Raw genomic sequence first — 72,089 nt, 5'->3', positions numbered from 1 at the left:
TTGAAAAAGTTTCAGGAAAATTAGATTTTCAAAGTTTCACAATCTTTGAAATTGGCAACATTGTAGTTGGGTGCTGTCAAAGTATTTTCATAGGTTGCAAATCTTGCTTTCAAAAATGAACCCGCAAACTTTTTTAGTTTTCGAGATATGACGGTTCTTACGATTTTTCAGAAAAATTTCAGGAAACCTAGATTTAAAACATTTCTCAACATTTGCTCTTCCCAACCCTGTATTTGGGTGCTGTCAGGGTTTCTCGGTAGTAGCAAATCTCGTCATCAAAATTTGCTGCTCATATGTTCATACGTTATAATTTGTGGCGTTTTTTTTCTAATAAATTTTAAGAACTTCGATCAAAAAAACTTCACAAAAATTATAATAGAATAAACTAACATCCTCCCCCCAAAGCAGTTTTTTGATGGGGGAAAGATGATAACTTGATCCATTATAAATCCCGTTGATTAATTGTTTGCTGTCAGGGTACTCTCATGGGTTGCAAATCTTGCCTCCAAATATGACTGCTCGGGCGCTTTTAGTTTTCGAGATTTGACGTCTTATGGCTTTCCAAAAGTTGAATAAAAAAAAAACAAGAAACAAATTGAAATTAATATTACTGTAATTGGGGACTGTCAGAACAGTCTCAGAGGTTGCATATCTTGTTTCCAAGTTTGACGCTCAAGTCAACTTAGTTTCCGAGATATGACGTTTTTTATGATTTGTCAAAAATTCGGAGCACCGGAGGTGCGTTACACGATAGTTACAACTGATCTCCAGATTCAGAACTTTATTCAGACCGTTTTTTTAAGTAGTTTCAGATCAAGCTTGTATGGTTTTAGACACGCTTTAATTGAGCTTCTAGCAAATTTAATGATCTTTGACTGAAAAGCGAGATTTGCGTTTTTTGGACCATTTTAGCAAACAGATACCAGTACAAACACGTATAAATTAACTATATAATTTTATTTGACTCAATACATCTAATGGCACTGACAAGGCTCAACTTTTTCACTAGAATGTGGATTCTGATCTTCGTTCTCATTTCTTTCAATTGTGTTGATTCTCTTACTTTTTCGTGTCCTAGTAACTGTCGCTGTTCGGATAATTACTCATCCGAATCGGCTGACGACACGAAAAGGACTCTAGAATGCCGAGTAGATTCTCAAGATGGCCTGATCAGTTTTCCCGAGTTACATCCGGAGGTTGAGGTATTCACACTTACTGCTGGAAGTTACTTGAAACAAACACACGAAGAGACTTTCAGAGGGAGCCAACAGCTGGAGCAGATTTCGTTGAATAATTCGCAACTTGAAGATGTGGGAAAGGAGACGTTTTCTGGACTCTGGAAGCTGTCGCGTCTGGATCTCAGTGGAAACAAGCTGATGTTTCTGTCTTTGAAGGCCTTCTGGAAATTGGAAAGCTTTTTGGTAACATGTGAGTGACCTGTATACTACATTTTTGTTCTTTTTGCATAATATTCAACAATTTACTACATATTTTTTGCTCAAGTTTTTTACTGCATTTTTTGGACCCTAAAATCAAAAATGAAATCAACGTTGAGCTTCTAAAAAAAATTGCACTGTCTCAAAAATTGCACTGTCTCAAAAATCAATGCCTTAATTCTTAGATCAAGTGTTTTGTGCAATTATTAAGGTCAAAATTGTTTTGTTGTTGTCTAGTGAACTTGAGAAACAACCCGTGGCACTGTGACTGTGAACTGAGGAGGGAAATGGAGAGAATTCACGAGGCCATTTTCTTCGACATCAACACAATCAATTGTTCAACACCAGTGGAGTTCCAGGGTGTGAGTGCTTATTCATGGGTCTTGGGTGGTTGTTTTTTGGGGGAAGGGGGGCTCTGCGGTCTTATAGTTTCCTGGAATCTGCACATTGAATCGGCTGCGGAGTAGTTTTTTAACCTTTGAAAAATTTGTTGATGTTTTAGGGTCGACAATGTCAGATTTTTGAGCTCTGTCGAATCACTTGAATGATCATTCAATAGCAAAACTGTTTTGGATATTTTTGAGGGCTGAGGACCAAACTTTTATCTAAAACACAAGATTCTTAAGTTTTTTTATTCAATCTAAGCCTGCCCAAACCGTTAATTTCTTCCAATAAAAAAATCTAGAACAGTTTCGGTATTATATGATAATTCTAGCAATTGGACTGAGAAAAGTCAAGACCACAAAATTAAAAGATTTCCTCAGACCCCCTCGGAACGATGCTATGTTCATGCAATTTCAAAAGTGACCCCCTTACCTCTCTTAATTGTGGTTGCCACATTTTCCAAAGAGAACCCCTTGGTACTATTTTATGGCTACTAATTCTGGTCGACCAAGCGAAAAACTTTTCTGAAGACGCAGTTGCTGTCATTTTACTAATTTTGAGGTAAGCGCGCACCGAAAAAACGCGTTTTTGGATAAAACTGTGCTCGAAAATAGCAATTTCAAAAGAATTGACGGTGCTAAAATTCGTCCGAAATTATGTCATTGCTGGGTTTCAACAGATCAAAAAAAATTATAATTGGCCGGGCTAAAAAAAAGGCTGGAAATTTTTTTCTAACCTTCGTCAAAAATTTTCCGGGCAGGCAACTGTTTTATAAATAATGTTTTGTTTCAGATGAATCTGTTCGATATAGGCGAGTCAGATGTTTGTCCCAGACTGGGCAAAGCCAAAATAGGAAATGTCATCTTCCTTCTAGTGATTCTTGTATTGGCTATAGTCCTCACAATCGCATGCATCATTTACTACTACGGATGCATAATGCGACAATATAGACACGAGAAACTTTTCAAACCTCCCCAGTCGGTCATCAAATACTACCCCAAAGTGAAACAGCAGCCGAGCGATGAAGTCAACAACGAAGAGCATTACGACCAATATGACAGTTTGCCCAATTCTCCCAGAGTGTCTTTGGGTGAAAATAGCGGCCAATCAAAAGGGAGATTGAGCTCACCCACAAGTGGCAGCTTCACCATTGCTAGGCCACGACCAGGTTTGATCTTATGAAGAGAATCGCAAAAAGTTTGGACAAGCAGATTTAAGTAAGACCAGAAAATTACGTATATGAGAAAAGTTTGCACGCAAAAGCTAATCTACCTAAAAAGTCACCTGAAAATTGAACTTTGCATGCAAAATTTATTCAGAGTCGGCAGACATTGATTGCCTTTATCAATTAATTTTATCTAGCCGAACTACAATTTTTTAAAATACATTATTAAGTTTCCTAAGATTAAAATGACAAGAAGCATTTATCGTTCGTTTGTGTTTTTCCCGGCAGGGGCTGCGAGTTTTTTAAATTTCATAAGTTTTGTATATCATCTGAAAGGGGTTGCTCTGAGCCCAAATTTAAAGAACTTTTATCGTGATTGTTTTTTGTAAAGTTATGTGGTTCAAAATTGGCAATATGGGCAATATCGGACAATTGAAAGGTGATATTTTTCGCGCTATTCACGCGTAGGTGGAGTTGTTGTCTAACTCTCATTGGTCTAATTACTACTTTTCTAGATCCAAAATATATCGATTTGTGCTTAACATGGTACCTGAATGCATGGGTTTGGTATCCGCATTATACGTGTGGGGGAATAGTTTCCAGAAAAAAAATTTCGCGAATTTGTTTTTTGATTTTATCAAATTTTTAAAACGCTGATAATTTATCCCCAACACGCTGATAATTACAAAGAGAAACTTTGAAAGTTTTAGAGCCTTGTATCATCATAATCCGACCACATGACTTGCCTGAATTCAATTTGGAACGCATTGGTCCACCGCTTACGCTTGTTATACAAACGCAATTATAGCGCGTTAATTATCCCAAATTGGCCAAACTTGCAATTTTCAAACCCCCATAATTTTATGAAAAGTGATCACAGATGGAATTTTTTTTTTCAATTTTGAGCTCAAAAACTAATATTTTTCAGATGGTATAAAACAATTCTGTCAAAAGTTTGTAGTAAAAAATTCAAAATTGGCCGTCTAAAAATAATCGCACCAAGAATTAACTTTCCGGACCATAAAGCAAAAAGCGTAAAACCTAGAGACAGAACTGAGAGATAAATTTTCTAGTATCGCATAAGACCTATCATAGAAGATATATGCACAAATAACTATGTTCTTCGATCGAATTTTTGTTTTATATCATACAATTTCCATATAACAATAACTTCACACCTATATATGAAAGTTTTGGGAGAGCATTTTTCCATAAACTACAAAACTGATTTCGTACAAAACGTTTGATTGCTGACAATTTTTAGATGGTGTGAAAAATTGACAAAGACATTGGTGTACATAAAACTAGAGTCACCAAAAATTGGTTGGTCTTGCATTTACATTGCCTTGCAAAATTGGTTGGTCTTGCAAACTAGGTCATGAAAAATTGACCTGAGTTGTCTTAGAACTGTCAGACACAAATGATATAACGAAAATAACAAACTTTCAAGTTTTGGCAAAATTTTTCATAGATGAAAATTTTTTGAAGTTTGAAATTTTAATTAACCAGGCCTTGATCAAGGCATACATAAAGATATGGGCATACATAAGGAAAGGCATTTTGAGAGTTTTCAACAACTTATCCAGCGAAAAGGAAAAAAAATCTAACAGTCATGTATCTTGGACTACGTTATACACAAAAAAAATTTTATTTTGCAAGCAAACAGTTTTTTGAAGCGTTTTTACTTTAGACTTGATAAAGGGAAATTTATGATAAACATTTTGTAGTATAGAATTGTATGTTAAGCAAGTTTGGCGCATGAAGTTCAACCCGAGAAGAGAAGCATATCCATCCTATTTTTTTTTCAAGTTGCAATATTTTAATGTTCAGTTTTTAATATTTGAATTGTTTCAAGGTTTGAATAGTTAAATATTTGAAACATATCAGAAAAGTACTCAAAAAAGTGCATGTAGCATTTAAGTAGGGCCACACCATAGTTTCGCCGTGATGAGTTGTACAGATCGTATGTTGTTTCTTTCCCTCGTGAATAAACGGTCTTAGATCTCAAAGAAACGTTTAATTATATCACATGGCATGTTTGGGAAAAAAGCAACGTTTAAACAGTGTACTCGCTCATTTTTTGCGCTGAATCAATGATGCTAAAACTCTTCAATTATCTAGTAATTAAACTTTAATTAGAAATAAATCTATAAAATTAAATGAGTTAAAAATGTCTAGGGTGATCTTTGTTACAGATCTGCAGTTTTAACTTTGCTTTTTCAGCTAAAACAGTAAAGTTAATCAGGTAGATCACTCTTGTTTTCTGTCTGAATCAGATTTTAATTTGCCAAAAAAAGCAGTTGAGCCGATTAATTGGGCCATCTTTTTTTCAGGCGTTTTTTAACTGCATGAAACATTGTTGCTGTTTTTGAACTTTCCTACGTGCATAAGTTCTCCAAATAGATATAACTGTTAACAAATTTATCGGACAGCGTCTTAAATTTTTGAAACAAATCTGACAGTGAAATGGCGTTAAAAATTCAATTGAACTTTCAAAACTGCATTTGAACTGACAAAAGAGCAATGCAAACTGATTGCCCTTTTTCGAAGAACATTTTCATTCAACAGCGTTTTTCCATGCAAATTTTCAGAGCAAAAAACAAAAAAAAAACGACAAATAGGCAAACGCGAAACGTCAGAGTATTTCGATTTAGTTTTAATTTGAAGGCCAGAATTATTTCGGAAGTTTAGTACATTGTCCGATAATTTTGTTAAAAGCTATATCAAGATTTTTTCGACTTGTAGTGCAAATAAGCAGAAAAATCATCCTCACCTTATATTGAATTTATATTGTGTGTTTCTTAAAATCTCGTTGGAGACATACTTCGAAAAGTTGCTGATTACAGCTTTTTACGCTGGCCCAAATATCCCATTAAGAGCCTGATGGATGAACAAAATTTTGCATAAAAATACTTTTAACCTACCTTCGTCCCCGTCAAATCCGTAACTGGCTATACTCAAATTTCGGCCACTATTAAAATGGGGCGGATTTAGCGGGCTAGGGGATGACAGCTCTCTCTCTTTCAAGGTTATCATCTTTATCAGTCAAACAGCCCCCCCCCCTTTGATGCAATTTTATGTATCCATTTTGATTGCCCAAAACAGCTCTTTAAAAAATTGCCTGTGATGCAATGCTGAATTTTTTGAGTGTTTTGAAATCCTTCCCTCGCTGAGAAAATTATAAATCATGCAATGCTTTTCAAGCGTGTTTGTTGTTATCTGAAACTGCCTCTTTTACGCAGGTCGCCTTCAGTTGTTAACCTTGAAACGAAGGAAGCGAAAATTTCATTGATCAAGCTCGGCCCAATTTTTATTTTTCACAATATAATTATATGAAAGTTGAAAATTCGGAAAAAATAATTGGGACCTTCAAACCCGAAAGCATTTAGAAAACAAAAACATTGTTTGCAGTAAAATAGATAAAAATAGGTGTTAAAAACTAGCTTGATAAGAAATTGAGGCGGGCAAAAAATTCGACAAAAAAGAACGAAAAACTAATTTAAACTTAGATTAGTATCTTTTTACAAAACATTTCACCTTAAAAGGTCGCAAAAATTTATTGATAATTAGTAGCCATTTAACTTCTGACAGCAATTGGGCTATAATTGAGAGGGGGATTTTAGGAAGCGGCCGCTTGTTTCCGACATTTTGAACGCTTAAATTCTCAATAATGATTGAATTGAAAATACTTAACTGCGCCAAATATTTTTTGTGCTATGTAAAATTATAAGCAGAATATTTTGCATATTTTTTGTCAGTTATTTTTCAAATTTTTTCTTCTAATTATTAGAAGAGGGAGCCCGCGTCATGAGTCGAAATTTATTCCGGCGAAGTTTTTCAAAATTGTACTGCAATTAGTATATTTCCGAGTTGATCGAGCATTAAAAGAATTTATCAAGTATATTACAGTCACGGGACATGGAAGTTGCCCCTTTTACTTTTCAAGCTATGACATGAAAGAAATTTTTTTCACTTATCCGGATAAAAGTGCGTAATAAGATGTTGTAGAGGAGTCGTTTGAACATTTCATTAGGGTATTCATTAGTGCACACATCCGATTTGACAAATATCTGAAAAGCCAAAAAGTATAGCAAACATCCGAAAAACAGCTTTTATAGGGAAAACAACCGACCTTTTTCAAAAAGTAGGGCAAATATCCCATTTCTAGCGCTCTTTTGAAAAATGCTATTTTGGCCGATTTAATACTGACCGCCGCGGTGGCGCCTATATGATGCGAGCATGTCAACAGAGGAGTCTATATAGGACATTCTATCAGGACAAAAATTTGGCAGCTTTCTGCATTCAACCGATAAAACGATCGAATATTTTCTCTTTGCCTGTGGTTTTCACTGCACCTACTTAAAACACAGGGCCTATTCAAAAATATTTGGCTCGTTTACCAAGTCTTTTTTCTCAGGGGTCATTTTTAAAAGGTAAATATCGTTTGTAGTTAATCATAATTCGTAGATAATCATAAATCGTAATTTTCGTCAACAGCGAAGAAAGATTTTGTTTCCGACGAAATATTTTTTTTCATGGGAAGTTCATGATCTTGGTCATTTTCTGGGTTAAACTTCCATAACACTGCAAACATACTCTGTACTTGGGCAGTAATTTTTTTAATTTGTTTTCTACTACTTGTATAAAGAAATAAAAGGCAAAGGTACAATAACTAATTGTGTTTTCCTCTTTTGACCTGTTATTGTCATTTAGTTTCGAAAATGGTTTTTCTACATTTTACTGACAATACGGTAAAAGTAAACCTTTCATTTGATGCCTTTTACGATAGCAAATTAATTGGTACAAAGTAACAAAGCATCACAAATTATCAAACATTTTTTTATGATTTCAATTGTCACTTAAATTTTTTGATAGGAAAAGATTGATTGAGAAAAACTATCTAGTTATTAAATACAAATCTCGGCCATTTTTGTTAAGACTCAGACAAAAAAGTGGGTCAAAAATTCATTTAAGGCTGATTTGTTCCGTGTCTTTCTGGCACAAAAAAGCTGTGCTATGTTTTGCGATAGGCACCAAGTTCATCGTTTTGTTAATTTTCAAAAGGTAAAGCTAGTGCTAAAAACTAAACTAATTTGTCGTTCGGAATTTTATGTTTCAAAGACTTTAAACAAATAATTAATTTTTGTGATAGTGCTGAAGTTTCATAATTCCATTTTGGTTTTAGAACACCAATTGAGCCCCAATTCGAGCTCCATTTCCAACCAACCAGCGTCGATACTTGGCAGACGGTCTTCTCGTGCTAGTTCTCGTGGCTCGATTCGATTTGATTTGAGTCCCCAACCAAATCAGTCCCAGAGACAACCGTCAACCCCTCTAAGCCCCAATTCAAGCTGGTCTTCAAGCCAGCCAGAACCGGTTTATCGCAAATCGCCCTCTCGAACTAGTTCTTCGATCCGAGATGATTTGAGACGCCAACCGAATCAGTTCCAAAGACGGCCGTCTGTTCCTATCAGTCAAGACCGAAGTCATAGAAGACAGCCGAACCTTAGAGATTCCAGTTCCAGATACGAAGAAGATAAATTTGGATATCTAAGACCACCCAGGGTTGCTAATCCAGGAACCAGAGATAAACTTGGTCAACAGACGTTCGCATAGGGTGCGCATGGTTTTTGTTAACAATGATGCGAAGAAGTATATGTTAAATAATGTAAAATAATCATAATAATCATAAATTTGTTCATAAAATATGAAAATTCTATCAATTGAAGAGTACCGAAACCAGCAAGCGCAGAAAGTAGTTCATCCTGCAAATGCGCCGCTTAAAAACTTTTATTTCGTAACCAAAAACTATCAGTTAATCAATGTATTACTTATACCAAACAACGAAAAGGCGTTATACCATAAATTAAACAGTTTAGTTGAGCGTAATCTAAAATGAATGACGCGCTGAATAAAACAGTAGTTTTATTTAAGTTTTCAAAAAACTTTTTGATGTTAAATATGAACTACTTTTAATTTTACGCTGTATAACTAGTTTTCAGTATTTGTTTTACGATCATTAAAGTTCTGGAGATTGAATTGTAAATGTCATTCTGAAACAGATTTTTCAAGTAGACACCATGAATCAAAAAATTTGTGTTTCGCATTTTTATTGGCAACTCTGTATACTAAGATAACGTATTGACATAGTGATTGGGTATATTGGTTGGAAGTGTTAAAAAAAACGGAGTCGAGAAAATAGAAAATTTGATAGAAAGGATAAATAATATGACTGCATTTGCTTCGAATTGTTTCAACATTTTTCATTAATTTTGAAATTTGGTTCAAAAATGATTCCTAGGTTTTAAATCAATTTCAGTTCTACTGAGACCTTAATCTTTTGAATACATTGATAACACATTGCTCATAAGATTCAACAGTGACCATGCTTTATGATTTGTTTTTATTGGTTGTAAGTTTTTTTTCCAGGCACTTTGATATCAGTTTCAGATCTTTTTCAGTTCTGTATTTTTGTTTTATTTGCTAAAAGTTAGCTCGGCACAAAGAATAATTTTTCTGTGCTGTGATATGTTGCAAAAATCATTGAACTAATTTAAATAAAGCAAGGAAACCATAACATGTACCCCCTAACAGGTAAACCATAACTTAGAAAAGATGAGAAAAAAGTATTTATTAGTTTAGCTAGTTTTTTTTATATGACTCGATTATTCGCGATATTTCTTCAGTCAATTGTAGTATTGCGTGTAGAGTCGGTAGCATTTGTTGCTGAAGGCAAGCGTTTATTTACAAAGTCAATAATTTTTACCAATCTCGAGTTACATATCTACCAATTTAAAAAAAAAAACAGTTCAAATTATTTTGGGAAGCACAATTTTGCGGATTCAAGCTTTATTGCAACTGCAGTTATCATGCAACTTTTAACATAGTTTTCTTGCGCTGTAACTTTCTTGGGTTTTCTTGCACTTAAACTTCTGATATAGTTTTTTTTTTCTGTTTTCTGTCAAATCAATTTTATAATCATTATGACACCAATAATGATAAGAAATTGTTTTTCTTACAGTAGTATGCATATAGTGCGTTAGGATCGGGGGGGGGGGGTTGTCATACATGGATGACCATTAGGTATAAATCATAATGGTCACCATGTATTAAATGATCAGCAATGGTCACCATGTAATAATCCTAATTGTCACCATGTATAATTTTATACCTAATGGTCACTATGTAATAATCCTAATTGTCACCATGTATAGTTTTATACCTAATAGTCCTCATGTAAAACTTCGGTATATTATTGAGTATTCCCACTGAACGTTGTGGAAACGGGAATGGAATTAAGTTTTGGTCGGTGCATGTTTTCCCTTCTAAAGTTTGGGGGTATTGGTTTGTTTTTATGTAAAATGACGTTATATACCTATTATATGCGACCAAACTATATGGTATATAGGAAAGCACAAGATTTTGGCAGCGTAGCTTAACTGTTGCCTGCGGTGAACGATTTCCTTCAAAAATGCATGTTTTATTGCTGAATCTCGAAAAAAGGAAAATTCGTCAAGCGCGGCGGCCGCCACCTCTATTTAGGCAAAAATTAATAATCAATTTGACTAAAATAAGAATGAAAAATTTCGTTCAGCCAACTGAAGGTAAAAACAAAGAAAAATTATGGAACACTGAAAACTCTAAAATGATGAAATTGGTTTGAAAATTTTGACATTTCCATTTTCCGTGTCTACAGGAGACTGAAAAATAAACGTCTGAAATCTATGACAAAAACTTTGATTTTATAGAAAGATTGAAAGAGCTAATAAGTTGAAGTGGCTAAAGATCTTGAAAAACGAGAACACTGATGAAAGCCAAAAGTGCCCATTAATTTTGCTGCAACCATTTCTAAGACTTGTACCTAACTTGTTACTATAAAATTGAAGTGGAACAAAATTTCTTGGGGTCCGAGTAGAGGAAAACGCATGGCGCTCGACTCTCAGCCGAAAGGCGGCGTTTCGAAACCCGTCCGGAAATTGTACTGAAAGGAGGCAACAGTTACTGGTATGGTGATATCCCCCCATAGATCGATTTTGTACTTTTTTTCTCACTTTGATAAAAAGCTTAACTTCTCGAATTACTGCTTTTTAGTTAACAATTGGGTAAAATTTCAATTACTGAAAGAATGTATTGTTCAAAATTAAATTGTAAAATTTATAAATCAACCATATTAAATGGTTAGTTAATGGGTAAGCATGTGAGTTAGGAAACGTTTCAAAACATGATCAGTTATGTAAACAAAATCAGAAGCATCACCATTAAATTTTTTATCAAAAATCAAATGTGCAATATAAATACAAAAAGAACCGCACATGGTAGAGTTTGAGTCTTGCATGGGAAAGTTTGTCATCAATTCAGTCACCTGATGAAAATTCTCGTTCAATCGTTCATACAGATTGGTGTACTGCCAAGAAGGAAGACCGAGAGGATCAGCGAAGTATAAAACATTTCTTCTGTTGCATATCACAATCCAATGTGTCCCCGGAGAAACTGATTTTGAAGTGTTCACAATCATAAAGATATTGTTTGGGATGTGAGGTGGAAAATTGTCGGCTGCAAATACTCCAAAAAACTTATATTTCAGATGTTTACAATTCTGAATGAGGTCCTGCAACTGGATTTCATCCATTTTCAGACTGTCGAAATGGGAAGGACGTTCTTTGTAACTTTGCGGTCGGAGGTAATAAATACATTGGATGAGCGTATACCCCAAACAAAAATTTCCAGGTTTGCTGTCAAAGCGTTTGAGAATTGAAGATCGAGTGAAACTGAGCAGTTAGTAAGTTCTGGATGCAAGAAGTCATGAGCTGCCTGCTGTGTGCTAGTGAGATCAAAACACATAATAAAGTGCTGTTGGTAGTTATCCAGAGTGATTCCCAGCCCGCAGTGCAACAAACCCAGCGCTGATAGTGTGTTGAAGAAGAGACGTTTATGATCTTGTGTACTGATTGGTGTACTTGCTATTGGTAAACCATTTCGTCTCAAAGTAACTTGCTCCAATCCAAATTTTTGATAATGAAAAGGATTCGTTCGGTTTGTTCCTAGAAATGCATTATTTGTGTTCAATGCTATGATAATTTGTCTCACCGGTTCACGAGCAAAAATATCTTCCTGTTGCCAGCTGCGCTGACCAGCTGTTGCAAGAAATGTTTTTGTAATTTCTTCTTGATATGGGTAGTTCCCAGGAGTTTTGAGCAAAGTTGATTCAATGGCAGAGAGCACATGGTCGGTCACAGTCATTTTTCTAACATATAGGTTCGCTTCGAGTATTTGCAGCTTGTAATGCTTGGCAGCATCTTCCGATATAATGAGAAAGTCTTCATGAGAACGTCTGTAGGAAAGTCTGAGGGTAACACCGCTCAACAAATGCTTGTCACATGTGAAAAAATCAACTCCAGCGGGTCCATAGAACCAAATTTCCCTCGATTCCCGGACCAGTTCTCGTTGAGATGTGAAATCAGCTGCATCTATTGCAGCGGGATTGTTTTCAAAACGATATCCCTGACACTTAAGCCATGAGTCCTTGGCTCCTTTGCTGTTAGAAAATTCTGTTCCAATAAAGCTTTTATGCGCAAAATTACTATTGGCATTTGAGATTTTGAGTCCTTTAGCAGAGAGGGTACAGTCAGAGAAAAGGGAATACAGGGAGTTGTTTACGAGGAACGGTGAATCAGACACAGTAGGATCAGTGTTGTCGTATCACAGATCAGCTCCATTTGATTGCGTTACTTTGCATCGTATTTCCAAATAAATTTTTTGCAGGTCAACAAAATTATTACGGTCACCGGTGATTTCAAATTCAGGCATTGGTCCATTAGGTGAATAGACAGGTCCAATTTTTTGATCAAAAGCGTTTTCAAAAGTAATCAAAAGAGGTTGTTTTTCAAACAAATCCAGACAACTATGGGTAGCTTCATTGGGTAACAAATTAGCGATCATTTTTTATGTTTGAGAAAAAATCTGCTCGACTTCTCACTGGTCTGGTTTTTCTTCGAATGGTTGTTTTTTTTTTCGAGCCCCTACTGACCTTCTTCCTCGTAATTCCATTCATTGGTGTCTTTCGACGACGACGTCTACCACCACCGAGTTGTTTTCTTGCAGTTTTTGTGACAGTGTTTTTCAATGCTTGTTTAGGAGACTTCTTTTTCATAGCGACATCAATTAGTTCTGGCGCTGCACTCATCAAAAGTTCTCTGCCCAGTTTTTTCGCAGCCGGTAGAATAACCCGTCGTGCAAACGGTATAGCAACACGACCAATACCAGCAGCCAAAGCGCCAAATCCACTGCCGCGTTGTCGGTAGTGTCCAGAGAAATGAGGAAGTGAAGCTTGCTTTGCATAATATTGTTCCATTGGTTTTCAATCAAAGCGCTTGAATTTTAGAGTCAACACAATTTTACCAGTTCCTGCAAAAGGCACTAGTCTTCCAGTTTCTGTGCGCAACTGTACCGATATTGATTGTACAGATGAAGTGAATAATTTTTTGTAGTCTAAATTAGTGAAGTTTTTTCGATGATTAGGTTCAATGCTGCAGGCAATACCGTTTTTGATGCGTCTATTTGAATCAATGACGCGTAACAATGGGGCCTTTGCATCACCAACAGTTTGGTATTGAATAATGTCAATATAGACAAAAATTAGACTTGTCCCACTTGATAAGTCATATGGGAAATGAGATTCGTACAGTTCGTTTCCCTCATAAGACTCATCGAAGGAGGGTATCATTTTGTAACCAATGTGATATTCACCGTTCTCATCAAGCTTTGCATTGTAGCCTAACAGACTAGGTATTTGGGGACTTGGGAATGAGATTCCTTCACTTGCGTTCATCCAAATGCTCGTGCTATTCGTGATTTCTTGAGGACTCGCATCAAAATGAATTTTGTCTTTGAGTTTGTTTTTATCTCATTACTCAATTGTTCTATAAAAGTTTACTCTCCTGATTTGATAAAAACTTTTTCGCCATAGGAGGGTCTGGAAATTGTATTCCGATTGCCAGCGTTGGATTTACTGGCTACTACTTCGGATGCTCTGAAGTACGTAAATTCCTCATCAGTAACATTGTTTAATTTTGTGGGGAAAATTATTTCTGAGAGAGCAACTCTCCAATCTCCGTCTAAAGCTATTTCTTCTTTACAAAAATTTCTAAAACTGGCCAAAGTGTTGTCTGGGAAATAATCCATTGATGCTGTTGAAATCAAATGTACAGTAAACTCATCACTGCCCATTTTCGTTATAATCAGCTTTGTTTCCAATTAAACTAAGTTCTTTTTCATAAAATTTTCCGCTGATTTCTTCCTTTTCCGCATCAATGAGACTGTATGTTGGAGGGTTTACAGTAGGAATGGCAACTATTTCAAAAACTTCGTCTGTAAAAATCTGCTTGTAACCTTTTCTAAAAGGCAAGTCAGTCTTCGCTATTCGCACATAGTCACCAACATAAAACTTTGGTTTCTGTACCAACTTTGATGAACTGTTTGCAATTAATGAAACTAAAGCAGGTACAAGTTTTCTTTTGACCTTGTTTGGAGCCAATTTTATTACTCTATTAACGCGTGAGTTAATCGTTTGAACAAAACTTTGTAATTTTTCAATATAACTGTAAGTCCATTCAAACTCCAAGTATTTGTACATAATACTTTTCAGCGATCGAATGTTTCTTTCGGCAAACGCTGATTTTTTTCACTGTGAGTATTGTATTTGATAATTTCTCGTTTAGTACATAACTTTTCGAACTCTCCTTTAAACTCAACCCAAACTTTTTTTGGTTGTTTTGTTTTGATCATTTTTTTGAAAGCTTCGGTTGTTTCCTTAGCATTTAGTCATGTCTTAGTCTTCGAAGAGGAGGGTTTTGATCTCTTCGAGTACTCAGTTGTCGGGTTGTCGTCGGAGACGAAGGAGGAAGAAGTTGAGGGCTTAGCTGCTTCGCTCTTAAGCGAGCGGAGAATCTGTTTGGCATAAGTGTTGGAGACTAAGCTAGGATCAAGATTCAGTTCTTTCAAAATTTGTGGATAAAAAACACCCTCAAGTTTTTTTGTGTTTTGCTGTGTATCGTACAAAAAAGATTCAATTTTAACGAGTGTTGGTTTTCCTTGAATGAAAACATATCCGTCAACGTCTAAAGTCAAGGATTCAACTTTGAACAACTGCTTTAGCACGATGTTTGCCCTTTCCAATTTATTAGCTTCCAATAGCTCTTGAATGGATTCCATAACCTTTCGAAACACTTCAGCGGTTTTTTCATTACTTTTTTCATCGTTTTTTTCTGTTCTCTTTGAGCTTGTCTGCTGCAGTGAATTGTATGATTCAAAATTTTTTTCTGCTTCATCATCACCATCATCACTGAAATTAGTAAGTGCAGATAAATTTCTTTTTCGAAGATTTGGTTCTACATTATTAGGGGTTAAAGGAATAGGAGATGTTGGGTTTAATGGTGGTGGAGAGTCACGGCTGATATTTCGTTCTCGAAATCGTTGTTTGTAATTGAGTTGAGATGATTTGTCGTTAATTAATGGATTATGAAGGATTTGAGAATGTGGTGCAGTTTTTTCATCTGGAGCATATGTTTTTCGAGGAATGAGGATGAATTCTTTAGCATACATGCCTGAGGTTCTAGTTTTTCAGGTAAATGTAACACGAATCTCCGATTGATTTAACCAGTGAAATATTGTTTGCCAAAACTTTTCGTTTTTCTCGGATACTAAACTTAGGGTCAACAAATTTTCCAAATGGTACTTTCTTACTCTCGATGAAACTTTTGTTAGCTGGAACATGTCCCAGAAAAACATTCACAAAACAATCGCAAAGAAATCTAATAAAATTTGAATCAGCTCCTGTCAAAATTGATCTACAATGGCGACTATTGAGCATTTGCTTCAATATACATAATTCTTTCTCTTTCATTTTCAAGAGATGTGATAACTGCTTTTGAGGATGGTAAATAGAAAATGGTTGGTGATGGTGGAACTATGTTTGACGAATAACGAAGACATTCTGAAGTTTTGGGATCCAAGTCTATCAACAGATGACCGAAATCTTCTTCGTTGCCAACTGATACGCATGACGGAGGAATTTTGCATTATTCAACTGCCTGCCTAAATAATCAATTTGTTGAATGTCTCGAGGTGATTTGAACAAAATTAAGTGAATTGTATTCAAATCTATTGTACGTGATTGCTTACTTTGCTGAAATAAATTGTGCTTGACATAAATAACATGAACATTTTTATGTCGGCCTGCTGTAGCTAATTTAACAAAATCTTTTTCAATAAAAATTTCTTCACAGGTATCATCAAAGACAATCATACAATCCCGTAAGTTATTAACAATTTCAAAGCTGGAAAATTTTATAAATTCAATATCAAATTTGTTGTGAGAAACAAAGGAACGGTATTTGGGTTGATCGTGAAAATAAAATATCTTGTTATATGATGGATAGAATGTACCTTTGAGAAACATTTGAAAAATTAAATCAGTTTTGCCAGATCCCGAGGGTTCTGAAACGGACATAAACAGACGATCTTTTGTGGAAATGATCTTATTCATTATTATAACTTGGGATTGGGTAACATGTAACCAACTGTACTGGATAGTATTGAAAGCCAAATGGCAGTCTCGTCACAACTAAGATTGTAAAAAGACAATTTTGAAATAGATAAAGAGAGCAAAATGAAAATGAAACAGACTTGTGTGAAAAAGACAACTTCTGCAGACGGAAGAGAAACAGAATTACAAAATTTCCAAGATCTGTTTTCGTGAGATAAAGACTGTTTGGCACCACCAATGTCTACAAAGTCGCAATCATTGTTCCCAACAGTGGTGGTTTCTTCAATTTCCATGTTTACTGGAAGACTTTTTTTGCTTATTTGTATCAAGGTTGATAGTTACAACTGCATACCAATCGCCTTTTTTTCTCTCTGTTCTATTGCCGTTTGGTTTGTATTTCATTATAAATCTTGCTATGTTTTTGTCTGTCAGAAGTATCCGAACAATTTTTTTTACGTTTCCGGTACTGATTTCGTCTAATAACTCTTTTGGTAAATTCTCACCTGTTAAACTCACATTTTGTGTGTTTTCTTTTGGCAAAAAGATTTTTTGAAATTTTGAATTTTCAAACACGACATGTTAGCAACTAGTAATCACACAAGATCAAAAGAAAATGAAGACAATCAATAAATATATTTATTATGATTCACAAAACTTGGTATATGTATGTGATTCGTCATTTCGGTTCAACAGGCAAATCAACTCCTCGTTCAATGAAGAAAAACTCATATTTTGTGAATTTGTCATGGTTACAATTAGATTTGAACTTTACAACAAAATGAGCAGCAACTCTGATAGTGGCTTGAACTAAATGTATTTCCTCAACGTTATCAGTTTTGACTAATTCTTTCAGTTCAGCTGGAAGCTGATGGTCATGCAAATGGATTTGTCTTCTCTCTCCCAGCTGAGGTTGCAGCCCTTCCAGGTTGAGATTGAACAACGGAATTGACTGGCGAAATTCCTGGAGTCTGGACATTGTACAGGTGAAAGTAGTCAAGAACTGTAAAAAATTTCCGTAAATTGTCGATTTCGATATTGTTCAGTGTAATTTGTTCGAGTTTTTGCAGGAGAGGTTTTCTTCGACAATCTAATATGCCTGTCCGCGTAAGAGTAACTTTAATTCTTGGTGTTAAATTGTTTTCAGGACTCTGATTAGTCATTGAAGCGTAAACCAACAAATTTGGAGATAAGGTTGTTTGCATCATTGGACAGTTCATTTTGTAACCAATCGAAAAAACTTTGGATTTTCTACGGGTACAATGCTTTAATAATTGATGTGAGGGAAGTAAATGAGAATGTCGTTTGCAAATATGTTTTTCTTGACCCAATAACTGTTCAATCTTTGGGCAGCCAAAATCTTCCAAATTTGTCACGGGTAATTTCAAGTATTCAGCTAATAAAACAGATTTTTGTGTACCTTTAGCAAAAAAATGGGAATTTGGGTTCCTCAAACGAATGCTGTCTAAAATTTGATCCAAGTATGAGTAAGAGTATTCACCTTCATCCCAACGAAGCCGGTGTAGAAATTTAGATACCCAATTGTACGCTTTTTTCTCTTCTTTTGATAAATTGTTGAATTGGATTGGTGGCAGAAAATGAATTGTATCAATTGTATTAGCAGAGCAAACGGAAAGTTCCTTTATGATCAAAGGTTTCTTGCCACATTTAAATCCCTCAATATCTAAAATAATGAGATGGTTGAAAAACAATTTTGTAGTTTTCTTTCTTTGGGTTAACATGACTTTCACTCAACATTCCAACAAACGAAATAACTTTGGTTTGAATGCTTTAAGAAATAAGCAAAACGCAATACCTGTCACGTGACCCAGGTAACAGTTTTTTATTGGACAAGGCAAAACATATGTGTACCCAGGACCGGTATGATTTTTTTCTTGCAAATATCCCGCTGCGTCATGCAATATAGCATGTATTCTAAGAAATTTGAAATGTTTCAAGTGTATGTCGAGCGACGAATTGTCTATTCCAATTAAACCACCATATGGTCTGTTTTTCAAAACAAAATCCAAATTAATATCAGCATCCAAATACAAACAAGTGGCTAAAAAATACTGAAATCTGACTGATTTGTCTGGATATTGTGATTTTAAGTCTATAAAAATTTCATGAATGAGTTTTAAATCGAAAGTTGAAATCATGTTTACTGAACGCAATATAATAAAAAGGGAATAATGAAAAGTATCAATTAAAACTTAACTTTCTCTTCAACAATAAATTTCACAAATAGCACATCAGTATCTACATCAAGTTTTCCATATCCACTTGTCAAAATATCCATTATTTTGCAAAAAGCGGCAGAATGGGGTCCATTAATTAAACTTTCAAATCTTTTCAAAGTTTCTGTATTCATCTCATCTGTTTGAAAATGTCTGCTTTCTGTATGTTTCTTTGAAACTGAAGTCGAAAGTCTTACGGATTTGTTTGACGTCGACGATGCAGCAGGCGTAACTGTATTATCAATTCGTTTCTGTCCCCCAACGGCCGGAGATTTCTTGCAAACGTTTTGATTTGGTGAAGTTTGTTTGTTAGATGATGTTGCAGAAAGCAATAAATTGGGTAATCGTTTTTTGATTGCAGTGAAATCTAACAAATTGAGATTGGCTGCAACAGGTTGTGCTGAATAAGTGAGAGCTAGTTTAAGCTTGTCAAATAACTCACCGTTTCCTTTGACATTTTTAGCAGGAGAAACTAAGTATTTGAAGCAAGTGAAAATACAAGAACACTGAAACATTTTTGGGAAGGAAAAAATTGGTTTAATTGTTCCTCTGAATCTACTTGAATCAATATATGGTAATGAATTTTTTTTCATTCTCGACTGAAAAAGGGCAATATTCAGATTTGAAGTGGCTTCCAAAAGCATAATTTTTAAAAGTAGATAAATTAGGAATTTTTTCAGTGATAACAAATTTGAAATTTGGTTGAAATTTTTTGAAATAATCAGGTAACACAACTTCGAACATAATTTCTGCCATTTTGTAAAGAAGAATTAATTCGAGTCCTGCTTGAAATCGTTTGTGTTCGAGGAAAGTTGAGATTTCCTGGCTCGTTTACAGTTAGATTGTGGTTTGTCTTTGTTTTCAACAGTATCAGAAATTTCACTTGTTTGCGCTCGGATTGACTTTCCCGACTTTAGTAATTTTGAAAATTCTTCGCTGCTTAAGGAAAGTCTTCGTACCCATTCAAATTCAGCGCCTTCAGTTGCTTTTTTGAAAACTTTCAGGAATACATAAGTTCCAGTTTGGTCATATGTTTTCAATGTAGCACGCACTAGTCTTTTACTGTTTTCCGAAATATCAAAATAGCAATCGCCAAAATCTTATTCTGCATTTGCTGTGGTGCTTGTTTTGGTTTTATTCATTGTAACGAGTAAATTTTCAAAGTAACTTGATTCAAAACTGAATAGAAAGAAATGAATGGTTCCGATTGATTGTATTTGTCTGCAAAAGAAAGCGTTGTATCTATTTTAATTTATATACACATGTACTTTATATCGCAAAGATATTGGATTGCAATTTAGTTCAAATGGATAAGTATTTTGAGCATGTACAACTGATAAGAATTTTAATGGGTGTTAAAGGTCACAATGTTTAAACTTTATTTTTGATACAAGCTATTTGTTTGAATGCAATTTAGATTAACATAGAATACCACGCAAGGTAACATAAATATTTTACACGCCCTCCCTTATTAAACTGATTAAAAACTACATAGGAGGTCTTGAAATTTCTAATTTTAGAAGAACCAATCCCTATTTTAATCTCTTGAGGCGTTTTCACAATTCATTTCAGTTTCATTTCTCTCCGCGTTACGTTTGTCATTTTCTTCCAACTTTTCTTCAAAAAGGCCTTGTTATATTATTGCCGGATATTCCAATCACGAAAGAACCATTTTTTATGAAACCGTTCACGGTAATTTTGTAGCAATAATTAACGAAGAAAAAAGTTTCAATTCTGATGAGTGGACTTGTACTCATCACGTTATGATTCCCAAAAATTTTTTACATTTATTCAGTAAACTTTCCTTAAAAATTTCAAAGAAAGACGAAGAACTGAATATAAAGTTTTTGAGTTACCTTACAAATTCTGGTAAATATACGGATCCTGACGAGCCTCTTGCTCTTCAGGTTGATATTTCAACTTTATCAAAACCAGTAAAAATTTTTTTGTATAAATACGATTGTGATGTTACTCCGATGTGTGAAAACCAGTTAGAATACTTTGAAGAAATTGAATTTTTTGATCGTTTATGGGGAATGGAACAGATTGAATCACCATCAGTAGTTACCCCGAAAGCTGATCTTTCCCCTGTAGTATCACCATGGCTTGACGAACCGGGTTGCTCAACTCCAAAGCGTACCCCTGAGGCTACTGTGAGCAACCACATTGAAAACTTAACCCCTTCTCTCTGTCTAGCGCCAAAAAAAAAGGAAGTTAACAACACTAGAGAAAGCGCAGGAGTATTTGGACCTTATATAACTTTGAAACTGAGGTTGAGTTCTATTGATTTTTGTTTGTATTTATTGTGTATAATAATTTAACTTTAAAATTGGGTTTGAGTTTGTATCTTGTATTTGTTCATTAATTATCACACGATTGGGTTCTGATTAAAAATTTATTTCAAAAGCCTTAAAAAATTGAAGTTTAAAAAATCATTTATTTTTAATAAATTGACTATTTTTTTTCAATTAAAAACAACAAAAAAAATCCGTAAAATTTTCATTTTTTCCACAATTAGGATTTAACATATTAACATTGAAGTTCTTATTTACATTAGTGATCTTGAGAAAAAACTGAAAGGCATCCATATATATGCTAATTTTTAGAAAACAAGATTAAAAAAATCAATTTTGTTTTTTGAAAAAAGATAATTAACTTCAAAAAAAAACTGTAAAAAAAATAATTTTGGATGAAAACTTATGTTGTCATATGTTTATTCAAATAGTTATCATACAAATTAAACATAATAAAAATTAGTATAAAAGATGTTTAAAACCAACTTTTTGATAAAAATACTTATTTTTTTAATGTTTTTTAGTTAAAAATTTGATTTTTTAATTACAAAAAGGAAAAAAAAGCATTAATTTTTTTCTTTTTCTACAAATTGGAGTTACCATTTGATCATTGATACTGTTGTCTCCAAAAATGATCATATTGAAAAAAATACAAGTATTCATCATCATGCTAAATATTTGAGAAAAATAATAAAAATCAAACTTTTTAATTGATGACTCATCGTTTTTTCATTTTTCCAAAAAAATGCGATTTTCAACCAGAAGACGCAATTTTTTATTATGAGCAAGTGGTGTTATTATGAAAGTGCATTGAGGGGCACGACTAATGAGATTGTGGGAGTAAATGTTTTTTTCAATAGTCTTCGAGAAAAACGCTAATCCCCTTAGTCCCCCCTAAAACAACAAACTCATTTCTCTTTACAGAAAAAGATTTTTTCGGATTTTTTTTTTCAAATCGAAAGACAATTGAGACAAATTCATGATGACATGGACCGTGCAACCGCTCCGTGATTGACATCATTGATAGCAATGCGCCTGGAAAGTTAAAAAACTGTCATTTTTCAGTTTTTGCTTTACCTATTCATCATTTCAACTGTTTTTGATACTAATTTTGAAATTTTTATAGGATATTCTGTCCCCATGACAACTGGGATATTTAGGATCTATCATGTGTTGTGACATGCTCAACTTTTATTCGCAATTTCGAAATTTTCATCAATTTATATTTTGAATTGATAAAATATAAAATTAAAACTTCTCTCTCTTGGCTCTAAAATCATTTTGGATTTAAAACTTAGCCCAAACTTGGTTGGCTTAGATTAATTTCTATCGTTTGTAATAATTATTAACGTTTCAAACAACAATTTATCTGTTTCGTCTAATCGAATTTGAGTTTGCCAGTTATGGCGGGAAATTCAAATCTAATTCAAATTTTGGCGGGAACTTTAATTCAAATTCAAAATTACGCGCGCAAAACACAAACCGTTTTCTCTGCAAGTGGTAGACGAACAGTTATGGTTCCCATTTACTGTTGTTTCTGAGTGTAATTTGAGATCACTTGATTCTTTTTCTTTCTTAAAATCAATAGCTTAACCTATTTCAAAAAATGTTCAAATGCAATTTTTGTCCACAGAAATATGCAAATAAGAGCAATAGAAGTCGCCATGAGCGTGACAAACATTTTGTTGAAAAAGGACTTATTGTTTATCGATGCATTCAAATTTACAAAAACATATTCTTCACACTCATGGTCAACTTGGAGGTGTTTGTGATTATTGTCATTTGGGATTTCATTCGCCCAAAAACTTATCAGCTCATTTACTAGCAATTCATGGTCTTCCTGTTATGAGAGCTGCCTCTGCTGATTTAGCCACTACAAGTGCCGCTGCTAATGCTGCTCTCGGTGATGTGCATGCTGTCGATGAAGACGAAATCAACGGCACCAATCTTCAAAAAAGTGAGTCTGCTTTTTTCGGTGTTCTTGAAACGTATGTGATCGGCGGAAACCAACCCATGGATGAAAATCAGCCGATTGACCTTTTGCACTTTATGCAAGAGAAAAAAGATGAAATTCAAAGTCTCATAATCGATTGAGTTGCAGAAGGACCTAGAAAAGTTCAGTTCAGCGCTAATTTAGGTTTGGTAAAACCTAAAGTAATAAATGATTCTAGTAACACTGAGCACGACGAGCGGATTGACATTTATGCAAACTCTGATATGAAACCTGTGATGAGCTTAGGATTAGAAGATGATGAGTTTTTTGAAATGGTCGAAAAAATGCAAGCAGTTTTGGAGACTTTTGCATCTTATGCAAGCGGTTGGGTTTTGCAACACGTAATTCAAGTTTTTGTTAAACTTGCAAAGTTTTCACCAAACCGTGGGTCATCTTATATTGACTTGCCTTTTCGAATTCGAATGTCCCAGAATTTGATAAACATTAGAAATCACGAAGATAATAATTGCTTCGAACTTTGCTTTACCGCTGCTTATAGTCTGAAGCATGGTGTTGACCTACTTCTAACTGATCAACAAAAAGCGAACCCAGCAGCTGCGCGGACACAACCTGATACATACACTGCTGAAAGTGCACACAAAGCTCAAGGTAATTTTGATTCACCCATGAGTTTCGCTTCAATTGGAAAATTTGAACAACTTAACGACGTGCGGGTAAATATGTTCCAGTACCACAAGGGAGATTTGTTGCCTATGTATATATCAAAACGACCAAACCAAGATAACAGCACCCAAACTGAAATATTTGACATGGACCTGCTTCTCTTGTATGAGCCTGCAAGCATCACTATGTACTTATAATCGATTTGTTAAAGTTCATCTGCGAAATCAAAGGGTGTAAGTATCGCCCAATTGCACGTTTATGTAGAAACTGCTTTCACATTAGTTGGAGTGATGAAACTCACGAGAAACACATCCAGTGTTGTAAGGATCATGAACCTGCTCTAGTAGTCATGCCTTCAGCAGAAAAAGTTACCAACAGATACGAGTTCAAAAACCTCCAGGCCTTGTGGTTTGTACCACTTGTGATTTAGTTTGATTTTGAATTATTTCTGAAACCTGTAGATTCTTGTCCTGATAATCCATGCAATCATCTACCCGAGTTGTACAAAAACACGAAGCTTGTGGGTATTCATTGGCTGTAATTGAACACGGAAATTCACAGCCCTACTTCTTTGACTATGACAGCTCTGATCAATGCATGAAAAAGTTTCTCAATCAGTTGCATCAATTAGCGAGAGAGATATATGATCAAAAGCGACGGTTTCCTCAATTTCTAGAAAGCCAAGAATCGTTGAACAAAGAAAACACATCAACATGTTGGATTTGCTGTATACATTTTACCAATGAGCACGAAAAATGTCTTGACCATTGCCATTTTTCTGGAAAATTTTTGGGATGGGCACATGAAAAATGCAACCTCGCAAGACGAACTGTAAATTTCACCCCAGTCATTGGACATAACATCCAGAACTATGACCTTCACCACATTTGTCTCGCATTGCATGAATGCGAGCCAACAAGTACAATGAGTGTTATACCTAGCACCGACGAAAAATATATATCGTTAAGCATTGGAGTCCTAATTAAAACTATAAAAAGGAAAAACGGATCTGAGCAAAAAGTTTTTGAATACCTCAGATTTATTGACTCATGCAAGTTTTTGAATTCTTCCCTGCAAAAATTGGTTGATAATCTACCAGCGGAAAAAATGTCAATTTTGAACAAGTATTTTGCAAACGAGACGGAGGAGCAACGGTGTCTGATACGACAAAAAAGTTTCTACCCTTATTCGTACATGACCAGAAGAGAAAAATTTGCAGAAAAAGGATTGCCTCTTTTGCAAAATTGGTCCGATGTTTTGAATGGAGGAAAAGTTGCAGTTTCACAAGCGGATCTGGAACATGCAAGGAAAATTTTTAGAGTGTTCAAATGTCAAAACTTGGAGGATTATCACAACTTGTATCTCAAGTGTGATACACTCCTTCTTGCTTGCGTCTTTGAAGAATTTCGACAAATTAGTCACCAAACTTATGGTCTGGACTGCGCGCACCATTTTAGTGCTTCAAACTTAGCTGGAGACGCCTTCAAACGTATCTGCAAAGACTCGAATGTTCAGCTTTTATCAGACCGCAGGCATCTCGAAATGGTCGAGAATATGATGCGAGGTGGTACTGCATCCGTGTTCCATAGTCGCTTTTTCAAAGCCAACAACAAAGAATGCCCCGACTTCAACCCAAACGGCGGCGTCATGCAAACGGAGAAATTACCGGTGCGTAACTTTGAGCTAATAGAGCATATAGAAGACGAGGTGATTGTGAACCAAATCCTCAACATGACTGAAGACTCTTTGATTGGATTTATATTGGAAGTTGATCTCGAGTATCCAGAAGAACTGCATGAGGATCATCAAGATTACCCTTTAGCTCCTACTAAAGAAAGTGTACCCCAGGATTGGTTGAGTCCCTACCAAACAAATTTACTCGAGCAGATGAAAAATCAAGACATTGCAAGACGTTCGATTGGAAAGACCAAAAAGTTACTGCAGACGCTGCATGACAAGTCAAATTATACAATTCATTACAAACTATTGCAATTGTTTGTTAGGTTGGGACTTAAAGTGAAAAAAGTGCACCGTGTGCTGAAGTTTGAACAAGAAGCATGGTTAGAACCATACATCACATTGAACACGACTAATCGACAACAAGCTAGAAATAAATTTGAGGAGGATTTTTACAAACTACTGAACAATTGTGCTTATGGGAAAACATGCGAGTCGAAGCGCAAACGGATGCTTGTTCGGATAGTTAGAGATTATCATGCCGCTTTGCGAGAAATTAGTGCATTCGAATTTAAATCCTACAAAATTTTGGGAGAAAACTTGGCAGCGTTCACTTTGAATCCAACAAAAATCTATTGGGATGTCCCAACAATTGTGGGAGCTAGTGTTCTTGAGTTAGCAAAGTTTCACATGTATAAATTTCATTACGATATAATGAAACCAAATTTTGAATGTCAACTATTGTATTCTGATACAGACAGTCTCCTGTACCAAGTCAAAAGTGAAGATTTATACCGAGAAATTTCCGAAAAAAGGAATATTTTGAATGAACTTGACTTGTCAAATTACCCGAAGAACCACCCTCTCTACGACCCGAAAAACAAAATGGTTGTTTTAAAATTCAAGGATGAGTTTCCAGGAGACATTATAACCGTGTTTATATCCCTCAAACCCAAGCTTTATTCCATTGTGTCCAGAGGTAATTAATTTCCATTTGCCTTATTTGTGAGCACGAATTTCAAAACTTTTTGATTTTTTGTGATTTTTTTTTTCTGAAGGCAATTTTTATTTGTGGGCGAAAAAATGTAATTTTATCAAAAAAAAAGAAATTTGAAAAAAAACTTTTTAGGCGAAAAGTATAATTTTTTTTGAAAATTTTTTTTTTTTTGTGGGCGGTTTTTTTTGTGGGCTAAACTTTTTTTTTTGGAAAAAAAAAATTTTTTTGTTCGAAAAAAAATTTCGGGCGAAAAAGTGTTTTTTGTTTTGAAAAAAAATTGGAAAAAAACTTTTTAGGCGAAAAAAAATAATTTTTTTGAAAATTTTTGGTTTTTTTTTTGTGGGCGATTTTTTTTTGTGGGCTAAAATTTTTTTTAAAAAAATTTTTTTTGTCGGCAAAAAACTTTTTTTTTTAAATTTTTTTGTCGGGGATTTTTTTTTGTGTTGGTTGATTGTTGTTTTTTTTTTTAATGATGACTAATTTTTAAGGTCACACCTGGCCTTCATGTATTTTTTTTGTTGCACCTGGCCTTCAAGTTAACATGATGTAGCTCTTAAAAAAACATCGTATTTGGTTTTTTTACCACCACACATTAGTGATCATCAAAAAATTGATTAGTAATCATATAAATAAAATTTTAGACTGCAGAAAATTATCGGCGAAAGGTGTATCTAAAGCTGCTCAGAAGATGTTGAGTCATCAGCGATATCGAGACACCTTGACCTCTGGCTCGTTATTCAAAACTGAAAACAGTCGAATCGCATCCGAGTCACACAATCTGCAAACAGTGACTTCGACGAAAACATCGTTATCAGCTTTTGATGACAAACGCTACATCCTCGATGATGGTCAGCAGACTCTTCCCTACGGTCACAAAAACATCGTGGGTCAAACTGTGATTGGCATTGATGATAGTGATGACAACACAGCCGCTGTTAATTCTGACCCGACTGACGATGACGATTTGGAAAAATGGATGCCATTTTTTGAAGATCGTCAACAGCCAGTGTCGTGGGATTGTGACGATTTCCTAGATGGGGTGTCTGAAAAATTCGCTAACACTCAAAACGTTGATTGGGACCATCCGGAAATTGATGATGAATACTTTGAGGATAGTTTTGCTGTTGAGAACACACAACCACATCGCTCGCTTCGACAACTGATGGACCAGGTCAATAGCAGTTGGCAAACTCCAGACCCCGGTCTGATTCGGGCAGCAGAAACCAACGACAGTGATATTGATAGCGGGGATATCGCGGATCTGGAGGCCAATACTTCCGATGAGGACGAGTCGTCATTCTTCAACGATTCGTTTTTCGATTATGAAGCAGTTGAAGTAGAAGAACCACGGTCAAAAAATCGACGAATAGATTAAAACACAAAAAAACACCACATTAACTTTTGTATAGTAAATAAAATTCAGTTATTTAATATGAGAGTGGTCTGTACATAAAATTTGACCTACCGCTATTCCGTGTTTAGTGTGTATTTAAGTGCGAGATTTTGTTCAGCTTTGGAACTCAATTAATCTAGGATATAAACAATTTCATTTAAGCGATAGTGTCTTTAGCATACTTTTGTATGTATTTGTATGTAATTTGAGTTTGAATCAAAGTTTTAAGAAGAATTGAGCAAACAGTCTATAGCGCAGTTAAACACTCCAGCTGGTTTCAGAACGAAGATTTGGCAAATCCTTTCCCGCACCAAACATGTAACCACAACGTTCAGTGGGAATACTCAATAATATACCGAAGTTTTACATGAGGACTATTAGGTATAAAATTATACATGGTGACAATTAGGATTATTACATGGTGACCATTGCTGATCATTTAATACATGGTGACCATTATGATTTATACCTAATGGTCATCCATGTATGCCAACCCCCCCCCCCCCCCCCCCCCCGATCCTAACGCACTATATGCATACTACTTCTTACTTTTAGATGTGAAAGAAAAAACACCAAAACTGGTGTTTGCGTAAGACTTAGTCGGGTGTTTGCGTAATCTTTGATAATCAATTTGAGTCAGTTGTTACCAGTTAACAATTCTATTTTCTCAGTCAGATAGCGGCTATCTTGTGTTGCAACTGATAAATCTATTTTCAGTTTCCGTTTTCATTTAAAGATTATGTGTCAACATAATAAAAAATTAGGTTTTTTCTGTGACCAAGACTATGAATAAACCGCACAAAACTTTTTCCTCCTTAAAGTATTTCTTTTTGAAAATTTTGAGTTTCATTCCAAGACAACGCAAAAAAAGTCAAAAACTGACTTCACTGGGTGGAGTGAAGCCAAATGTGCTCATTTTGAATAATAAAGATATTTTGGATAAAAACTTCTATTAATTTCGCCAGCTCGAATTGAACTTAGAAGTAAAAATTTTTTAGTCAGTTTTTCGTGGTTGAGGCAACAAGGGCTTCAATATGATACAAAAGGCTTCAATATGATGTTCAAATGAAAATTTTTTAATAATGAGTCGTTGTACATAATTTTGCTTAGAAAACAAAAGAAAAGAAAGACTCGGCCAACGACAAAAAATATTTGATTTCTATTTTATCAACTATAAATCTTTCGTTTTTCATAAAATCCGCCGCTGCTTCTAATCAAATATAAGCAGGGAAACTGTCGTCAACGCGCTCATCAAGAAATTGATTAATCAGGTTCTTTAAAAAAAATAGAAAAAAAAACAAAAAAAGAAGAGGATAGGAGGAAGATTTAAAAACATAATTGATCCTTTTTGGCCAAAGCTAAAACTTATATTTTTCAATTATGCGTTTTAGTTTGTGATTTTAGAGTTTTTTGAAGGAGCGAAAGTTGTGCGGTATGAAATGCCGCCCCTATGTTTTTAGTGCTAATGTGTGCTGTGACCTTGTGTTCGTGGTTTTGTTATTGGTTGATTAGATGACTGTCAAGGCCGGCACATGACAACCACCACCGAGTTCGAAGTTATATTCGAGAGCGAAAACCAATCCTTGCCAACATTTCAAATCAATTCACCTTTCACCTAGTTAATTAGGTTTTTAACTATAGTTTTTAAACACAGGGGTGAAGTGGAGCTTCGCATCATTTGAGACAAAAAAAGCGTACCATTGAAAGCTACGAGATGGTCAGTGAGATGAAGCAAGTAAGTGAGAAAAAAAAATTGGCAAAAAAATGGAAAATTAAAACACAGAAAACAAAAGAGAAACACAACCACTAGCAATAAGCAAGCTTCAAGTGTTTTCCGAGAATTCACTAAGCCAACAACACGTAGTTAGACGCCAATCGATCTGAAAACAAAAATGTCAAAGAAAATTGTCCAAAAAAAATCAACAATTTTCTCAAACTCTGAAAAACAGACGAGAAAGGTTCCACTAACATTAAACAAGCGTTTAATATTTTTCAAGCGTTCACCGAGCCGAAAACCCGTGGATCGACGACATGTAAACCAAAAACAAAAAAAGTCAAAGGAAATTGTTGTCATGAAAAAACTTTGATCGTATAAAAAATTGAAATTTTGATTTTTATACAACCAGCCGATTTGATTTCCTAAAACACTGATTGATCATTTTTCATCCCAGTACCGATAAGTTAACTAAACCTTTAAAACAAGAGCCGAATTCATTTAGGCCGCATTAAATTTACAAAAAAGAGAAAGCAACCGGAGTTAATCAAAGACGCTTGAGACTAAAATTAAAACTGATTACAGCGTGAAATAATTGTGGAAGGGGAAAATAAGTCGACAAATTATGATTCGACCTAAAAACAATTTTCCCAAAAATTTTCAATTTTAGCTCTGAAAAAAGGACCAGCCGGGGGGGGGGGGGGGGGGTTGGAAATCCTGACATTAGCAAAATTTGCTTTTTTGGCCATGCTCGTGATTAGTTTAAGCGCAACTTTAAAGACTTACTTACAATTTTGAAACTAAAATGAAATTGATTTATACGCAGTAATTTCAGGCGCTTAACATAATTTTTTGAATTGTATTGAGACAAACTAATCTAATAATTAAGCACGACTCAACTTTTTACACTTGGTGTTTGATAGTGTCTAGAATGTATGGCGTTTAAATACCTTTTCTAGCCAAAAAATCTTTCGTTACTAATTTAGGGGCAGTTGAATCGCTCCTAGGAGGCAGTCTTGTTTAGTTTTGATTCACTTGCTCCAATGAAAACGAAGTTAATTGAAATCAGACACCAAATATGCACCAAAGTTTTAACCATGTACGAATTTGTCTCTAGAAGTTTTTCTGGTTTATTCAAGTAGGAGTTGGAGAGTCACAAATCATTACACTCACTTACACATGAGTGGTTTTTAATAGTATGGATAATCTAAATGGATAAAAATTTAAATAATTTAAATGTAAAAATCGCTATTCATGTAAATTACGTCCCTCCACCATTTTTTTACTTCATTTGTTCTGATTATTATTAAAATTGTCATGTAGATTTATTCGGCTAATATTTATTCGGCTACTACTATTTTTTTGGCTACTATTTATTCGTAAACATATTTGGTCGTCATACCTAACCTTGTATTACCATTCGTTAGCCATTAAAACCGATAGTGGGGAAAAAGAGCCCTATGTTGTAGCCATTCAATCGAAACTAAGCCATCGCAGTTGAAACTTCTTTTGGATCAATTGAGCAGTCTCTCCCCCCCCCCCCTTCCCCATTCTCGCGTTTGGGGAGATACGTCTTTGAGACATGTTTATAACCACTTGAAAACAACTTGAATGATATGAAATCATGAACCAGATTCTCCGAATGTGGAAAGCAAAAATTTACGGTATCAAATCTCAAAAATTACCCTAGGAGTGAAAATAATCAATAAGTAATAACATGAAAAATTAAATGTGAAAAAAACAAAGATTTTTTTTTCAATTTGAGATTTTTTGTGAAAATCATCCCTCCACACGCCATATAAAGTACACAGTGATAGAATTCGCTCCTAGTTACAAATCAAAGATGGCAAATAAGTTTTCTTCAAGCAACTTGTAACGATTTCTAAGACGGATTAAATCCCCACTTACGCGTTAAAAGCGCCAAATATAACGATTAAGGCGCGTTAAAGGCCAAAATGGCGATCTTTAGACCCCCATGACTTTCTGAAAATTATCTCAAGTGAAATATGTTTTCAAATTTGAGCTCAAGACAGCAAAACTTTTTGACTGAAATAGAAAAATTTTGTCAAAAAAGACTAGTTAAAAAGTCGAAACTTTTGCCTGAAGAAAAACCCAACCGAGCACAAATATTCCGTTACTTTCGTTACGAAAGTTGGAATAATGATGTTGATGCCAAAAAACATGAATTCTCAATAAACTATCAGAAAAGAAACTAATTTCTTGAGCTATACTGTAAAATAGTGTCATGCGACTTTCTATTGAACGGCTGGAAATAGTTTAGCTTCACCTTCATTACTACAATTTACCCCTTTTACGTGTTGAATTAAATTCAAGAATCATATGACGAAGTTTCAACATTGTGTTCTAAGTAGATGTAGCGAAGACGATAGATTTCATAGAAAATGTTTGTCTGTTCTTTTCATTGTTTTAAAAAATAAGATGAAAAACCGTTTCATTTTTGCCGTTTATAGGTTTGAATAGATTACCATGGTTTTCAATGTAAAGCATTTTTTCAGTTTTTCTGAAGGTGCATTTACAGCAAGTTCTAACCAGTTTGAACTTTAGGTTAAGGTGAGCCTTTTTTGCTGTTGTGTCGTAAATGTTGAGATAGCTTATAGTGATTTCTTACGGTAAGTTTACCTCAAACTTTTTTTAGAGTGGAAACACGAAAAAAATGCTCAGATAAGCAGCCTCTAATTGCAGACCTTTGTCAAAATAAGGATATGGCTTTTTTCTACCTGAATTTTGTTTTTGCCATACTATTTTTACATTGTCATAATGTAATGAGATTTTGCATGGTGAACTCACCAACAACTATGCAACTATGAACAGATTTGTTTTTCATACCTTACATCGTAACATCACGCATTGAGCCATAATATCACGAAAACTGAAAAGATTGAAATGGAGGGAAGTGGAAAAGAGCCAAAGAGTTTTATAGCTCGGTTGACGTCAAAATCCTTCCCGCTAAGTTGACATAGTCAAGATCTTTCACATCAAATGGGTGCAAAGAAAATTAACTGTAATTGACGGAAAATTCCATCTTGTAATCAACTTAATGTCCTCACGCCTAAGCCACTAGGGAGAGTGGGGAACGAAAAAATGATTTTCCAAGAATTTCGACCCCCTCGTAAAAACACTTCGCCCTGATACGAGCAGTCTTGCTTGAGATAACTTTTGAATTTGAATTTCGAAAGCTAGGCTCTTTTTCCTTCCCCCCACCTGCAAATTTTTACATGTAAATTTGTTGACCCCGTTGTCCGATTGTTATGAAAAATTACATACAGACTAATAAGGCCACGGCAAACATATTTGGTCTTCATACTCAACCTCGTAAAACCACTCGTTACACTAATAAGTTGAAACTGGCGTGAGGTGGGGGGGGGAAGGAAAAAGAGCCGAAAGCTATAACAAACCATATCAGTGTGAACAAGTAAAAAAGTACTTACACAACGTTTTTCGTGTAAATTACTATATGAAGAAAAGTTTTCGATAACTTTATAGTGTAAGTACTTTTTTACTTGTTCACACTGATATGGTTTGTTATAGCTTTTGAAATTCAGCGAACCCCTGAATGTTCCGACTGCCTTTTACTTTCTATGGAGCCGTAATAACAAGAAAAAATTAAAATTAATAAAATAAAACGAAAACAAAGAATTGAAAGTTGAGATTTCTTGTAAAAATCATCCCCCACACGCCATATAAAGCACAAAGTGATAGATTTTGCTTCTAGTAACAAATCAATTTTTGAAAATAAGCTTCCTTCAACCAATGTGGAATGATTTCTAAGACGGATTAAATCTCCGCTTACACGTTAATAGCGCTAAAAGCGCGGAATATATCGCGCGTTAATTGTCCCAAATTGGCCAAAATCACAATCTTTAAAACACCATAACCTTTCTTAACATAATCACAGGTGAAATATAATTTCAATATTAAGCTCCGGACAACAATACTTTTTGAATGATAAAAGAAATTCCGTCAAAAGTGGCTAGTTAGAAAGTCGAAATTTGTCTGAAGAAAAAAAACCCACCCGAGCACAAATATTCTTTTACTTTCGTTACAAAAGTCGGAGCAATGCGCTTTCAATTCAAAGGAGATGACTCAAAAAGAGTAGGAAGAAAATTTTAAATTAATTTTTTGTCCGTTACTAAGATTTTGTTATTTAAACTTCCCCTATCGCAAAGCGAAGGGGTGATCTGTTACAATGTATAAAATTGGCATACTCGTAGTCCTTTAAAGCAAAGTTTCCAAGCTATGATGCAAGAAATATTGCAAAATAAAACAATATTCACGCTTTTTTCTCGCAAGATTATTGCTATATTTGAGTTCATTTTGCAAGTTGTGCACTCCACTTGAAAAAATCAGGCAAATTATTTTCGCTTTTATTGAATGATCAGTGTTTTTTGAAGTAGATGTTAGTATCAAATACTCAGTAAAATCTAACAAAGCAAATTCTTGGATATTGTCTCTTATAGGGCGAGGGAAATTTAAAAAAGTTGCACGAGCGTATATTCAGGCTCAGCAATCTTTGCGATCTTTCACAAATTTTTAAAACTATTTGAAACATCGTGTCAAGAATCTTAAAGAACGGTAAAGATCTTTAAGAAAACTCCAAAAATTTTGAAGATAAAAAGCAAAGTTTGCCAAAAAAACTTGAAGATTTTACAAAAATTTTTTTGAAATCCAGGGTTGTGAGCGTTTTAAAAATAAGTTGTAAAAGAAGTAAAATTTTATGAATCGAGAATTATGAGCTATGAAATGAAGCATTTTGACCATGAAATAGCTGTAAATCATCCGTACAAAATTCAAATTTCAACCCGAATATTTTTTTGCTGATAATTTTTGGTTACAAAAAAATTTAGGCATTAGCAAATCAATTTATGTAAAGACATGAGCAGCAAAATTTTCTGATGATTTTCAGTTCCAAAATAGTTTGAGACAATATAGTGAACCATTAGCAAAGCAATTGAAACTAATGACATATGCAATAAACTGAAGCATTGCGACAATGAATTAACAAAATGCTCACCAGTAGAACCTTTAATTTTTGCTAAAAATCTCCAAAATTTTCTCATGAATTTAGTTTCAAAGCGGTTAATTAAGGCGTTAACGAAACAGATAACTAACCAAACGATTGATGAATCAAATAAAAACAAGACCTGGGTAGTAAATCAATGATGTTGAATTATATACATCTTTTTTGAAAAAAAAACTTTTCGAAGTAAGTAGATTACAGTTATAGTTTGAATATTTCGGGTGGGCGCCAAAACATGTAGTTGACTTGTCACTTTAGGTCAAAACATGGCTCCAAGAGTCAACTTTCTTAGTTCTGGTTTGTTTCGCGAGTGTTTATATCACAGAGATTACAAATGTTTGATCACAGTGACTTTTGATTTACAAAGATTGGGAAATGTAGTTGCTTCGGCAACATACTCGCCCCGAATTGTCTGGAACGGCGCAAAAGGCGTTGCAAAAAAAATCAAAAAACCCTAACAAGAGCGGTAGCGGGGCGCTTGAGAGTGCCGTAAGCCGTTCTCACGGTCACCACTCGCGTTGTGCCATCTCTTCCTGGATGTTCCTCCACCACACGTCCAATCGGCTAAATACCTCGCGGCGTGAGGTCTTTTAGTACCCACACTATGTCTCCGACCTTCAATGGTGGTTGCATTTCGTTCCATTTGGGGCGTTTCATTAGTGAAGGTAGGTACTTCTTCTTCAACCACTTCCACAGGTGGTTCATCATCTGTTGAACGTGGGTCCATTTAGTGTAGGTTAATGGCATGCTGTCGTCGAATACTCCTGGTGGAAGGCTGCTGAAAGGTCGTTGAATGACAAAGTGATTTGGTGTCAGTGGCTCGTCATTTTCTGGGTAATCAGTTACAATTGTCAAGTTTCTCGAATTCAATATCATTTCGGTTTCGGTTAAAATTGTCTGAAAAACATCAAGTGAGAGTTTTCGCGATCCAAGAATGATGAGGATTGTTCTCTTGGCAATCTGAATCAAGCGTTTCCAAGCGCCACGGAAATGAGGGCCATATGGCGGGTTGAAGAACCACTGGATGTTTTGCCGTTGTAGCTTGAAAGAGCAGGCTCTATTGTCAACCATTTTTATGGCGTCTTTTAGTTCTTTAGAGGCTCCAACAAACGTTTTTCCGTTATCACTGGTGAGCGTTTTTGGAGTTCCCCGTCTAGCTGTAAACCGACCTATTGCATTCATAAGTGAATCAGTGTTCTAATTTGGACAGTTTTCGATATGAACAGCTCTAGTTGCAACACAAGTAAAAATTATTCCGTGATGTTTCTCAATATCTGTTTTGTTTTCAATATAGAAGGGGCCAAAAAAGTCTACTCCAGCATTAGTGAACGGGAAAAGATGATTTTCGTCGGGATATCGCTTCAGTGGTAATGGTGCCATGATTGGTTGGAGGTTGTCTGCTTTGTATCGTTGACACAAGAAACAATGATGAGCGATTGAACGAAGAGCTTGTCGTATCCCAATGATGTGGTAGCGCTGCTGCACGAAAGCTTTGACGAACTCTTGGCCTTGATGCATGCAAATTTGGTGTGCATGCTCTAGATAGAGTTTAACTGTCGGATGAGTTGCTAATAGAATCAGCGGGTGACGTGATTCAAGCTCAATTGTTGGGGCAAATTCGAGCCTGCTGCGCGAACAAGCATATGCTTTTGGTCAAGGTATGGCTTGAATTTAACCAGTTTGTTCTTCGCTTCCTGGCGCCGCTTCTGTTGTAGATGTTCGATGGTTTCACTGAAAGATTCTCGCTCTGCTGATATGATGATATAATTTCTCGCTCGTTCCATATCGTTACTAGTTGAATGCTGTCGATCTTTTCGATGTTTTCCGTTAAAGTCTTGGTCTTTTGCAGATGATGAGCTCAGTTTTGTGAAAAAACTAAAAAAACTGCGGCGATGATCAACAAACGTTTATTCCACGAGGAAAAACGACTGATGTCAAAGACTGGGTGACCTGAAAACGGTTTTTGTGATGCACACACTGAGGCGAATATTGAGACGCTATTAGTTTCTATTACGGAAGACTTCTGTGGCCATTCAGATGATTGTGACATCAGAAAGGATGGGGCTGCTAACCATTTTGATTCGATATCTATAGGTTTTAATCCTCTAGTGCCGTGATCAGCAGGGTTCAGATGAGTCGGTATATGGTGCCAGTTATTGTTTTCTTGAGTAGCGTTTATTTCGGCTAGACGATTTGACACAAAACTTTTTTGTTTTTTCTTCGAGTTGATCCATTCAATTACAACTTGACTGTCTGTCCACATATGTACGTCAGGATCGATGTTAAGCTGAAGTTGTACTTTAGCAAATGCAACTAGTCGAAATCCAATAATTGCTGCTTCAAGCTCTAATTTTGGAATATTCAGCTGCTTGATTGGAGCTACTTTGCTCTTACCTATTACATATTGAGTTGCCAATTTTTTTTCTGGTTGATATTCGACTCTCACGAATACGACTGCTGACATTCATATCAAGGACGCATCCGTGAACGTATGAAGTTGAACATTATCCCGTGTTGTTAATTGCCTTTTGAAAAGTGTTCGGGGAAGACTGATTGGTTTCATTGACACGAAGAGGTTTAGCAGCTTTTGTAGTTCTTTCTGACTGTTAGCGGGCAGTAATGAGTCCCAAGAATTGCCCAATTTTTACGTTCATTGCAAAATTGCTTTGAACAAAATGGTTACTGGTGCTAATATTCACAGAGGATCAAAAATTGAGGGCACTAGTCTGAAAAGTTTCCGTTGTGTGTATTTGTGGACATCTGGTATTCGCCGGCTAATGTCGATCCAAATTTTGTCTGCACAGCTGAAGGTATAAATTGTTTCCTTCAATAACGTGTAGAGGATTTGTAAACAAGAATGAGTTTACACCAAGCAAAGCTCCAATCTTCCCATGATCGAGGTGTGGAAAATGAATATGGCGAAGTGTGTCGGTAGAGCTGCAAATCGCGTTCAAATTAAACACATCTGCCGCCGGTATGTTTAAGCAAGGAGTTTTGTACAAATTATTCATTGAGAACTTAACATCCGGTTTGTTTTGCGGTTGTCAGGCGGGCAGTTGCCCAAGAAGAATTGCCTAATTTCCACGTTGATTGCAAAATTGCTTTGAACAAAATGGTTACTGGTGCTTATATTCCCAGAGGATCAAAAATTGAGAACACAAGGCTGAAAAGTTTCCATTGTGTGTATTCGTGGGCATCCCCACTAATTGCCTTTGGAGGCTCCATGTATAATTTGTCATTTGTGAAATTCCATTTTTGTACTAGAACTCTGGTTGTTGGCTTAGGTGTTTCTTTCTCCGAGGCTGGTAAACCGTTAAGTACCTTAGTGCTGTTCGATTCAAACTTGGTTAGTCTGAATCCGCCTTGTTGTAGAGCTGCTTTTGTCAGGAAAGCGGACTCCAATGCGTCGTTGGGTGAAGACGCTGAGTGAATGTAGTCGTCCATGTAAAAATTTGTTTTGACGGATTCAAAGGGAAGCGGAAAATTCACGATGTTGTCTTTGGCACAATTCTGTAGAATGTAGATAGCACAAAATGGAGAGCAAGTTGCTCCAAAGATTAGTCTTGAAAACTGGTAATGTCTTATAACATTTTTGTGATCCCAGAGAAAACGTAGCGAGGAACGGTCTTCTGCTTTTAAGCTTATTTGCATAAACATTCCTTCAATGTCAGCTAGTGTCCCAAGACCAAACTTACGAAACCGCAGAAGGACTCCAGTAAGATTTGCGAGAAAATCTGGGACTGTTAGCAGATTAGAATTTAGAGATTGGCCTTTGAATTTGGAGGCAGCATTTGAGACACGCCTTACCTTTCCCGGCTTGTTAGGGTTTACGACTTCGTGGTGAGGCAGATACCACAATCTAGAAGGTACTTCTTTGGTAAAACTGCTGGCTGCGCGTAAGACTTTTCCAGGTCCGTAACTAGCGTCTTTTCGTATAAATTTTGTAGATCGGTGTTTTTTCCGAGTCTTTTCTGCAATGATTGCAATTGTTTCAGAGCTACACAGTAGCTGTTGCTGAGACTTGAGTTGGGTTTCCAGGGAAGACCTATTTCGTATCGTCCTTTTACAAATCTTGTCGTTTTATCCAAGATTTGGAGAGCAAGATTGTCGTCGCTGCTGTAGTTTTTGTTGAGTGTAGTGATTCAGTTTTCCTCGATTTTCCAAAATTGCTGAACAAGGTAGTCCAGAGGTTGCTCTGTTGTTTTGTTGCGAGAAACGTGGAAGACAAAGGGCCGATTTTTTGTTTTGGATGAGTGTCGCTGTTGTCTATTTTTGTTCAGTTGGTATTCGCCGGCTAATTACCATCCAAATTTTGTCTGCACAGCTGAAGGTATAAAGTTGTTTCCTTCAATAACGTATAGAGGGTATGTGAACAAGAATGAGTTTACACCAAGCAAAGCTCCAATCTTCCAAGATCGAGGTGTGGAAAATGAATATGGCGAAGTGTTTCGGTAGAGCTGCAAATCTCGTTCAAAATAAAAAACACATCTGCCGCCGGTATGTTTAAGCAAGGAGTTTTGTACAAATTATTCATTGAGAACTTAACATCCGGTTTGTCATGCGGTGAGATGTGAACAGCATTATCAACCTTTGCAACTGACATTTCATGATCAATGTCGATATAACGAAGAGACATTGATGTGTGTTCCATAGATGGAATTTGCAGTTTATCTGCTATTTCCTCCTCTGCGATGAAGCTAAATTGGCTCCCGTGGTCAATTAATGCATAAGTAGTTGTGCTCGTTTCACCATGGCAGAATGAAACCGGCATTAGTTGTAGTTGTTCAAACCATTGAGGTTGTTCTAAACAAAAACTCGAAAACTCACAGGCAGTGAATCCTCCCTGATTTTCTGCGCATGCTGCGTCCTTGCTTTGTTGCGATGACATCTCTGTTTTTGATAGCTGATGTTCTGATTTGTTAGAGAGTGCTGGGCACCATATCGGCTTAGGTCTGGTTGGTTTGTAAACTTTTTTCTTTTAGGTTTGTACTCTTTTATTTTTTGGTTAAAATCTGCAGACTGCTGATTAAAGTTTCGGGTTTCCTGGGGTGCGGGTTCAAAAAAATTGTCGGAACCCCAAACTGGTTCTTGTAAGGTTGGGTGCATAGTATTGTGAAACAAGTCATGATGGGCGTTGACAACGAAAGTTGATTTTTTAAACTTGTTTGGGTTGTGAAGGCTTGTGTGATGAAATCCGTTGCACTCTTGACAACGGTTGTTTGAGACACAAGTAGTTCGGAGGTGATGAGGGCTTAAGCAGTTGACACAAAATTCAAGTTGTTTTACGATGTTGTAGCGTTGAGGTGGCGTAGAAGAACTGTACTGTGGGCATTGCATGATGTTATGTTCGTTATTACAAGAAGGGCATTGCTTGGGCTTTGTTCTGTATTGGTTGAAATTCTCAGGTCCAATTGTTTTGGAAGCCTGTGGATTGCTTGATATAAAGTTTGAGAACAGGGCGCTAGGGAATTACCGCTAAATGTTGACGGTTCTGCATTGTTGAAGGATGGAAATTGATTGTGAAGTTTGTCGAAGGTCTTCGCATGCACTTCTAGCCAATTTTGTAAGTGTTGAACATCTGTGTCCTGTATGTCGTTTCGCACGGTGTATTCCGTCCACTTAAGAAGCAAATTTTGTGGGACTTTAGTTTTGACAAGCTCTGTCAAAGTAGAAGAATTCAAATCTGCATTAAAATTGAGATTTTTGAAGGTTTGCACCATTTGTTTCAGGAAGGCGGCAAAAGAAACAAAAGAATGTCTGCTTTTGGTGGCTATTGGCCATTTTTCTAATTGTTTTATATACGCGTTGACGACAATAAATGTATCGCCAAAACGTGATTTACGATCCTCTAGCGCTGGTTTATAGAAGACTGGGTTGCATGAGTAGCCTTTGATTAGCTCTTTCGCCTTACCAGTCACGGCGTTTTGTAGGTAGGTAATTTTGTGTGCATCGCTGATGGTTGTATGGCTATCAACAGTGGCATTGAACTTATTCAACCAGTCATGGAAAGCCAGAGGATTACCATCAAATGATGGAATTTGAATTGGTGGTAACTTGACTGTGGTTTTGAAGTCAATTTTGTCTCTGTTATCTCGTTTTATGTCAAAATAGGTGGTAAGGTGAGTAAAATTGCTGACTTGCCCTTTAAACTCTGGTAATGTTGTTTGTGGCGAAATGTGGCCTCTTACAACTACAGAGTGACATCAACGATAACGATTCACTAATTCAATACAACGCGCAACTTATCCACAACTTCGAGAGAAGAAACACGAAATCAGACAACGCGCACGCCGACATGGCCTCATCATCAATTACAGACAATCATCGAGCAGAAACAAGCTATTCACTTCCAGACGATCGGCGAGCAGAAATAGGCCAACAGTTACAACTTTACAACCCAAACTGCGGATACAACAACTTACATCATCGTCCAAGACATTCTCAACCTAATATGAGCTCGGCAATAACCCACAATTATTCCGAAAGCAACGAACATCCCACAAACAGACAAGATATTGTCACATAGACAAGAGTTTTTGACAGCAGCCCTCATCCCCCGTCGTTTGCAAACAACAACGCTTTTTCTCAATGCCAGCAATACAAACCAATGATTGTCAATAACTTCGCAGATGCATGTGCTCAGCTGAGTACGGATACAACAATCGAGATCGCGACGATGTAAGTTCGGAAACTGTAGTCTACAACCAACAGCAGCCCAATAAAGCAAACAGCCAGTCCAAACAGCAGGGTTGCAAAGCCCATCGTTTGCATTTACAATTCCGCAACCTCATCACCTAATGCAACCGGGACTACACGAGCAGCCTAGCGACAATATCGATCTCAGAACCCATCTCACAACAAGCACCTACAGTTTTCCACAAGAAAAAATTTTCCAATCTCATCAGCAGATACGTTCAACTGAACAATCTTCACACCATACGTTACCGAGCCAGAAACAGCAAACTGGAGAACAAACAAACTCTTACACAGATCAAGGTTTCTACAGGCCTTACAACCCCAACAACCAAACTATAAATGATTTTCATTCAGAAAAACATATAGCGGCCTCCTCTTGTATAGTACAAACTCCTGTAATGCGAACTAAAAGACATCCGTCAGTATCAACTGAAGTCTTTTGTCCAACTTACAATTTAGAAAAACATGCATTAAACTTTGATGTTTTTCCAAACAATTTCAACGGTAGCGGATATTCTCATCAGATCTCGAAAGATATCGATCTAAACCTCCTTACTACAATGACAACCAAAACCTCGGATTTAACATTCAGATATCCCTTTACAAAACAACCTCTACATTTCCGTATCAAAGTACCTCACAAATTAACTCAGTCATATCAACGCAACCTTCATGGCAACCAATGGTTCATATGAATCCGGTTTCTTTAGTACTGGAGACATCAACTTTCCCACAACCCAAACTGCATCCTTATATGCAACCAACATTCAGCATGCATCAACAGACAAGGACCAACGCCGCGTCGATAACTTCTGGACCAACTTGTAATAACGCTTTTCTACCAGATAATAGAGAGCAAAGAAGCAACCCTCACCAATCTGCAAACTATTTTCTTCAACCATCTTTAATTCGAACCAATTCACCATAAACAACATTACCAGAGTTTGAAGGGCAAGTCAGCAATTTTCCTCAACTTACCACCTATTTTGACATAAAACGAGATAACAGAGACAAAATTGACTTCAAAACCACAGTCAAGTTACCACCAATTCAAATTCCATCATTTGATGGTAATCCTCTGGTTTTTCATGACTGGTTGAACATGTTCAATGCCACTGTTGATAGCAATACAACCATCAGCGATACACACAAAATTACCTACCTACAAAACGCCGTGACTGGTAAGGCGAAAGAGCTAATCAAAGGCTACTCATGCAACCCAGTCTTCTATAAACCAGCGCTAGAGGATCTTAAATCACGTTTTGGCGATACATTTATTGTCGTCAACGCGTATATAAAACAATTAGAAAAATGGCCAGCAGCCACCAAAAGCAGACATTTTTTTGTTTCTTTTGCCCCATTCCTGAAACAAATGGTGCAAACCTTCAAAAAATCTCAATTTTAATGCAGATTTGAATTCTTCTACTTTGACAAAGCTTGTCAAAAGTAAATTCCCACAAGATTTTCTACTTAAATGGACGGAATACACCGTGCGAAACGACACACAGGACACAGACGTTCAACACTTACAAAATTGGCTAGAAGTGCATGCGAAGAACTTCGACAAACTTCACAATCAATTTCCATCCTTCAACAATGCAGAACCGTCAACATTTAGCAGCAATGCCCTAGCGCCCTGTTACTCAAACGTTATATAAAGCAATCCACAGGCTTCCAAAACAATTGGACCTGAGAATTTCAACCAATACAGAATAAAGCGCAAGCAATGCCCTTCTTGTAATAACGAACATAACATCATGCAATGCCCACAGTACAGTTCTTCTACGCCACCTCAACGCTACAACATCGTAAAACAACTTGAACTTTGTGTCAACTGCTTAAACCCTCATCACCTCCGAACTACTTGTGTCTCAAACAACCGTTGTCAAGAGTGCAACGGATTTCATCACACAAGCCTTCACGACCCAAACAAGTTTAAAAAATCAACTTTCGTTGTCAACGCCCATCATGACTTGTTTCACAATACTATGCACCCAACCTTACAAGAACCAGTTTGGGGTTCCGACAATTTTTGTAAACCCGCACCCCAGGAAACCCGAAACTTTAATCAGCAGTCTGCAGATTTTAACCAAAAAAACAAAAGTACAAACCTAAAAGTAGAAGGCTTCCAAACCAACCAGACCTGAGCCGATATGGTGTCCAGCACTCTAACAAATCAGAACAACAGCTATCAAAAACAGAGATGTCATCGCAACAAAGCAAAGACGCAGCATGCCCAGAAAATCAGTGAGGATTCACTGCCTGTGAGTTTTCGAGTTTTCGATCTTAAATGCCAGTTGCAAAGGTTGATTATGCTGTTCACATCTCACCGCATGACAAACTGGACGTTAAGTTCTCAATGATTAATTTGTACAAAACTCCTTGCTAAAACATACCAGCGGCAGATGTGTTTAATTTGAACGAGATTTGCAGCTCTACCGACACACATCGCCATATTCATTTTCCACACCTCGATCATGGGAAGATTGGAGCTTTGCTTGGTGTAAACTCATTCTTGTTTACAAATCCTCTACACGTTATTGAAGGAAACAATTTATACCTTCAGCTGTGCAGACAAAATTCGGATCGACATTAGCCGGCGAATACCAGATGCCCACAAAAACACACAACGGAAACTTTTCAGACTAGTGCCCTCAATTTTTGATCCTCTGGGAATATTAGCACCAGTAACAATTTGTTCAAAGCAATTTTGCAATCAACGTGGAAATTAGGCGATTCTTGGGACTCATTACTGCCCGCTAACAGTCAGAAAGAACTACAAAAGCTGCTAAACCTCTTTGTGTCAATGAAACCAATCAGTCTTCCCCGAACACTTTTCAAAAGGCAATTAACAACACGGGATAATGTTCAACTTCATACGTTCACGGATGCGTCCTTGATATGAATGTCAGCAGTCGTATATGTGAGAGTCGAATATCAGCCAGAAAAACAATTGCCAACTCAATATGTAATAGGTAAGAGCAAAGTAGCTCCAATCAAGCAGCTGAGTATTCCAAAATTAGAGCTTGAAGCAGCAATTATTGGATTTTGACTAGTTGCATTTGCTAAAGTACAACTTCAGCTTAACGTCGATCCTGACGTACATATGTGTACAGACAGTCAAGTTGTAATTGATTGGATCAACTCGAAGAAAAAACAAAAAAGTTTTGTATCAAATCGTCTAGCCGAAATAAACGCTACTCATGAAAACAATAACTAGCACCATATATCGACTCATCTGAACCCTGCTGATCACGGCACTAGAGGATTAAAACCTATAGATATCGAATCAAAATGGTTAGCAGCCCCATCCTTTCTGATGTCACAACCATCTGAATGGCCACAAAAGTATTCCGTAATAGAAACTAATAGCGTCTCATTATTCGCCTCAGTGTGTGCATCACAAAAACCGTTTTCAGGTACTCCAGTCTTTGACATCAGTCGTTTTTCCTCGTGGAAAAAAAAAACTTTTGTTGACCATCGCCGCAGTTTTCAGTTTTTTCACAAAACTGAGCTCATCATCTGCAAAAGACCAAGACTTTAACGGAAAACATCGAAAAGATTGAAAGCATTCAACTAGTAACGATATGGAACGAGCGAGAAATTATATCATCATATCAGCAGAGCGAGAATCTTTCAGTGAAACCATCGAACATCTACAACAGAAGCGGCGCCAGGAAGCGAAGAACAAACTGGTTAAATTCAAGCCATACCTTGACCAAAAGCATATGCTTGTTCGCGCAGCAGACTCGAATTTGCCCCAACATTGGAGCTTGAATCACGTCACCCGCTGATTCTATTAGCAACTCATCCAACAGTTAAACTCTATGTAGAGCATGCACACCAAATTTGCATGCATCAAGGCCAAGAGTTCGTCAAATCTTTCGTGCAGCAGCTCTACCACATCATTGGGATACGACAAGCTCTTCGTTCAATCGCTCATCATTGTTTCTTGTGTCGACGATACAAAGCAGACAACCTCCAGCCAATCATGGCACCATTAGCACTGAAGCGATATCCCGACGAAAATCATCTTTTCCCGTTCACTAATGCTGGAGTAGACTTTTTTGGCCACTTCTATATTTGAAACAAAACAGATATTAAGACACATTACGGTATATTTTTTACTTGTTTTGCAACTAGAGCTAATCATTTCGAAAACTGTCCAAATCTGAACACTGATTCACTTATGAACGCAATAGGTCGGTTTACAGCTAGACGGGGAACTCCAAAAACGCTCACCAGTGATAACGAAAAAACGTTTGTTGGAGCCTCTAAAGAACTAAAAGACGCCATAAAAATGGTTGACAATAGAGCCTGCTCTTTCAAGCTACAACGGCAAAACATCCAGTGGTTCTTCAACCCGCCATATGGCCCTAATTTCTGTGGCGCTTGGGAACGCTTGATTCAGATTGCCAAGAGAACAATCCTCATCATTCTTGGATCGCGAAAACTCACACTTGATGTTTTTCAGACAATTTTAACCGAAACCGAAATGATACTGAATTCGAGACCCTTGACAATTGTAACTGATTACCCAGAAAATGACGAGCCACTGACGCCAAATCACTTTGTCATTCAACGACCTTTCAGCAGCCTTCCACCAGGATTATTAGACGACAGCATGCCATTAACATACACTAAATGGACCCACGTTACCGCTCTTGTTAAGGTGTTTTGATTTTTTTTGCAACGCCTTTTGCGCCGTTCCAGACAATTCGGGGCCCCGGGAGTATGTTGCCGAAGCAACTACATTTTCCCAATCTTTATAAATCAAAAGTCACTGTGATCAAATATTTGTAATCTCTGTGATATAAACACTCTCGAAACAAACCAGAACTAAGAAAGTTGACTCTTGAAGCCATGTTTTGACCTAAAGTGACAAGTCAACTACATGTCAAGCGCATCAAAAAAATTGTAATAACTTCATGTCAATAATTTTACACAATCAGATGAAATAAGGAGGTAGCAGATCAATAACTGAGGCACATATTTGGCAACTATCGTCAAATTAAGATTCACACTCTCATGCTCTTGGATTTCAAAAAAATTGAAAAATTCAATTGCTTCACCATTCACCAATTGAAGAACGCTTTAAAAATATTTGATATAGTTACGTGCTTCTCGCCAATTTCAAAAAATCTTTTTTTTTAAGTTTTCACGTAATTTTTTTACTAGAATATTTCAAAAAAAGATAGCTAAAAAATGATTTTCCGATAAGCTTAATGTAAACAAGCAAATTTAGTGCCGCGAAGGAAATTGGAATTCTAAAACTTCTGCTTAAAATTTAAATCTAAAATTTTGATAAACTTTCTACAGTCAAGTCAGGCATTTTGTTTCTGCGACAATTTTCTGCGAAAATAGAAAAAAAGATATTCGAGAGAAAACTGAATTATGTTGTGAAATAAATTTGAAATGGGACTGAATCGATAGAATGAGATAAGTGATGTTATAAGTTCCTCTCCCGACTCATTTTGCGTTGAATTGGCTAATTTTTGCTCTCTTTATCCCAGATTCAGATGGTGTTGCCAGTTGTCTTTGAAGCGCTTCGATTCTGTTTTTGCTTCCAACTCTGGATTTGAAGCAAAAGAAGATCCGCCTGGCGCAAAATATTTTCGGCTCTAAACACAACAGACAATGTTTATCGTATCCAATTAACAAGACACTGCAACCAATCGGCAATGCCTTAGCAGCACGCGGAGTCGATCTGGAGTATTTTAAATTTCCATTTGGGCAAAAAGTTCATTTTCCAAATTCCAATTTCATTTGTTTGCTTTAAAATAAGGATAATTTTAAACAATTTTAAATTCCTCTAAGCGGCTTTATATCGGTTTGATTTGATTCCGACAACAAGAAAAGGGATCACGTAACATTCCCCAAATCGTTGAGGTGGAGGATGTTAACTTGGTTCTGATTTCGAGTTCTGATTTCGAGCCAATTAAAAAAGATCATTTCAAACGCAGCGCGTAGCAAACTTAATTTAAACAAGACTGCTCGTATATCAACAAAGCGCTAAACCTTCCGCAGCCCCTTAATTAATGCCGAATAGTAAAAAGAAAATTTTGAAAAAGAATAAATTTTTGACAATATCAAAGATGAAGTGACACAATTGAGTCGTCCGAAATTAATACGACCAATTAGCTCGCCTCAATTCATTTTGGAACGATTTTAGTGTCCATGATAACTCGCCATGCATGAATAATTCGAGTTACGTTTTCAGGATTATAGATGGAATCTTCGGAGCGCTAATAAATTAGTCCAGAGTAGGGCCAAATGACATTTTCAAACTCAAAAAACTTTGCAAAAAATGATTAGAGATAAACTTTTTTAAATTAGATTTTAAGGAGTCGATATTTTCAATGGGGCATAAAATTTTTTTGTTAAAAACCATTATTTAATTGCCGAAAATTGATTCCGTGAAAATGCATACCAAGAATAAATAATAAAATATTTCGTTTTTCTTCGAAATTCGGAACATGAAATTGCTTTTGAATAGTTTACGTTCATCACTTTTCATCATATCAATAGACAGCTGGATAAAAAATATAGCAATTTTTGAAAGTTAATAAGACTGCTTATATATCAAGTCGACGCCCCGAATATTCTGACTGCACTTTACGACGAATTTAAAAAAATTTTGGTTAAAAACTGACAAATTAATCGAAAATTGTTTTTTCATTTCTTTTTAAATTTATCTTTACACGTTAATGTTAACTACAAAAAGATGTATTTAGCACCTTGTATCCTGAAAATACGACCAAAAAATTTCCTTCAATTCATTTTGAACGCATTGATCAGCCGCTTACGCGTGTTTTAAGAACGCAATGTATCGTGCGTTAATTATCCCAATTTGGGCAATTGAGCAATTTTCAAACCCCCATATCTTTACGAAAAATGATCAAAAATGAAATATATTTTTGAACTTGAGCTCATAAAAACAACATCTCTCAGTTGGTATGGAAAAATCCCGTCAAAAATTCTGAATTATGAAGTCGAAATTTGACTTAAGAAAACCACCTAAGCATAAATAATTCGCTTTTTTTCGAAAATTGGAACAACCAGTAGTTTTTTTGAAAGTTATCTCACACTCTTTTATAACTGACTGTGAAATGATTTTTCCTCCAACATTTTTCTTAATATCGATGATTGTCATTCTTTTGGAAACTTTCGGGCTCAACTCATGACTCAAGAGAAACGGTCTAGAAATGACAATTTTCAACTTTATGATGGGAACGATTTCCATATTCGACATTGTTTGTCGAAAAATGTCCACATTCGAATTTTCCGGACACTTTTTGCCTGTGTTCGAACTTATTCAACTTAAACAGACATCTTTTGACTTTTTTCAACTTTACCGAACAATAATTGATTTTTGCTTAACTTTGTTCGACTGTCACATAATGTCGAAATCCAAATGGATAATATGGATTATGTTTTACAGGGTAAAGCTTGCGATCCTTGATTCGAGTCTGCTCGAATAATGATTCGATCCATGATTGGACGTTGGTTCGACCGAAACCTTCGTTCAGTCGTGTCAGGTTGGGTCAAAAACCAGACATTATTCCACTATTTCTGTGAACATATGGGTCGAACATCTGAAACCGGGCTTTTTTGAAATAGGCTTTGTCGTGTTTGAAAAAATACAGGAGGGATTACATTGAAAATCACTCATCGCTCACGAGACAATGTAAAGTTCAAAAAACTTGAACTTTTATTCAAGAAATTATTCAATCTGATTGAATTTGGCAAAAAAAAAACTTTTTTCTAAGCTCACAATTGAGTAATTGTCCGATCAGTGCTTCAAGTTCATTCAAATAGTATTTTAAAATGTAGAAGGAACTTTTTAAAATTCCCATTGTTGAATGTTTGATTGATAAGAGGAAGTATTTGCGGGACAAATTACAGTTTTTAGCAACCCAGCTCAACAACAGATCGAAACGATAAATGGCATCGCCTTCAGCTGAAAATATGCCATTGAAAATAATGTAAAATCATTACTTTTGCAGACTTTTGGTAGTTTCCTGTTGAAGCTATGTACGCTAATCATCTTTCATAGGCCCACACTACGCTTCCGCCCAATAGATAAAACTCTCTTAGATAAATGCTATGCGAAGTTCGGCTATATGATTCTTTTTTCTGAGGTGAAGGTACAACAAAAGCCAACAAATAGGTATAACAAAAGCCAACAAATAGGTATAACAAAAGCCAACAAATAGACGCAATAAATTTAAGACAAGCTGTCAACTCTTATTAAGCTTTTCATCTACTTTTTTAAATTCAAAAATACTGATGCTGGATCAATAATACACACTAATTTAATGCCTTGGTATCTTACTCAGTATATTTTGTGCTATAATTTGTAACAGGTTAAAACAGTAGAACAGCTATATCAATAAAAAACGAAGACTCTCAGCTCGTTATCGAAAAATCAGACATTTTGAAACGAACATAATGTCCTAAAAAAAAGAAATGGATAAATCAAAAACTTTAACATCTGACAGAGAACCTCTGCAGTTGAATATTTAACTATCGAACAAAAACAGAGATTAAGAACTCGGGGCCAACAAATGTTTAAAAAGTATTTCGGAAATAAAACTATACTGAATTTGGTGCAAGTATGATAGTTGGATCCCTAAAATTAAAAGCCGACGCCTTGTTCTCAGGAATTCGACCCACTGTCGACCCAAAGGGTCCCCCTTGTACTGTTTTGAGAAACCCATTTTTGTGTGCGCTCATTCTCTATAACTAGGAAAACATTGGTTGACAACAATAAAGTTTTATTTGTATGTCGATAATCGGTAAGTAATCCCAAAAACTCAAATGAATTATGTTCATAAATTTACCAACAAGACTGCTCGTATCAGGGCGAAACCCTGAATCTTCCGACTGCCTTTTAAGGTTTATGGAGCAGTAATAACGTTTAAAAATTCAATGAAATAAAACCAAATAAAAAATTTTTTTCTAAAACTTGAATTTTTTAATGAAAATCATCCCCCCACACGCCATACAAAGTACAAAAGGATAGATTTCGCTCCTTGTAACAAACCAATTATAACTTGCCTATAAACTTCTTTTAACCAATTTGGAACAATTTTTAAGGCGGATTAACTCTCCGCTTACGCGTTAATAGCGCGAAATATATCGCGCGTTAAATGTCCCAAATTGGCCAAAATGGCTATCTTTAAACCCCCGTTACTTTACGAAAATTGATCACAGGTAAAATATCTTTTCAAGTTTGAGCTCAGGACAACAATACCTTTCGATTGATGTAGAAAAAAATCCGTCAAAAATTGCTAGTTAAAAAGTCGAAATTTGTCTGAAGAAAAAAAAACCCCACCCCGAGCACAAATATTCCGTCACTTTCGTATCGAAAGTCGGAACAATAACCTCCGACTTTGAAATAACTCGGCGCAATATAGCCAGAAGGGTACTACTATGATAAAGTGGTGCCTCCAAAAAGCAGCTATGATAGACAAGTCCCGCATGAATTTCGCTTGTTATAACTTTGAAACCTAATTTGTGTATAAATTATTCATTTCAAAAATCTCGCGAAGTATGCTGAGTCAGAAACCACTCAGATTTAAAATTGTTTAAGACTGCTCGTATCAGGGCGAAGCTATGAATGTTCCGACTGCCTTTTGAGGTTTCATGAGCAGTAATAACAAAAAAATATATAAAAAAATTATATGAATTTTTTTTTCTCTAAAATTTGACATTTTTTTTTAAATCATCCTTCCACACGCCATATAAAGTGCAAAAAGTTAAATTTCGCTCCTATTATTATATCAATTATGGCATATAAGCTTTCTCGAACCAATTTGGAACGATTTCTAAGACGGATTAAATCTCCGCTTATGCGATAATAGAGCGAAATATATCGCGCGTTAATTGTCCCAAATTGGCCAAAATGGCAATCTTTAAACCCCCATAATTTTACGACAAATGGTCACAGGTGAAATATATTTTCAAATGTAAGCTTAGGACAACAATAGCTTTCGAATGATATTTAAAAAAATCCGTCAAAAATGGCTAGTTAAAAAGTCGAAATTTTTCTGAAGAAAAAAAACCCACCCCCAGCACAAATATTCCGTTACTTTCGTATCGAAAGTCGGAACAATTACTACGTTCTTTATCTCAAGGAAATTGCTAGCTTCATTTTATATACTGTTTAACAACCAAACTTGGGACAACTTATTTGTCATCAAAATTCAACTTTGGCAATATTTTTTTGATTTTTTAACCTTTAAATGGCCAGGTGGGAGGTTTTAAAAAGCAACAAAACATTAAATTTGTTTGAAAATAATTTGCGACATCTTTGTAAATGGCGAAATTGTAATTATTAAACATTTGAGAGCTCTAGGTATCTTATTCTCAGAGGACTTGGTCATTTTCAAGGGACCACTCTATCATAGTAGTACCGCCACAAGAACCAGTAATGTCGTTGAGATAAATTGTTTTTTTTTGACGGCCAGCCTCCATCAAGGCTGAACCGAATTAGAGCGAAAAAACGGTTAATGTTTTCAAATAGGATGATAACATCTTTTTTAGTATGTTAAAACATGTGCAGGTTGGGGACTCGAACCTACGCCGGACTGGTAAGCTAACAGTCGGACCCTAAATCGGCGACAAAATGTACTAAATTTAAGCGGGAAGCGCACGCCGAAAAAACGCGATTATTTAGTCAACATTTTCCGAAAAGTGCCTAAAACGCTTTTTTGGCCTGTTTATTCAAAATTTTGCCTTTTCGATTTTTTTTGAAAATCCGCCCCTCCCGAGAAAATCCTAGATTCTAGATTCGCCCCTTCCTTGATGTAAATGGAAAATAAGTATCATGCCCTAATTCCTATTTGAAAATAAAGAATTCTTCTACACTAACAAACAATTTCAAAAATTGATAAAAAATGAACTGAAGTTTACCAAGGGTGTCCGTGGAAAAAGTGATGTGTAGTCATCGTCACGTGATCCTTCCAGAGGGTCCATCCAGGCACCAAAATTGTCCCCCAGTTGAAGCCCTGCTGGAACTACGAGAAATCGAGGCAACTCAAACCCCTCGCGCTCCCTTAACGACGACGTCTGGGGTAGTTTATTTTCCGGGTCCCAGGGTGTGATATGTCTGGGTGCGAGCAGGGTCCGGTCGTAGTTGTTGTTGTTATTGTTGTTAAATTTGTTGGACCAGCCGGACCGGCCAGAGGCTGCGGAACTTCTAGCCACCACGGCTGTGGGTGTAACAAGGAGAACTAACAGCGCATAGATGCATCTGTGTGTGGTGCCTGAAAAAAAACAAGGAATATCAAAACGAGCCATATGGTGGATGTTGCAATGAAAGCAGTTGCCCAAACTAAGTTCCAGGCATGTTTACTAAATCATGACTACACTTATCAAAAATTTGACCACAAATCAAGTCTCAGAATAACCATACTGCTACAAATTGTGTTTTCTAAAACGAAAAGTTTTATACAATTAAATTAAAACTGTTGTATCTTCAAATTTTGTTTTGAAATTTGTCGAGAATCCTAGAGGTCTCCCAAATCACTAGAAAAAAAAACAGGCTGAAAGGACGTTTTTACGCAGTTTTGTAAGGTTTAAAGGAAACATTTTTTTCCTGGCGACCTGCAGAAATCCCTTTTGACAACAAATAAAGGAATTTGACTCCAACCTTGACCAAAGATTTTTTCTTTAAAATTTGTTCCAAGGGCGCCGGTTCCTTTGTAGCAGTTATCAAACAAAATGTTGAGATGTGAGAAGATCTAAGTTGTAAAATGAGTCCAACTGGTAACGGTAAATCGCCCTTAATTCAGCCCTATTTGTCCCAAATTACCTTTCTCATGTCAACACTAGCTATATAATTTCACTACAGCGATACCCGCATTGGAGCTTTATGAATAAAAATTGATTACAATTGATTTTCAAAGTCAGTGTCCACAAAAGTGAAAAAAGTTGATTATAATCAATTAAAACTAGACTTACTAATATTAATATTTTTCGAGGCAGCAAAATCCATTTTAAATCCATTATAATCAATTTTTTTCTCACTTTTGTGGACATGGCAATAAAACCGACAAGTTCAGGTGCGTAGGTTTGTTGATGTGCGGGCGGGGGGTTAGGGTTAGGGTTAGGGCTTTTTAATTAGTATTTTACATGGTTTTTTTTGTTTTAAAATTTTTTTGGTGCTTTGAACTGTTGTACTTCATTCTCATATTGTTAGCGGTGAATGAAATCATTTCTCCCATTATTTTCTTCAAATAACTCCTTACAGATTTGAAGTTTTTCACTTTGCACTTGACTCTGCGTGTGTGTTAGTGTATTTATTTGTGCCGGGAGTGGGGAAAAAATTAAGACCATTTATCCACGAAGGAAAGGACCAACATACGAGCTGTGCAGCTCATCACGGAGAACCGCTGTTGTGCCCCTGCTTAAGATCTAAGTACATGCAATTTTTTTCCGGACTGGGTAAGGTTGCCTCACACTCAAGCAACGAGCACAGATCATGTGGGATCTCGAATATCCGACCTTTCCATTGAGAGGCGGTGACGTAACCATTTCACCGTCGCTCCTCCAACAACAAAAATAGAAATAAATTGTAAATTTTGATTTTTTTTTTGAAATTTTTTTTTCAAATATTATCAAAAAAATCTACTGACCAATGCTTAAAAGATATACGGAATTTTAAGCTGAGTTTTGGTCACTGCACTTTTCTTTTATGATAGTTTAGTCGCTTGTTGGTCGTGTAATAAGCAACAATCTAAGATGAAATACTATTAATGCTCGTATCAGGGCTAAGTACTAATTTTTCTTTTTGTACATTCAATTTTTTATTTTTTTTTCAAATAATCAAAAAGAGACTTTTTTCTTTTAAAATGTTTCCACAACCCCCCTGTAAAGTGTAAAGTGGTGTATGATTGGACCAGTTAGCTAATCTCAAATCAAATTGAATTGATTTCTGACTGAACTTTGTACGCGTCAAAAAAAACTTAAGCGAAATTTCTCTCAAACTAATTATCCATTTTCTCAACCTCTATATTTCACAAACAATTGTTTTGAATGATTTTTTTTGAGCTCAACGCAATGATATTTGTCAGATCGCACCAAAACTCTAAAATTGGTTTAAGTAAAAAATCGAAAGTATCGTAGCTGAAAACCAGGCAAGCATATGTATTCCATCCCTTTCGCTGAAGTTAAGAACAAAAATACAAAATCGTGTTTGATTTCGTTGACAACCAATAGGTTCATACTGCATGCCCATAAGAGTCTGGTTTTTTATTCTGTGTTTTATATATCTACATGTTATACATAGTTAATTTTTTTTTGCAGTTCACCCAGACTAAAAAATTGGTTATTAGCTTGCCCGGTTTACTTTTGCAAAGGGATGTATGCAGGCAACCACGCATCTTTACAGGCGTCAAATGGAAAAACCTAGTCAGTCCAATAGTCCACTACCTTAAATATCTCTTGCGAAAAACCGTTCTTCACGCAGTTTTCAATGATACTACCCGAGCAGCAATTATTGTTCCGACTTTTATCAAGGAAAATGACAGAAAATTTCTTGGGGTAGTTTTTTCTCCAAACAAATTTCGACCTTTTTACTAGCTTTGTCCGGCGGATTTTTTTTACATCAGCCGAAAAGTATTCTTGCTTTCAGCTCACTTTAAAAAAGATATTTTATATGTGAGTGTTTTTCATAAAGTTTGGCTAATTTGGGGCTCAAAGATCGCTAATTTTGCCTATATAAATATCCCAAATCCCAGTTGTAAGTTTGTATAAGCTCTACATTTTGATTGTTGAGATGCTCCAGTAAGATGTTTACTGTTTGAATGATAAATCGACAGTGATGGCTGTTCAAATGATAGAAGAGTCAAATTAAAGGAAAATTTCATCCATTAGACTCATCTAAAATCATAAAAAATTCTTACGGGCGGAAAAATTTGTGCCATAAACCAAAAAAATATATATTAAAAAAAATACTTTACACTTTACCCAATACTTAACACGTCCAGCAAAAAAAAACAAAGAAGTTATTATTGATTCCCAGTGGCCCAGAGGTTGTAGTTTGAAAGTATATTGGTTTTATAGTCTAAAAAAGAGTCGCGGTGTTGTCGGAAAAAAGGTTGCGATACAGCTGAAACATGATGAACCGCGGCGTAGTCTGAAAAAAACTCGCAATAAACTGGGCATATAATTGCGAAACAAGTAGCTTAAACCACGGATTTTGCAGTCATCGTCTTAAACAGGAGTTCGAAAGTAAGCATAGTTGTTTTTAAGTACTTGATATTGTTATGATAAAGCCTGAGTTTTCAGAAAGAAGGGGAAAAATATTTTGTTTTATGAGAAGTTTAGCAAATTTTTTTATTATAAGCCAAGTGATGCCTAATGGTATAGCAAAAACCTTTTAATGGTTAGTATGCTTTAAAATGCATGAATAATTATAATATTTAAATTTTGTAGCAATTACAAAATATATCAACCCAGAGAATTACACCAGTCGTAGTAAATTTTTCATTGGTCGCGCTCAATTTTTCTGCGGCCGTCTCTGTATCGGATAGTTTTTGTTTAGTAGGGTCATTTGCGGATATTTTTTTAAAAGATGAAACTGTCGCTGACCTATGTTCCGATTCAAAATTTATGGAAATACCTACTTTTGGTTTGGCAGCTTAAAATTACAGAGTTTTTGGGCGACAATCTTGATATAACAAAATTCGATTGAGATATTTGTCTCATAGAAACTCAACTTTAGCCCGGGTTTGGCAAAATCTTTGAGGTTTTTGAATACTCAATTTTGATTATTCAAAGTTCTTTTTCTAGCAATTGCTATCACTCGGAAAGACATGTTACCGATGGCATTGAATTTGATATATTCTTCAAAAAACATGAAAAAAATAAGACTCCTTGTACTTGTCTGAGACGACCTGGTTGTTCCGACTCCCCTTTAAGGTCTAAAAGTTGTCTTCGTTTTTTAGAATCATCCTCCAACAGGTTTATAGTTGCCTTATAACTAGAATAACTAGCATCACAAAATTCAATTTGGAACCGTTTTTGAGATAGTGTAAGTCGACGTTTACGCGTTAAAAGCGCGAAATACATCGCGCGTTCATCATTCTTAATGGCCAATTTAGCCAGTTTCAAACCATCATAATTTTGGGGAAAATGATCACAGGTTGAATAATCGCTGTTGAAGTTTGAGCTCAAGTCACTTACAGCTTTAAGATAAAGTAAAATCTACCTTCAAAAATGAATCCAATCGAAATTGATCCGTTCAATAAAGTACCCCGAGCAGGGGCGGATCTAGTGTTTTCTCGATTGGGGGTGGTTTTTTCAGGTTTTCAAAAAATTTAACAATTTTTTTTTAGTTCGACTAAAATGGTTTTCAGAGATCTCCTAATTCACTATACAGACTCTTTATAAATCACGGTTTCGGATAAAATTAAAAAAACAAAAACAAGCCTAAAACGATTTTAAGTCTTCTTTGGAAATAGTTTGAACACAAAAAATAGGACTTTTTCAAAATACATATAAATTGGCACCAAAAATGTTCATAGAAAAACTTTAGAGTCGAATAGCAAAAACAAAAGGACAAACAGTGGGATCCTTTGGTGGTCAAGGGTTCAAGTTTATGACCACCCTATCCTCTTTATCAGCTCATAAACTTTTTTGAAATTTTTTCTAAAATCATCCCATACATAGCGTGTGGGGAATGATTCTCGGAAAAAATCAAAGCGATGAATTTCGCATATATCAAAGTTGTAAGTAGACCAAAAAACATGACTCAACTCAATTTGCAACAATTTCTAAGACGTAATAAATAGCCATTTATGCTGTAGTAGCACGAAACATATCGCTCATCAATAATCCCAAATTGGCAATTTTTATTCCTCCAAAATTTTATGAAAAATGATCACAAGTGAGAGTTTTTTTTTAACAAATGAACTCAGGACAACAATAGCTTTTGGCTGATTTAAAGAAATTAGTTTATTTTTACACAGTAGAGGTCTTATGTTTTCTTGGAGCTGAAGTTAAACTAGAGCATTGGATTTGCATATCTGGACTATTGAAACGCATCTTCAATTTTCGCCAGTAAATTTTTGCATGAAGCAAGTCCTTCCAGGTGTTGGTTCTCACTAGGAGTAACTCTCTGCTGTTTCGAGTTGGAAGAGAGAAACATAAAGGAAACATGCGCACAAAGTTTCAAACCTCTCAAGTTTGCTATAGTTTTTATCTTCTACACGTTGGGCTGGGCTAAGATTTGGATTTTGCCTCCTATAATTTTTTTGTCTCGCACAATCTGAATTGCATGGAAAAACGTTTATCATAAAATTCCATCTAAGGAAAAATGCTTGCCATGTGAGTTTCATACAATTTCATAGTTCTATGGAATGTATGGAATTGTATGATGAACTTTTTTCCATAGTATTAAACTGTAGAATAATCAGTTTTGCTTTTGTTGTCAACCCGGGTGATTAGCATTTTAGCTGGCTTAGATGGTTATTACTTTGGTTGGCCCTAATTTATTGTTGTAAACGATGATTAACTGCAATTTAATGAGCTCCAAATAAAAAAATTGATTTTTGATCTTATAACACCCGCTACACAACTACCCACCTACAGATCAATGACGCCTAAAAACCCGCAAAAAAGTGCCTAGTTACACTTACAGTATAAACATATTTGTCAATAATATCAAAGACAAAAGCACCGAAACACACCTTCCAATTAACCAGATGATATATAATTTGTTTTTATAAATTTCGTTGTTAATTTGAAATTATATGTTCGTTGCTCAACAGAAAACTGCCTAGAGAAGCAAACAAAAAATAAACTCAAAATATAAACTTTGAGCCAATAGAAAAAATGCTTTGCGTTTCAAAGGATCTGTGATCCTGAAAAACAAATATGTTTTGGCGTAGTTCTAACAAAGTTATATAATTTATTAATGAGAATAAACATTTCGAGGTGCAACAAATCAACTCAGCACGATCTCCTCTGAACAATTTTTGAAGATAATAAGAAGATAAAAAGGTACCTTATAGCAAAACACTTACTTCTAACTTGCCCAGAAAATGAATCATATCAAACACATATTCAGAACCAGCATTTTATGAAATGTTTTCTCTTTCATTTCTTTTTGAAAGTTTCATCAATCATATAAAAAGCGAACACTATTACATAGACCTTAGAAGGCAGTCGTAACGTTCAGGGTTTCGTCTGAGTTGCGCAGTTTTTTTTTGTTTCTATGCCAGTCGTGAGTCAAAGTTCGGAAGTTAGTTTGACTCTCAACCAGGCAAATGGCAAATATGCGAAGACTGCAAGTTTTTTTAAAACATCTCATTTTGCGCAAAAGAATTCATTGTACGGCATTGTTCTTTAGAACTTCTAAAGAGTTGTCAATAGCTGTCAAAAGTTGTTCAGAATTGTCAAAAGAAATGTCAATGTTCATATTGTTTTTAGAAAGGGCGCAAAATTAATTGGAAAAAAAAGGAATATCAAGGATGTTTTGTTGAATTAGGTCATGACTAGTACTTTTTCCATCACTCTTATTGTAGAATTGGTGATTCTACTGTATTACATGCTATAGAAACTTGAGTGTAAAATTGGTAATTCATGGTTGAAAATTTCGAAAATTGATTTCAACGTAAACCAACTGTATGAACTTGTAGCAATGAAATTCAGTGATAGATAAGCTTAGTTTGAGAGCAAACAATCGTAATCGGACTCTGCACCTTGAATTTGACCTCTAGGGCGAAGAATTGGAAAAAAGATGAAAGCGCTAAAAATCTGGAAACCCCCCCCCCCCCCGGATTGGGAACCACCGGTCCGATCCTTATGAAAATTGGTGGGTGACTAATAGAGATGATTTTAGCCGGTCATGCAAATTTTCAGACCCCTGGGACCCCTGGGGGGCGAGTGATAATGATTTCCGAAAATGCAATTAGCACTTTTTGTAAACCGGTAACTAATGGTCAGAATGACTTCATATTGCAATATGTTGTAGCCCTAGACGAGGGAAGTTCACCACCGGGATTTTTGAACGCATCCGGTTATTACTTCCGGTTTAACGCCCTATGTAAACAAAACCCCCTTTTTGTTATTTCTCGACCCCTGATGATGCTAGGAGGCTGAAACTTGGGGGGATGATAGGTTTGCGGAAGACCTATAATGTATCAATGTTTGGACCCAATCCGGCAGCTACGTCGGAAGCTATTAGCACGTGAAAATTAAATAAGGCTATTAACACCTGATAGTGATAATTGACTTGTGATTTTAAGGCACCAATGTGAAGGGGGGCCCAACCCAGTAGGGGGACATCTAGTGATCCAATCCTCTCCGGAACTTCCTATGGGGTGCAAATGGCAATTTTAGGGAAAAGTGTTAATTGACCCAATATTTTCGAAAATATGGGAAGGGATGGTCCGATATGAATGAAACTTTTTGAGAATGATCTCCCATCGGAATTAAGACGTTTGGACGCGTTTGACCTCAATTGACCTCGGATGACCTCTAAGAGGTCATTTGGCATTTTAGACCCCAAGACCCCGGAAACCCCTGAAAAGTAATAAATTAGCATTGTAAGGACCCGTAAAGGGGTACCTACCCACCTGGGGGGTAAGGGGAGGCCCTAAATTGAGAGTTTTTAGTTCTGACCTTTGTACGCGAGCGAAAGTGATTTTCTGTAATTAGCAAACATTGAGTCAGCTTAACCCACTCCACTTGGACTTTCGATAAAAACGACAAACAAGTAAAAATACAGCCCCGTACAAAAATTGGGAACATCTATGGGGGAAAATGGGAATTTCGGGGTGAAGATTTTATGAACAGCCCTAGCATATTAAATAAATTCTTGTGGTGTTTTTTCGGATCCAAAGGGACACGGGGAAGGGAATTACCCAGCCCTTGGACTTAGGGGAATAAAATTAAAATGACCAAAATGGAAACTTTTCAAGTATCACGGAAGTTAAGTTACCGGTTGAGTGAGAACTACCCAATTCATAGGAAAGGGAAAAAGTTAGGAAGAACTAAAATAAAATCATGCAAGGGTTCATTTGTCAAATACGATTGGGAGCTGATTTTGTAGTTGAACCCAATGTTTGCTCAGTATGTCCTGATTAACTAAGTGGCACCCCGATATTTAATTAAAGCTGACCTAATGGTTGATTCAGCTGACAAGTCCTGAGTGGCAGCTAGTTAAGTGAATAATATTTAATTAAAGCTGACCTAATGGTTGATTCAGCTGTTAAGTCCTGAGTGACCGCTAGTTAAGTAAATGTTAGTAGCGATAGGGAACAGTACAACCACCGAACCGGACCAGAACAATTGATACTGAGATAGAGTATAGTTGGTTCTCAGTTAGAGAGAACAGTGATAACTACGATTGAAAATAGTTGGTTCTCAGTTAAGTTAGAGAACAATTTGGGCTACGAGTTAAGGTAGTCGCTTTATTCTCAAAGTAAAGTGGGAACAAGTTGGAAGACTTGTTAACGTGATTTAGTTAGTTAGTGGATATTAGTTAGGCTATCTAGAGGATAGTGGGATCGTTGTTGAACGATCGATATTGAAAGAAGTTCTCGAGGAGACCGTTAGTTAGTTAGTTAATAGTAAGGCGTGAATTGAACTGCAGGGAGCAGGGGGTTAAATAATAGTAATCGCGGACCCATTCCATTGACTGAACGATTGATTTATATTCCAGCCATTTATAGGCTACTCTGTATTTGGTTATATTTATTTCTTAATTCAGTCTTATTATTGGAATTGTTGTTGCGATCGACTATTGATTGACGAGTGAGATACAGTCGGAAGAGCACAGATCACGGGGCAAGCAGCATAGTAAGATACAGAGTAGCCAACCACCAAATCAACCCTTTTGGGATTGTAAACAGTACCGGGAATTGGTTGCCCCACTGACCCCAGTACTAAAGGGAACATATTGCGGCGGTGCGAAGGACAATAACGAGTGAGAGAAGCCGGCCTAGAGATATTGTGAATTCCCCCAAGTTTACACTTCTTGTAAAGTTTGCGCAATCACTTCAATATATTTCGAAAACGCTGTGGAATTTTTGATCGCGTTTTAAATTTCAATTCAAATATCTAAATTTGAGGGCAGAATTCATACATTATCTTTGGTGTATCTTGTTAATAATTTTAAAAAAGATTTACTATCATAGAAAATATTAATTTTAGCAGTCAACTTTTCAGCGCAAACAAGTAAATATACTCAAAAGTATAAATTTAACTGGAAGTTTTGAGACAATATTTCAATCTGCTGTATTACTACCGTAATTTGGCGCAGAGAGTTCCTATATACAAACAAACGTCTAGTAGTGTATATAAACAGGATCATTAATTTTAAACTCCAGAATAGGGGAAAAAATTCCTCTTTTTATAAAAAATTGGTTAATAATCAATTGAAAAATTATCGTTCTCATATACCGAGGTTATACAAAAATAGGAAATCAAAAACGCTAAAGCAATTGGTCGAAAATTTAAGAAAAGGTGTGCCTTGGATGCGCTATTGGAAGCTCTCGACAGTGCAATGAGGTTTAAAAAAAATTGTAAATTCTTTAAACAAACTGTTCATGAAAACTTTTATGGAAGTTTTCTAGCGGCGTTCGAATACGAATGCTCGTTCTGAATATTAAAAAAATTGTTGAAGATTTCAAAAAACAAAAAACCTAAGAAGCAAAAACTTAAGTAGACTAAATTTCATGCCCCAGCTCAAATGGTAACTAATTCTAACGCGGATCAAGTCTACGCTTACGCATTGATAGCACAAACTTACGGATTGATCGCTTGTTGATTTTTTCAAACTGACCTTTACAATAAATGAAGCCCCATAATTTTGCAAAAAATCACAGATGGAAAGATTTAAGCTTTGTTGAGCTCAAAATAAAACCTTCCAGATAATATAAAAGTAAATTCTGTAAAAAAATTCTGCTCAAAAATTCGAATTTTTTTCTGAAGAAAAAACCATTAAGAGAGCACAAATATTCCGTCACTCTCCTCCTAAGTCGGAACAACAAACCTTGCAATTGTCCAATCGGAGCTTATTCATCAAATTTAATTTTGGCAATAACACACAATATTCCAAAGGCCGTGGAAAACCTCGATGAAAAGAAAACAAAATGCATGTAATTTTTCTTAAAATTGGTCAAAATTGATTTGTTGTTTCTTGGCGAAAAGAAATTTTCATTTTTCTTAGTTTTCTTGTCCAACTTTCCCAAGTTTAGCTCGTTTAGCGTTTCGGTAGATGTGATAATATGTTTTAGTCAACCAGAGAAAGTCAACGAAATATCTGATTGTTTACCACCGAAATTATCATGCCTGAATCCGAAGCTCCTCAACACTTTCGGTGATCGAATTAACATGTAGCTGTTAACTACTTTAAGTTTTTTTTGGATTCTTTTTTCGTAAGAATGTTGGAGCAGTTTGTCTTAGCTTGCTACAAGTTACTTTTATCGCTATCGTATTATCTCCAGAAATTGTTTAGAGGAGACCGTGTTTAGTTGTTTTGTCATTAAACTAAGTAATATTATTAAATAATTCAACTTTTTGTCAAACAATTTAATATTTTGTCGACCTTTTTTTTTTTAGTTTGAGAAAATCCTAGATCCGCCCCTTGTTGAAATATGTATTTTTTTAAAGTTTAGACCAGGGCAATAATAACTTTTGAATGATATTAAGAAAAAGTCTGTCAAAAATGGCTAGATAAAAAGTCGAAAACTGTCTAGAGAAAAACACCCCGAGCACAATAGAAGTCGTAACAATAAAAGTCGAAACAATAAAAACTGAACTTCCAATAAATAGTTTTGACTTAGTTGCCACTCACTATACACCTACATCAAACTAAAAATATTAAAAATAGCTTTATACACCTACAGCATAAAAAACATTGATGATAGACAGAAAAAAACACCAAATTACACCTACCAATTTTTCAAATTGCACAAATAATTGTACTTCGTTATTAATTTTATCAAAACGTCAAACATAGTCCAGAGGCTACGAGTGTTCATCATGATTTTTAAAATAGAATATTATAGGAAGCCATTTTTAATTAGTTAAAATACAGCTAAGTAAAAAAGCCCAATGTTTCTATGGATGCTCGATCCCTGAAAAATTATGTTGCTTTTGGCTGAAAGTTATTTTATTATTGCCACTACATAGTTTAATAGTGCGATTGCAATGCTATGCCTTCTTCGGGCGATGATTAAGCAAGTCAAAACAACAACGCCAAATCTCCTTTTTCTAAGCTCGAAACAAGTTCTGCAGATATATAAGCGGGCAAATCTTACCGACTCTAAAACAACCAGTCGATGAATTTTTGACTTGAAAAATGATTGGCATAAAATTATACCGTTTTTTCAACTGCTTCCTGTTTCTTATTGCATTACCGGCTAGTGCATCATAGAGATGAAAGATGAAAACAATGACTTGTCACAACATGATTTTGCTCAGCAGCATCTTATTCAGTTTCGCTCTTGCTCCATTCAAAGCAGCTCAATTTCTCAATATGCAATTTTAAAAAAGAAAGACACATTGATTAGTGCATTTCTCCATCAACTCGCAAAAAGTGGCAAATAACAATGATCTGCACTGATTTTTTTCTGCAACGTCACATCCAAGGAAGTTTGCAGTAGACAAATTGCGGAATCAAATTGAAGGAAACCCCGCATTCGGATTGAAGATAAAAAAAAATCCAGAGTCGAGAACAACTGGTACGAGCAATTCCAGTTTTTGTGAACAAACTCATTAAAAAAAACTTGCACCCCACCCTATTGTTCCGACTTTTGAAGAAAGTGACAGCTCTAGTGGTTTTTCCCAGACAATTTTTGAATCTTTATTCAGCAATTTTTGGCCATATTTTTAATTCCATTCGAAAGATTTTGCTGTTCCGAGCACAAACTCAAAAAGATATTTTGCATGTAATCATTTTCTGTAAAATTATGGGTTTTGAAAGAGAGAAAAGAGAGAGAAAGAGAGAGACAATAGATAGCAATTCATTTTTTGAGTGCACAAAAAATTTTCAGAAAAGCTGAAAATGCTCGCTCCAGTTGTTCTCGACTCTGAACGAATAAAAAAAAATCTTTCTTTAAATCTGTGGAGATTTAATCTGTCTTAAAAATCATTCCAATAATTCCTCAGAAATCGTTCAAGCAGGCCGTTAGCCATAAATGCTGAGTTACCAGGAGTGAAACCTATTCTTTTGTACTTAAGATAGTGTGGAGAGATGATTTTTTTTAATTTCAAAAACAAAAAATTTTGAAAATTTTATCAATATTTTTAAAGCAAACACTGCTCCTTAGACATTGAAAGGCAGTCGGAACATTCAGGACTTCGAGGTGTTAAGAGAAGCCTTGATTGTTTCAACGACGATTTCTTTTTATCTTGTTTCACTTTTTTTCAGTCCTTAGTTTTTAAAAGCGTATCATAAGCTCTAGGTCAAGATTGAACAAAAACCATGCTACGAAACTCGTCCCTCATTTTTTATTCGATTACTAAAGTTTATAACTACAAAATTTTCCATTGCAAACAAGACTGCTCGTATCAGGGCGAAACCCTGAATGTTCCAATTGCCTTTTAAGGTCTATGGAGCAGTAATAACATGATTTTTTCTGGACTTAAAATTTTTGTGAAAATCATCCCCCCACATGCTATATACAAAACAAAATGATAGATTTCGTGTCCCGACTTGCCCTCATTGCTCCGACTGCTTTTCAAGGTCCATAGATCAGTAATAACAAGAAAAAACAAATCTAATAAAAACAAAATGTTTTTTTTTTTTTTAAATTGGGGGTTTTTTGTATCCCAACTTGTATCCCGACACGCCATATCAAGTACAAAGTGATAGGTTTCGCTTCCATTAACAAATCAATTTGGCAAATACGCTTCCTTTAACCAATTTGGAACGATTTTTAAGACGGATTAATTCTCCGCCTACGCCTTAATAGCGCAAAATTTATCGCGCGTTAATTGTCCCAAATTGGCCAAAATGGCAATCTTTAAAATCTTGTAGCTTAACAAGTGAAATATCTTTTCACATTTAAATTCAAGACACCAACAGCAATACTTTTTGAATGATAGATAAAAAAAATCCGTCAAAAATGGCTAGTTAAAAAGTCAAAATTTGTCTGAAGAAAAAAAGCCATATGGAGCATAATTTTTCTCGATCCCTGAAAAATTATGTTGCTTTTGGCTGAAAGTTATTTTATTATTGCCACTACATAGTTTAATAGTGCGATTGCAATGCTATGCCTTCTTCGGGCGATGATTAAGCAAGTCAAAACAACAACGCCAAATCTCCTTTTTCTAAGCTCGAAACAAGTTCTGCAGATATATAAGCGGGCAAATCTTACCGACTCTAAAACAACCAGTCGATGAATTTTTGACTTGAAAAATGATTGGCATAAAATTATACCGTTTTTTCAACTGCTTGGAGCATAATTTTTCTGTTACTTTTGTTAGGAAATTCGGAACAATAATTCGAATACTAATGAAATAATAGGAAAAAAGGAACAATGAAACTAATAAAGCCAAAAGTTGTAGAAATTTCAAGCTTATTTATTTGTTTTATTGGAATTGTCCGAGCATATATTTGAAGGAAAGATATCAGGCGTTCTTAGGCTTGGAATATTAGAAAAAAAAAGAAATTATGCGGCAGTTTGAAGTAAATTCTGAAAAAAAACAAAGGAAGCGCTTGTACGATGGCTAAGTAAGGAACGCTTCATCAGCGTTTAAGTGGGCGTTAAATGTTTTGTCAAGAAAACTTCACCAAAAATTCACCATTAATTTTTATTTTTGCTATGATCAAGATACATAAAACCTTAAAAGCACTTATAATTTGACACAAAGCATGACAAAAAGGGTCATATTTAAACCCTTCTAAAATTTACCAAAGATAATCGCATCTATTTTTTAACTTGAATTCAGGTAGTTAATATTTTCATTAGGTTTATAAAATGTGTCCGTTGAAAAATGGTATTTTGATAGTCGAAACTGGTCCAAATAAAAAACCACTGCAGCATATATAACCCGTTGCTTTTTTCGAATACTAAAACAACCAGAAATTCAATTTAGGTAGGTGATTTAAATTAAATTTATCAATTCTGGCTTTTCAGAAACACATATTGTTCCGACGGAAGAAAATAACGGAATATTTGAGCTCGGGGTGTTTTTTTTTTCAGACATAGTCGACTTTTTATCTGGCCATTTTTGATAGAGTTTTTAAATATCATTCAAAGGGTATTGCTGTCTTGAGCCAAACTTGGAAAAATTTTTCATATAAGATCATGTTCCGTAAATTTATGAGGGTTTAAAAATTGCCATTTTGGCCAATTTGGGACAATTAACGCGCGATATATTTCGCGCTATCAAGCGGAGATTTAATCCGTCTTAGAAGTTTCTCCAGGTTGGTTCAAAGAAGCTTAGTTGTCATAATTGATTTGTTACCAGGAGCAAAATTTATCACTTTGTATATTATATGGCGTGTGGGGGGATGATTTTCACAAATCTCAAATTCAAATTTTTTTTCAATTTTTTTTTTCAAATTCAAATTTTAATTTTTATATTTTTCTTTTTGGAACGATTTTGTTGAGCAAGAAAATTCGCCATGTATAAATAGCTCGCAATACGCTCTCAGCAATATGAATAAATTCTTCCAAGCGCGGGTAATTCAGTCCAGAATTTGTCCAATTTGGCCATTTTCAAACCTCCAGAACTTACAAAAAATAATTGGAATTAAAATGTTTTTTTTTAACATTTGAACTCAGGAAGTTGATACCTTCAATGGGGTATAATTTTTTGTCGAAAACTATTATTTCGATGGGCGAAAATTGACTGATTAAAAAAAACCCGAGCATAAATATCTTCGAAAGTCGGAACAATAATTCGTCGGGAAAAATTTTTACCTTTTTAAACAAAAAAGAAAATCGATATTTTGAAGTGATTTGAATTACCAAAAGATGAAGAGAAAAATGTACGGGACTGTTTTAAGCAGAGTGACGCTTTGAATGATGTTCCGACCACCACTTCTGAAGTAAATCCCCACACCCCCAAAAGAAATTATATTTTTGCGCTTGATACCGTATTGATAAATTCCAATAGCTTGCCTTTTAAAGAAGTTTTCTAGCCTTAAGCAATTCACGTCTTGCGTGTTAGTAGAACAATATCTAGCGCGTTTAGTGTCCCCAATTGATCAAATAGGCAACTTTTAATGCCCATATTTTTTCAAAACAAGTCTCAGATGAAATATTTGTTAGATTTGAAGCTCAAGATATAAAAACCTTTTTCAAAATATGCTAATTGTTTATTCCTAAAAATAAAAAATTGTCTGAAGAAAAAAAACAGCTAGAACTTAAATTTTCGGTCATTTCGTTCTAAAGCCGGACCAATGAAAAACATCAAAATATAAAAATGAGTGCAATGGAGGCGAACTCCGACATCATGACAAACGTGGGCTTGAATTTTGATAAGAAAAAAATGAGCGAGATAAGAAGTTGGTTGCTGCAACCACTAAATATCTAAACTAATCAAGATAAGAGATGATATCTAGCAATTAGTTTACTTAGACGAAGTTTTTGTTGATTTAATTATTCAAATTTTTCAGAGGTTTTTCAGAATACCAGGCTCGAACCTACGTGAAATGACTTTTCTTGGGAAGATGTTTTAATTCATGCGCTCGAAAGATGAACAATTCATTCGGATTGCCTAATTTATTGACAAAACTCCTACCTTTTTCAGCAAAGTAGCCCATCGTTATTTTGAAATGCTAGTTGACACAAAAATTGAAGGAAAATTGAAAAAAATCTGGTTGTAAATATTTCAAATCTCAGAAATTAATGGAATGGGAGGGGAACTCTATTAATACGGGAAAAAATGTCTTTTGTTTGAAGTATTAACTCGTGTTTGTTTATTTAGAAAAATCGAAATGCACCTCTTATGGATGCTTTTGTTTCGAACAAAGTAGTCAAAATCTGTATTGGAGTAAAGCTTCAAATATTTACGAGAAAACTCACAAAAATTGAAAAAGTCCACACTAGAAAGATAATTCCTGTGTATGTTGCATATAATATTTCTGAATTATTGTTTTATCGGAAAAACAAGCCGCAAAACTGCCTCGTATGTTTCAAAGCAGGACTTAATCAAGAGATTTATAAATTGAAAGCTATGCTGCAAGTCCTTTGTACAAACTTCTGATGATGGAGCCACCATTTTAGTTAAAATTTGAATTAAGCAAATTGAAAAAAAAAACAGTCAAAAGAGCTAATAAAAATCTTTTTTTTTCTCCAAAAGTTTCTTTTAAATTGTATCTTAATGGGTTATTTTTCAACGCCAAGTTTACACAAACAAAAGAAAAAAATTTAAAATATTTTCTGAAGATTTCATTTATAAAACAAGACTGTTCATATCAGTGCATAAACTTGAACGTTCTGAAATCCCCTTAATTGATGCTGAAGAAAACGTTTTTATGCTGAATAAAACGTTTTTTGGCAAAGAAAACTTTGATAATAACTAAATTTTGAGCTTCCTTTGTTTTTTCTTGCGCAACAGTCAAATTGTAATAGCGCATGATAGATATTTTAGTCGCATATCGCATAGGTATTTAACGTGAGCAATAAGCACGCCTCAAATCAATTGGAATTGAATTTAAGCGCTTGATAAATCGCCAAGATTGAACAACTTGCGCAAGGGCTTTTTTTGTCGCCTTCGTTAAACTCTCAAAGCGCAATTATTTTAGCTAAAACATAGCCAAACTGGCATTTTTCAAGCTCACATAATATGCCCCAAATGTTTGCCAGTAAAACATATTTTTATATTGGAATTCGGGGAACCAGTATTTTTTTTGGAGTATGAAAGTATTTAGCTGAAACTATTATTTCAATAGCTAAAATTGGTCTAATAAACTAATCATCCTAAACATATATATTCCGTAACAATTTTTGAAGTTCGCAATGAAAAATTTTCGTATCAGGACAAAACTAGGATTGTTTGAACTGCCTTTCAAATGTCTTTTTTTAACTGACAATCTTTTTTCAACTGTCTTTCAATTCTTTTCGTTCCAAAAAATGAATGTTTAAAAAAATTGAAGTTTACTTTCAGATTTTTTTGTTAGATCTTCACCTCCACACGATTTGTAAGAAAACAAGGCTGCTCGTATCAGGGCGAAGCCCTGAATGTTCCGACTGCCTTTTAAGGTTTATGGAGCAGCAGTAAAAGCATAAAAAAATAAAATGAAATAAAATAAAAAGAAAATTTTTTCTAAAATTTGAAACTTTTTCGATGAAAATCATCCCCCCACACGCCATATAAAGTACAAAAAGAGAGATTTCGTTCCTTGTAACAAATCAATTATGGCAAATAAGCTTTGTTCAATCAATTTGGAACGATTTATAAGACGGATTAAATCTCCGCTTACGCGTTAATAGCGCGAATTACATCGCGCGTTAATTGTCCGAAATTGGTCAAAATGGCCAAAATGGCAATCTTTAAACCCTCATAACTCTACGAAAAATGATCACAGGTGAAATATCTTTTCAAATTTAAGCTCAGGACAACAATACCTTTTGAATGATATAAAAAAATTCCATCTAAAATGGCTAGTTAAAAAGTCGAAATTTGTCTGAAGAAAAAAAAACCCACCCCGAGCACAAATATTCCGTTACTTTCGTATCGAAAGTCGGAACAAAAAACGATGTGTTTCGCGTCTAGTGACTTGCTAAAGAGCTACTCTCTCCAAGCATTTTATAACGCCTACGTAAGATACATAGCACTGGTTTAATTAACAAAATTTGCTAAAGTTGATAAAGTTGCAAAAACATACCAATTATATTCGAGTTCAAGATATTGATAGTTTTCAGGTGGTATAAAAATATCCGTCAAAATGGCTAATTATTTTAAAATTCATCAAAAAACTACACAGAGATTAAATTTGCCCCCAACCTCTTTCAAAAGACGGAACAAAAACTTGTTTTATGTGTATTTCAGAAATATGAGCTCATTGAACCAAGTGGTGGAGATCGCATCGAAACAAAATCTGTTGTGAATCTTAACAAAATAAACGATCATTCAACTTTACTAGTGAGATAAAGGTTTGGGCTCTGAATCGAAGCTTCCTTATTTAACATTTAATAAGGTTGTGGCAATTTCAAATTTTTACTTTCTAAACCATTTTAAGAACCCTTTTGGACAACATTCACATAAAGTTTCACAAAAAATTTAATTTGACCGACTGCAAATGATCTACCTTCTCTGAAAAACTCAAATTTTTAATTGGAATTTCAACGGTAATCTCAGTTACTTTTTTGGACCATTTTCATTTGGACCTTCAAGCCAGTTTTTACCATTTGATCAACTTTTTCTGCGATTCTAAACTTTTTTTTTCGTCTCAGCTCAGTTTTTAAAAATGATCAGGCGACGTAAAACATTTCATATGGGATGATTGAGTTGTTCAGTCTGAAACAGTCTGAAATTTTATCTCAATTCTGTTTATTTTTTTATACAGTTTTAAAAAGTTACGATAGTAGAGAAAATCAAATGCAAACTCAGGTTTTTATAACCAGCCTATTCGTAACAAGCTTAATTTAAGGAAACACTTGAAAATGTTCTCAGATCTTTTAGAAAAAAAATATATCGATCGACAGCAAATAATCTAAATTACCCTCTCTAAAAGTCTTAATATTCGATTTAAAACACCTGCCAATTTGTGAGTCTCAAAAATCCCGTTTTCACCAGCTGTTTAAAATCTGTGCTCCTTGTAAATTATCAGAAGCAACAGAGCTGAGAAAAATTGTCACCGAATTTTACAATTTTCTCGTTTAAACTGCTTAAAATCGCATGAGCATTCCTGTCGAATCCGCTTGTGATTAAAAATGATAAATCTGCAACTTTGTCGAATCCGCTAGTGATTACAAACGGTGAGCAGAGCTGGTATTTCAAACCATAAAGTGAGAGTTTCAAAAGTTAGTTCAAATCATTTGCAGTTTAATGATATAAAATATTTGATAATAATATTAGCAAAATTAGTCAAAATTGTTTTTAAAATAAGGCATTTCAGAGAAAAAATTTGGTGCCATTACGAGGCCAAACTGTGCATTCTCTGCATTTTAAGCGGAATCCGTAACAGGACATATCGTTCTTGCAACATTGCTACTTTTCTTGTACCGCTCAACATTGTACATTTTGGGACATATTTGAAGACTTGTCTGTGGAATCCAGGAACATACAGTCACAAAATTGTGCTCCTATCCAGTGCACAGTTTGGCCTCGTAATGGCTGTTGCGTTTAAATTTGTCAACTAATATATTAAAATCGTTGAAAAATTGCAGACCCATTAAAACCTGGCAAGTTCTTCAAATTAAAACTTGAGAATGTCAAAGAGGGTAGTTCAAATCATTTGCTGTCGATCGAGATAAAAATTTTTTTGAAAAGTTTATTAAATATAGTCCAAATTTGCCCTTAAAAAAGGCATATTAGAAAGTAAAAAGTTTGATTTTAATTTTCCCACAAGTGTATAGTCTTAATTGTTTCATGAGAAGCGTTTGAGTTTGTCACCCTCATTGACCAAAATTTATTTGTATTGGGTGAAAAAGTGCATTTTTGGACAAATTAACTGCAATTTTACGTTTTGTTTTTGGACACAAGTAACTTTGAAATCTTTACGCCGATTGACCGCAAAAAATTTGAACGTCTTGAAGTCTCAATTATTCTTACTATTTTGGGTCAGAAATTGTCAGTGGTCCCAATTTGTAATAGTTTTTATATGGGACTGAACACTTTTTTGAACATGGGAATGAAAAAAGCTGATCACGCGATGTGAAATTTCTGAATGTTCAGTTCAACTCATCACATCAAAGAAAATTTTTTTTACCAATGGTGAAAATTGGCATTTGTAGACCCAGAATAAATTGGATAAGGCTTCAAA

The 72,089-nt window shown here is 35.5% G+C and overlaps 2 protein-coding genes across 2 annotated transcripts; one reads left to right on the top strand and one right to left on the bottom strand.

Moving 5' to 3' along the window:
- The first annotated feature begins 924 nt into the window (after nucleotides 1-924).
- LOC134846136 (uncharacterized) lies at nucleotides 925-8,897 on the top strand. The gene is made up of 4 exons (XM_063863358.1): nucleotides 925-1,428; nucleotides 1,674-1,798; nucleotides 2,613-2,988; nucleotides 8,171-8,897. The coding sequence occupies exons 1-4, from the start codon at nucleotides 978-980 to the stop codon at nucleotides 8,599-8,601; spliced, it is 1,383 nt and encodes a 460-aa protein (XP_063719428.1). The 5' UTR covers nucleotides 925-977; the 3' UTR covers nucleotides 8,602-8,897.
- Nucleotides 8,898-46,580: 37,683 nt separating this feature from the next.
- Nucleotides 46,581-68,020, bottom strand: LOC134846420 (uncharacterized). Its single transcript, XM_063863769.1, has 3 exons — nucleotides 67,901-68,020; nucleotides 52,106-52,458; nucleotides 46,581-46,809 (listed from the first exon to the last, which is right to left on the bottom strand). Exons 1-3 carry the CDS (start codon nucleotides 67,920-67,922, stop codon nucleotides 46,693-46,695), a joined length of 492 nt encoding a protein of 163 aa, XP_063719839.1. The 5' UTR covers nucleotides 67,923-68,020; the 3' UTR covers nucleotides 46,581-46,692.
- Nucleotides 68,021-72,089: the final 4,069 nt, after the last annotated feature.

Source organism: Symsagittifera roscoffensis, chromosome 5 (assembly GCF_963678635.1).
Source record: "Symsagittifera roscoffensis chromosome 5, txSymRosc1.1, whole genome shotgun sequence".
Taxonomy (NCBI): domain Eukaryota; kingdom Metazoa; phylum Xenacoelomorpha; order Acoela; family Convolutidae; genus Symsagittifera; species Symsagittifera roscoffensis.
Note: the sequence above shows the minus strand (reverse complement) of the source record. Positions and strands in the feature narration are given on the sequence as shown.

Excerpts from the sequence above, each read along its gene's own strand:
- LOC134846420 (XM_063863769.1), bottom strand. The coding sequence starts at position 67,922 with ATGGGCTACTTTGCTGAAAAAG. Across the intron at positions 52,459-67,900 it reads GGGCTACTTTGCTGAAAAAG|GCACCACACACAGATGCATC; the intron begins GTAGGAGTTTTG and ends GTTTTTTTTCAG. Across the intron at positions 46,810-52,105 it reads TTTTTCCACGGACACCCTTG|AGCCGAAAATATTTTGCGCC; the intron begins GTAAACTTCAGT and ends TGTTGTGTTTAG.
- LOC134846136 (XM_063863358.1), top strand. The coding sequence starts at position 978 with ATGGCACTGACAAGGCTCAACTTTTTCACTAGAATGTGGATTCTGATC. Across the intron at positions 1,799-2,612 it reads CACCAGTGGAGTTCCAGGGT|ATGAATCTGTTCGATATAGG; the intron begins GTGAGTGCTTAT and ends GTTTTGTTTCAG. Across the intron at positions 2,989-8,170 it reads CATTGCTAGGCCACGACCAG|AACACCAATTGAGCCCCAAT; the intron begins GTTTGATCTTAT and ends TTTTGGTTTTAG.